This window comes from Symsagittifera roscoffensis, chromosome 1 (genome assembly GCF_963678635.1).
Source record: "Symsagittifera roscoffensis chromosome 1, txSymRosc1.1, whole genome shotgun sequence".
NCBI classification, from domain to species: domain Eukaryota; kingdom Metazoa; phylum Xenacoelomorpha; order Acoela; family Convolutidae; genus Symsagittifera; species Symsagittifera roscoffensis.
Window position 1 is genome coordinate 50,440,250 of NC_087062.1, and position 72,089 is coordinate 50,512,338.

Sequence of the window (72,089 nt, forward strand, 5' to 3'; positions counted from 1 at the left end):
CAAGAAATACCTTCCAAGAAAAATTTTAATCTCTTGTCTGCCGACTGAAACAAAAGCTTCCTCGACAGTTCTAAACTATGGGGGTGTAGCTCAAATGGTAGAGCAATCGCTTTGCATGCGAGAGGTATGGAGATCGATGCCCCGCATCTCCGAAAGTATAGCCACTCATCAAATGGTAATCACTATCTCCAGATAATCTATTGCATATTGAAATTCCTAACAAGTAGATTTTCTGCGAACGAAAATAAAAGCTTCGTAGTTGCTGACTAAGCGAAAAAAAAATCCGCGAGATTTGATAAACATGGGATGTAGGTCAAATGGTAGATCGCCTACTTAGCCAGCCAGAAGTACGGGGAGAAATACCCCGCATCTCCGAAGTTAAGGATATCGAGCAATTAATTAACTTTCTTCAGAAAACTACTGAATATTGAAGTCTTATAGAAGAAATTCCTTCCCAGAAAATTTATAACCTCATGTTTGCCGACTGAAAAAAAGGCTTCCTCGACAGTTCTAAACTATGGGGATGTAGCTCAAATGGTAGAGCGCGCTCTTTGCATGCGAGAGGTACGTGGGTCGATGCCCCGGATCTCCAAAACTAGATCAACTCATCAAATTGTAATCACTGTCTCCAGATAATCTATTGCATATTGAAATTCCTTTTAAGTAGATTTTCTGCCAACGAAAAGAAAAAAATTTCATAGTTGCTGACCAATCGAAAAAAAATTCCGCGAGATGTGATAACCATGGGATGTAGGTCAAATGGTAGAGCGCCTACTTAGCCAGTCAGAAGTACGGGGAGCAATACCCCGCATCTCCGAAGTTGAGGACATCGAGCAATTAATTAACTTTCTTCAGAAAACTACTGAATATTGAAGTCTTATACAAGAAATTCCTTCGCAGAAAATTTATAACCTCTTGTTTGCCGACTGAAACAAAGGCTTCCTCGACAGGTCTAAACTATGGGGATGTAGCTCAAATGGTAGAGCGCTCGCTTTGCATGCGAGAGGTACGGTGATCAATGCCCCGGATCTCCAAAACTAGATCCACTCATAAAATGGTAATCACTGTCTCCAGATAATCTATTGCATATTGAAATTCCTAACAAGTAGATTTTCTGCGAACGAAAAGAAAAACTTCATAGTTGCTGACTAAGCGAAAAAAAATTCCGCGAGATTTGATAAACATGGGATGTTGGTCAAATGGTAGAGCGCCTATTTAGCCAGCCAGAAGTACGGGGAGCAATACCCCGCATCTCCGAAGTTGAGGACATCGAGCAATTAATTAACTTTCTTCAGAAAACTACTGAATATTGAAGTCTTATACAAGAAATTCCTTCCCAGAAAATTTATAACCTCTTGTTTGCGACTGAAACAAAGGCTTCCTCGACAGGTCTAAACTATGGGGATGTAGCTCAAATGGTAGAGCGCTCGCTTTGCATGCGAGAGGTACGGGGATCGATGCCCCGGATCTCCAAAACTAGATCCACTCATCAAATGGTAATCACTGTCTCCAGATAATCTATTGCATATTGAAATTCCTAACAAGTAGATTTTCTGCGAACGAAAAGAAAAACTTCATAGTTGCTGACTAAGCGAAAAAAAATTCCGCGAGATTTGACAACCATGGGATGTTGGTCAAATTATAGAGCGCCTACTTAAAAAGCCAGAAGTACGGGGAGCAATACCCCGCATCTCCGAAGTTGAGGACATCGAGCAATTAATTATCTTTCTTCAGAAAACTACTGATTATTGAAGTCTTATACAAAAAATACCTTCCAAGAAAAATTTTAACCTCTTGTTTGCCGACTGAAACAAAGGCTTCCTCGACAGATCTGAATTATGGGGATGTAGCTCAAATTGTAGAGAGCTCGCTTTGCATGCAAGAGGTACGGGGATGGATGCCGCGGATCTCCAAAACTAGATCTACACATCAAATGATAATCACTGTCTCCAGATAATCTATTGCATATTGAAATTCCTAAAAAGTAGATTTTCTGCGAACGAAAAGAAAAACTTCATAGTTGCTGACTAAGCGAAAAAAACTTCCGCGAGATTTGATAGTAATGGGGATGAAGGTCAAATGGTAGAGCGCCCACTTATCAAGCCAGAAGTACGGGGAGCAATACCCCGAATCTCCAAAGTTAAGGACATCGAGTATTTGATTAAATTTCTTCAGAAAACTACTGAATATTGAAATCTTATACAAAAAATACCTTCCCAGAAAATTTATAACCTCTTGTTTGCCGACTGAAACAAAAGCTTCCTCGACAGTTCTAAACTATGGGGATGTAGGTCAATTAGTAGAGCGCCCACTTATCAAGCCAGAAGTACGAGGAGCAATACCCCGCATCTCCGAAGTTAAGGACATTGAACAATTAATCAACTTTCTTCAGAAAACTACTGAAAGTTGAAGTCTTATACAAGAAATACCTGTCAAGAAAAATTGTAACCTCTTGTTTGCCGACTGAAACAAAGGCTTCCTCGACAGTTCTAAACATTGGGGATGTAGCTCAAATGGTAGAGCGCCTACTTAGCAAGCCAGAAGTACGGGGAGCAATACCCCGCATCTCCAAAGTTAAGGACATCGAGTATTTAATTAACTTTCTTCAGAAAACTAGTGAATTTTGAAATCTTGTACAAGAAACACTTTCCCAGAAAATTTATAACCTCTCGTTTGCCGACTGAAAGAAAAGTTTCCCCGACAGGACTAAACTATGGGGATGTAGCTCAAATGAAAGAGCGCTCGCTTTGCATGCGAGAGGTACGGGGATCGATGCCCCGTATCTCCAAAACTAGAGCCACTCATCAAATGGTAGTCACTATCTCAAGATAACCTATTGCATATTGAAATTCCTAACAAGTAGATTTTCTGCGAACGAAAAGAAAAACTTCATAGTTGCTGACTAAGCGAATAAAAATTCCGCGAGATTTGGTGAACATTGGATGTAGGTCAATTGGTAGAGCGCCCACTTATCAAGCCAGAAGTACGGGGAGCAATATCCCGCATCTCCAAAGTTAAGGACATCGAGTATTAAATTAACTTTCTTCAGAAAACTACTGAAAGTTGAAGTCTTATACAAGAAATACCTGTCAAGAAAAATTGTAACCTCTTGTTTGCCGACTGAAACAAAGGCTTCCTCGACAGTTCTAAACATTGGGGATGTAGCTCAAATGGTAGAGCGCCTACTTAGCAAGCCAGAAGTACGGGGAGCAATACCCCGCATCTCCAAAGTTAAGGACATCGAGTATTTAATTAACTTTCTTCAGAAAACTAGTGAATATTGAAATATTGTACAAGAAATACTTTCCCAGAAAATTTATAACCTCTCGTTTGCCGACTGAAAGAAAATTTTCCCCGACAGTTCTAAACTATGGCGATGTAGCTCAAATTGTAGAGCGCTCGCTTTGCATGCGAGAGGTACGGGGATCGATGCCCCGCATCTCAAAAACTAGAGCGACTCATCAAATGGTAATCACTATTTCAAGATAATCTATTGCATATTGAAATTCCTAACAAGTAGATTTTCTGCGAACGAAAAGAAAAACTTCATAGTTAGTGACTAAGCGAAAAAAAATTCCGCGAGATTTGGTGAACATTGGATGTAGGTCAATTGGTAGAGCGCCCACCTATCAAGCCAGAAGTACGGGGAGCAATACCCCGCATCTCCAAAGTTAAGGACATCGAGTATTTAATTAACTTTCTTCAGAAAACTACTGAATATTGAAATCTTATACAAGAAATATCTTCCCGGGAAATTAATAACCTCTTGTTTGCCGACTGAAACAAAAGCTTCCTCGACAGTTCTAAACTATGGTGATGTAGCTCAAATGGTAGGGCGCTCGCTTTGCATGCGAGAGGTACGGGGATTGATGCCCCGGATCTCCAAAACTAGAGCGACTCATCAAAAGGTAAACACTATCTGCAGAAAATCTATTGCATATTGAAACTCCTAACAAGTAGATTTTCTGCGAACGAAAAGAAAAACTTCATAGTTGCCGGCTAAGCGAAAAAGAGTTCCGCGAGATTTGATAAACATGTGATGTAGGGCAAATCGTAGAGCGCCTACTTAGCAAGCCAGAAGTACGGGGAGCAATACCCTGCATCTCCGAAGTTAAGGACATCGAGCAATTAATTAAATTTCTTCAGAAAACTACTGAATATTGAAGTCGTATACAAGAAATACCTGTCAAGAAAAATTGTAACCTCTTGTTTGCCGACTGAAACAAAGGCTTCCTCGACAGTTCTAAACATTGGGGATGTAGCTCAAATGGTAGAGCGCCTACTTAGCAAGCCAGAAGTACGGGGAGCAATACCCCGCATCTCCAAAGTTAAGGACATCGAGTATTTAATTAACTTTCTTCAGAAAACTAGTGAATATTGAAATCTTGTACAAGAAATACTTTCCCAGAAAATTTATAACCTCTCGTTTGCCGACTGAAAGAAAAGTTTCCCCGACAGGACTAAACTATGGGGATGTAGCTCAAATGAAAGAGCGCTCGCTTTGCATGCGAGAGGTACGGGGATCGATGCCCCGTATCTCCAAAACTAGAGCCACTCATCAAATGGTAGTCACTATCTCAAGATAACCTATTGCATATTGAAATTCCTAACAAGTAGATTTTCTGCGAACGAAAAGAAAAACTTCATAGTTGCTGACTAAGCGAATAAAAATTCCGCGAGATTTGGTGAACATTGGATGTAGGTCAATTGGTAGAGCGCCCACTTATCAAGCCAGAAGTACGGGGAGCAATATCCCGCATCTCCAAAGTTAAGGACATCGAGTATTTAATTAACTTTCTTCAGAAAACTACTGAATATTGAAATCTTATACAAGAAATACCTTCCCGGGAAATTAATAACCTCTTGTTTGCCGACTGAAACAAAAGCTTCCTCGACAGTTCTAAACTATGGGGATGTAGCTCAAAAGGTAATCACTATCTGCAGATAATCTATTGCATATTGAAACTCGTAACAAGTAGATTTTCTGCGAACGAAAAGAAAAACTTCACAGTTGCTGGCTAAGCGAAAAAATAACCTCTTGTTTGCCGACTGAAACAAAAGCTTCCTCGACAGATCTAAACTATTGGGATGTAGCTCAAATGGTAGAGAGCTCGCTTTGCATGCGAGAGGTACGGGGATTGATTCCCCGGATCTCCAAAATGTAATCACTATCTGCAGATAATCTATTGCATATTGAAACTCCTAACAAGTAGATTGATGCCCCGGATATGGGGATTGATGCCCCGGATCTCCAAAAGGTAATCACTATCTGCAGAGAATCTATTGCATATTGAAACTCCTAACAAGTAGATTTTCTGCGAACGAAAAGAAAAACTTCACAGAAAATCTGCAGATAGTGACAAAGGCGCAAAACTATCAGCAAAACTTCTGCAGATAGTGATAAAGGTAATCACTATCTGCAGATAATCTATTGCATATTGAAACTCCTAGCAAGTAGATTTTCTGCGAACGAAAAGAAAAACTTCACAGTTGCTGGCTAAGCGAAATTAATAACATCTTGTTTGCCGACTGAAACAAAAGCTTCCTCGACAGTTCTAAACTATGGGATGTACCTCAAATGGTAGAGCGCTCGCTTTGCATGCGAGAGTTACGGGGATTGATGCCCGGATCTCCAAAGGTAATCACTATCTGCAGATAATCTATTGCATATTGAAACTCCTAACAAGTAGATTTTCTGCGAACGAAAAGAAAAACTTCACAGTTGCTGGCTAAGCAAAAAAAATAACCTCTTGTTTGCCGACTGAAACAAAAGCTTCCTCGACAGTTCTAAACTATGGGGATGTAGCTCAAATGGTAGAGCGCTCGCTTTGCATGCGAGAGGTACGGGGATTGATGCCCCGGATCTCCAAAAGGTAATCACTATCGGCAGATAATCTATTGCATATTGAAACTCCTAACAAGTAGATTGATGCCCCAAAAAAAAACTTCACAGAAAATCTGCAGATAGTGATAAAGGCGCAAAACTTCTGCATATAGTGATAAAGGTAATCACTATCTGCAGATAATCTATTGCATATTGAAACTCCTAACAAGTAGATTTTCTGCGAACGAAAAGAAAAACTTCACAGTTGCTGGCTAAGCAAAAAAAAAACCTCTTGTTTGCCGACTGAAACAAAAGCTTCCTCGACAGTTCTAAACTATTGGGATGTAGCTCAAATGGTAGAGCGCTCGCTTTGCATGCGAGAGGTACGGGGATTGATGCCCCGGATCTCCAAAAGGTAATCACTATCTGCAGATAATCTATTGCATATTGAAACTCCTAACAAGTAGATTGATGCCCCAAAAAAAACTTCACAGAAAATCTGCAGCTAGTGATAAAGGTGCAAAACTTCTGCAGATAGTGATAAAGGTAATCACTATCTGCAGATAATCTATTGAATATTGAAACTCCTAACAAGTAGAATTTCGGCGAACGAAAAGAAAAACTTCACAGTTGCTGGCTAAGCGAAATTAATAACCTCTTGTTTGCCGACTGAAACAAAAGCTTCCTCGACAGTTCTAAACTATGGGGATGTAGCTCAAATGGTAGAGCGCTCGCTTTGCATGCGAGAGGTACGGGGATTGATGCCCCGGATCTCCAAAATGCAATTATCTATTGCATATTGAAACTCCTAACAAGTAGATTTTCTGCGAACGAAAAATCAATAACCTCTTGTTTGCCGACTGAAACAAAAGCTTCCTCGACAGTTCTAAACTATGGGGATGTAGGGGATGTAGCTCAAATGGTAGAGCGCTCGCTTTGCATGCGAGAGGTACGGGGATTGATGCCCCGGATCTCCATAATGCAGATAATCTATTGCATATTGAAACTCCTAACAAGTAGATTTTCTGCGAACGAAAAGAAAAACTTCACAGTTGCTGGCTAAGCGAAAAAAATAATCTCTTGTTTGCCGACTGAAACAAAAGCTTCCTCGACATTTCTAAACTATTGGGATGTAGCTTAAATGGTAGAGCGCTCGCTTTGCATGCGAGAGGTACGGGGATTGATGCCCCGGATTTCCAAAAGTTAATCACTATCTGCAGATAATCTATTGCATATTGAAACTCCTAACAAGCAGATTTTCTGCGAACGAAAAGAAAAACTACACAGTTGCTGGCTAAGCGAAATTAATAACCTCTTGTTTGCCGACTGAAACAAAAGCTTCCTCGACAGTTCTAAACTATGGGGATGTAGCTCAAATGGTAGAGCGCTCCCTTTGCATGCGAGAGGTACGGGGATTGATGCCCCGGATCTCCAAAGGTAATCACTATCTGCAGATAATCTATTGCATATTGAAATCCTAACAAGTAGATTGATGCCCCGAAGAAAAACTTCACAGAAAATCTGCAGATAGTGATAAAGGTGCAAAACTATCTGTAAAACTTCTGCAGATAGTGATAAAGGTAATCACTATCTGCAGATAATCTATTGCATATTGAAACTCCTAACAAGCAGATTTTCTGCGAACGAAAAGAAAAACTTCACAGTTGCTGGCTAAGCAAAATTAATAACCTCTTGTTTGCCGACTGAAACAAAAGCTTCCTCGACAGTTCTAAACTATGGGGATGTAGCTCAAATGGTAGAGCGCTCCCTTTGCATGCGAGAGGTACGGGGATTGATGCCCCGGATCTCCAAAGGTAATCACTATCTGCAGATAATCTATTGCATACTGAAACTCCTAACAAGTAGATTTTCTGCGAACGAAAAGAAAAACTTCACAGTTGCTGGCTAAGCGAAAAAATAACCTCTTGTTTGCCGACTGAAACAAAAGCTTCCTCGACAGTTCTTAACTATGGGGATGTAGCTCAAATGGTAGAGCGCTGACTTTGCATGCGAGAGGTACGTGGATTGATGCCCCGGATCTCCAAAAAGGTAATCACTATCTGCAGATAATCTATTGCATATTGAAACTCCTAACAAGTAGATTGATGCCCCGGGGACGGGGATTGATGCCCCGGATCTCCAAAAGGTAATCACTATCTGCAGATAATCTATTGCATATTGAAACTCCTAACAAGCAGATTTTCTGCGAACGAAAAGAAAAACTACACAGTTGCTGGCTAAGCGAAATTAATAACCTCTTGTTTGCCGACTGAAACAAAAGCTTCCTCGACAGTTCTAAACTATGGGGATGTAGCTCAAATGGTAGAGCGCTCCCTTTGCATGCGAGAGGTACGGGGATTGATGCCCCGGATCTCCAAAGGTAATCACTATCTGCAGATAAGCTATTGCATATTGAAACTCCTAACAAGTAGATTTTCTGCGAACGAAAAGAAAAACTTCACAGTTGCTGGCTAAGCGAAATTAATAACCTCTTGTTTGCCGACTGAAACAAAAGCTTCCTCGACAGTTCTAAACTATGGGGATGTAGCTCAAATGGTAGAGCGCTCGCTTTGCATGCGAGAGGTACGGGGATTGATGCCCCGGATCTCCAAAAGGTAATCACTATCGGCAGATAATCTATTGCATATTGAAACTCCTAACAAGTAGATTGATGCCCCAAAAAAAAACTTCACAGAAAATCTGCAGATAGTGATAAAGGCGCAAAACTTCTGCATATAGTGATAAAGGTAATCACTATCTGCAGATAATCTATTGCATATTGAAACTCCTAACAAGTAGATTTTCTGCGAACGAAAAGAAAAACTTCACAGTTGCTAGCTAAGCAAAAAAAAAACCTCTTGTTTGCCGACTGAAACAAAAGCTTCCTCGACAGTTCTAAACTATTGGGATGTAGCTCAAATGGTAGAGCGCTCGCTTTGCATGCGAGAGGTACGGGGATTGATGCCCCGGATCTCCAAAAGGTAATCACTATCTGCAGATAATCTATTGCATATTGAAACTCCTAACAAGTAGATTGATGCCCCAAAAAAAACTTCACAGAAAATCTGCAGCTAGTGATAAAGGTGCAAAACTTCTGCAGATAGTGATAAAGGTAATCACTATCTGCAGATAATCTATTGAATATTGAAACTCCTAACAAGTAGAATTTCGGCGAACGAAAAGAAAAACTTCACAGTTGCTGGCTAAGCGAAATTAATAACCTCTTGTTTGCCGACTGAAACAAAAGCTTCCTCGACAGTTCTAAACTATGGGGATGTAGCTCAAATGGTAGAGCGCTCGCTTTGCATGCGAGAGGTACGGGGATTGATGCCCCGGATCTCCAAAATGCAATTATCTATTGCATATTGAAACTCCTAACAAGTAGATTTTCTGCGAACGAAAAATTAATAACCTCTTGTTTGCCGACTGAAACAAAAGCTTCCTCGACAGTTCTAAACTATGGGGATGTAGGGGATGTAGCTCAAATGGTAGAGCGCTCGCTTTGCATGCGAGAGGTACGGGGATTGATGCCCCGGATCTCCATAATGCAGATAATCTATTGCATATTGAAACTCCTAACAAGTAGATTTTCTGCGAACGAAAAGAAAAACTTCACAGTTGCTGGCTAAGCGAAAAAAATAATCTCTTGTTTGCCGACTGAAACAAAAGCTTCCTCGACATTTCTAAACTATTGGGATGTAGCTTAAATGGTAGAGCGCTCGCTTTGCATGCGAGAGGTACGGGGATTGATGCCCCGGATCTCCAAAAGGTAATCACTATCTGCAGATAATCTATTGCATATTGAAATCCTAACAAGTAGATTGATGCCCCGAAGAAAAACTTCACAGAAAATCTGCAGATAGTGATAAAGGTGCAAAACTATCTGCAAAACTTCTGCAGATAGTGATAAAGGTAATCACTATCTGCAGATAATCTATTGCATATTGAAACTCCTAACAAGCAGATTTTCTGCGAACGAAAAGAAAAACTTCACAGTTGCTGGCTAAGCGAAATTAATAACCTCTTGTTTGCCGACTGAAACAAAAGCTTCCTCGACAGTTCTAAACTATGGGGATGTAGCTCAAATGGTAGAGCGCTCCCTTTGCATGCGAGAGGTACGGGGATTGATCTGCAGATAATCTATTGCATACTGAAACTCCTAACAAGTAGATTTTCTGCGAACGAAAAGAAAAACTTCACAGTTGCTGGCTAAGCGAAAAAAATAACCTCTTGTTTGCCGACTGAAACAAAAGCTTCCTCGACAGTTCTTAACTATGGGGATGTAGCTCAAATGGTAGAGCGCTGACTTTGCATGCGAGAGGTACGTGGATTGATGCCCCGGATCTCCAAAAAGGTAATCACTATCTGCAGATAATCTATTGCATATTGAAACTCCTAACAAGTAGATTGATGCCCCGGGGACGGGGATTGATGCCCCGGATCTCCAAAAGGTAATCACTATCTGCAGATAAGCTATTGCATATTGAAACTCCTAACAAGTAGATTTTCTGCGAACGAAAAGAAAAACTTCACAGAAATTCTGCAGATAGTGATAAAGGTGCAAAACTATCTGCAAAACTTCTGCAGATAGTGATAAAGGTAATCACTATCTGCAGATAATCTATTGCATATTGAAAGTCCTAACAGGTAGATTTTCTGCGAACGAAAATAAAAACTTCACAGTTGCTGGCTAAGCGAAATTAATAACCTCTTGTTTGCCGACTGAAACAAAAGCTTCCTCGACATTTCTAAACTATGGGGATGTAGCTCAAATGGTAGAGCGCTCGCTTTGCATGCGAGATGTGCGGGGATCGATGCCCGGAATATCCAAAACTAGAGCCACTCATCAAATGGTAATCACGATCTCCAGATAATCTATTGCATATTGAAACTCCTAACAAGTAGATTTTCTGCGAACGAAAAGAAAAGCTTCATAGTTGCTTACTAAGCGAAAAAAGATTCCGCGAGATTTGATAGACATGGGATATAGGTCGAATGGTAGAGCGCCTACTTAGCAAGCCAGAAGTACGGGGAGCAATACCCCGCATCTCCGAAGTTAAGGACATAGAGCAATTAATTAACTTTCTTCAGAAAACTACCTTTATTGAAGTCTTATACAAGAAACACCTTCCATGAGGAATTTTAACCTCTTGTTTGCCGACTGAAACAAAAGCTTCCTCGACGGTTTGAAATCATGGGGATGTAGCTCAAATGGTAGAGCGCTGGCTGTGCATGCGAGAGGTACGGGGATTGATGCCCCGGATCTCCAAAAGGTAATCACTATCTGCAGAAAATCTATTGCATATTGAAACTCCTAACAAGTAGATTGATGCCCCGGATACGGGGATTGATGCCCCGGATCTCCAAAAGGTAATCACTATCTGCAGATAATCTTTTGCATATTGAAACTCCTAACAAGTAGATTTTCTGCGAACGAAAAGAAAAACTTCACAGAAATTCTGCAGATAGTGATAAAGGTGCAAAACTATCTGCAAAACTTCTGCAGATAGTGATAAAGGTAATCACTATCTGCAGATAATCTATTGCATATTGAAACTCCTAACAAGTAGATTTTCTGCGAACGAAAAGAAAAACTTCACAGTTGCTGGCTAAGCGAAATTAATAACCTCTTGTTTGCCGACTGAAACAAAAGCTTCCTCGACAGTTCTAAACTATGGGGATGTAGCTCAAATGGTAGAGCGCTCGCTTTGCATGCGAGAGGTGCGGGATCGATGCCCGGAATATCCAAAACTAGAGCCACACATCAAATGGTAATCACGATCTCCAGATAATCTATTGCATATTGAAACTCCTAACAAGTAGATTTTCTGCGAACGAAAGGAAAAGCTTCATAGTTGCTTACTAAGCGAAAAAAGATTCCGCGAGATTTGATAGACATGGGATATAGGTCGAATGGTAGAGCGCCTACTTAGCAAGCCAGAAGTACGGGGAGCAATACCCCGCATCTCCGAAGTTAAGGACATAGAGTAATTAATTAACTTTCTTCAGAAAACTACCTTTATTGAAGTCTTATACAAGAAACACCTTCCATGAGGAATTTTAACCTCTTGTTTGCCGACTGAAACAAAAGCTTCCTCGACGGTTTGTAATCATGGGGATGTAGCTCAAATGGTAGAGCGCTGGCTTTGCATGCGAGAGGTACGGGGATTGATGCCCCGGATCTCCAAAAGGTAATCCCTATCTGCAGAAAATCTATTGCATATTGAAACTCCTAACAAGTAGATTGATGCCCCGGATACGGGGATTGATGCCCCGGATCTCCATAAGGTAATCACTATCTGCAGATAATCTATTGCATATTGAAACTCCTAACAAGTAGATTTTCTGCGAACGAAAAGAAAAACTTCACAGAAATTCTGCAGATAGTGATAAAGGTGCAAAACTATCTGCAAAACTTCTGCAGATAGTGATAAAGGTAATCACTATCTGCAGATAATCTATTGCATATTGAAACTCCTAACAAGTAGATTTTCTGCGAACGAAAAGAAAAACTTCACAGTTGCAGGCTAAGCGAAATTAATAACCTCTTGTTTGCCGACTGAAACAAAAGCTTCCTCGACAGTTCTAAACTATGGGGCGGTAGCTCAAATGGTAGAGAGCTCGCTCTGCATGCGAGAGGTGCGGGATCGATGCCCGGAATATCCAAAACTAGAGCCACTCATCAAATGGTAATCACGATCTCCAGATATTCTCTTGCATTTTGAAATTCCTAACAAGTAGATTTTCTGCGAACGAAAAGAAAAGCTTCATAGTTGCTGACTAAGCGAAAAAAAATTCCGCGAGATTTGATAGACATGGGATATAGGTCGAATGGTAGTGCGCCTACTTAGCAAGCCAGAAGTACGGGGAGCAATACCCCGCATCTCCGAAGTTAAGGACAAAGAGCAATTAATTAACTTTCTTCAGAAACTACCTTTATTGAAGTCTTATACAAGAAACACCTTCCAAGAGGAATTTTAACCTCTTGTTTGCCGACTGAAACAAAAGCTTCCTCGACAGTTTCATGGGGATGTAGCTCAAATGGTAGAGCGCTCGCGTAGCAGTCGAGAGGTACGGGGTTCAATGCTACGCATCTCCAAAACTTCAGCCACTCATCAAATGGTAATCACGATCTCCAGATATTCTATTGCATATTGAAATTCCTAACAAGTTGATTTTCTGCGAACGAAAAGAAAAACTTCACAGAAAATCTGCAGATAGTGATAAAGGCGCAAAACTATCAGCAAAACTTCTGCAGATAGTGATAAAGGTAATCACTATCTGCAGATAATCTATTGCATATCGAAACTCCTAACAAGTAGATTTTCTGCGAACGAAAAGAAAAGCTTCATAGTTGCTGACTAAGCGAAAAAAAATTCCGCGAGATTTGATAGACATGGGATATAGGTCGAATGGTAGAGCGCCTACTTAGCAAGCCAGAAGTACGGGGAGCAATACCCCGCATCTCCGAAGTTAAGGACATAGAGCAATTAATTAACTTTCTTCAGAAACTACCTTTATTGAAGTCTTATACAAGAAAAACCTTCCAAGAGGAATTTTAACCTCTTGTTTGCCGACTGAAACAAAAGCTTCCTCGACAGTTTCATGGGGATGTAGCTCAAATGGTAGAGCGCTCGCGTAGCAGTCGGGAGGTACGGGGTTCAATGCTACGCATCTCCAAAACTTCAGCCACTCATCAAATGGTAATCACGATCTCCAGATATTCTATTGCATATTGAAATTCCTAACAAGTTGATTTTCTGCGAACGAAAAGAAAAGCTTCATAGTTGCTGACTAAGCGAAAAAAAATTCCGCGAGATTTGATAGACATGGGATATAGGTCGAATGGTAGAGCGCCTACTTAGCAAGCCAGAAGTACGGGGAGCAATACCCCGCATCTCCAAAGTTAAGGACCTCGAGCAATTAATTAAAATTCTTCAGAAAACTACTGATTATTGAAGTATTATTCAAGAAATACCTTCCCAGAAAAATTTTATAACCTCTTGTTTGCCGACTGAATATTGAACTCTTATACCAGAAATACCTTCCCAGAAAATTTATAACCTCTTGTTTGCCGACTGAAACAAAAGCTTCCTCGACAGTACAAATCTATGGGGATGTAGCTCAAATGGTAGAGCGCTCGCTTTGCATGCGAGAGGTACGGGGAGCGATGCCCTGGATCTCGAAAACTAGAGCCACTCAACAAATGGTAATCACTATCTCCAGATAACTTATGGCATATTGGAATTCCTAACAAGTAGATTTTCTGCGAACGAAAAGAAAAGCTTCATAGTTGCTGACTAAGCGAAAAAAAAATCCGCGAGATTTGATAGACATGGGATATAGGTCGAATGGTAGAGCGCCTACTTAGCAAGCCAGAAGTACGTAGAGCAATACCCCTATCTCCGAAGTTTAGGACATAGAGCAATTAATTAACTTTCTTCAGAAAACTACCTTTATTGAAGTCTTATACAAGAAACGCCTTCCAAGAAGAATTTTAACCTCTTGTTTGCCGACTGAAAAAAAAGCTTCCTCAACAGTTTGTAATCATGGGGATGTAGCTCAAATGGTAGAGCGCTCGCGTAGCAGACGAGAGGTACGGGGATCAATGCTACGCATCTCCAAAACTTCAGCCACTCATCAAATGGTAATCACAATCTCCAGATATTCTATTGCATATTGAATTTCCTAACAAGTAGATTTTCTGCGAACGAAAAGAAAAGCTTCATAGTTGCTGACTAAGCGAAAAAAAATTCCGCGAGATTTGATAAACATGGGATGTAGGTCAATTGGTAGAGCGCACACTTAGCAAGCCAGAAAAACGGGGAGCAATACCCAGCATCTCCGAAAGTAAGGACATCGAGCAATTAATTAAATTTCTTCAGAAAACTACTGAATATTGAAGTCTTATACGAGAAATACCTTCCCAGAAAAATTTTAACCTCTTGTTTGCCGACTGAAACAAAAGCTTCCTCGACAATTTGAAATCATGGGGATGTAGCTCAAATAGTAGAGCGCTCGCTTAGCATGCGAGTGTTACGGTGATCAATGCCCCGCATCTCCAAATTTAGAGCCACTCAGCAAATGGTAATCACTATCTCCATATAATCTTTCGCATATTGAAATTCCTAACAAGTGCGTTCGCATTTTCTTTTCTGCGAACGAAAAGAAAAACTTCAGAGTTGCTGACTAAGCGAAAAAAAAATTCAGAGAGATTTGATAAACATGGGATGTAGGTCGAATGGTAGAGCGCCTACTTAGCAAGCCAGAAGTACGGGGAGCAATACCGCGAATCTCCGAAGTTAAGGACATCGAGCAATTAATTAACTTTCTTCAGAAAACTACTGAATATTGAAGTCTTAAACAAGAAACACCTTCCAAAAAAAATTTCGCCTCTTGTTCGCCGACTGAAACAAAAGATTCTTCGACAGTTTTAAATAATTGGGTTGTAGCTCAAATGGTAGAGAGCTCGCTTAGCATGCGAGAGGTACGGGGATCAATACCCCGCATCTCAGAAGTTTAGGACATAGAGCAATTAATTAACTTTCTTCAGAAAACTACTGAATATTGAAGTCTTTTACAAGAAACACCTTCCAAGGAAAATTTTAAACTCTTATTTGTCGACTGAAATGGGGATGTAGCTCAATTGGTAGAGCGCTCGCTTAGCATACGAGAGGTACGGGGATCAATGCCCCGCATCTCCAAAAATTGAGCCACTCATCAAATGGTGATCACTATCTCCAGATAATCTTTTGTATATTTAAATTCCTAACAAGTGGATTTTTTGCGAACGAAAAGAAAAATTTCATAGTTGCTGACTAAGCGAAAAAAAAGTCCGCGAGATTTGATAAACATGGGATGTAGGTCAAATGGTAGAGCGCACACTTAGCCAGCCAGAAAAACGGGGAGCAATACCCAGCATCTCCGAAAGTAAGGACATCGAGCAATTGATTAAATTTCCTCAGAAAACTACTGAATATTGAAGTTTTATACAAGAAATACCTTCCCAGAAAAATTTTAACCTCTTGTTTGCCGACTGAAACAAAAGCTTCCTCGACAATTTTAAATCATGGGGATGTAGCTCAAATAGTAGAGCGTTCGCTTAGCATGCGAGAGGTACGGGGATCAATGCCTCGCATCTCCAACACTTGAGCCACTCATCAAATGGTAATCACGATCTCCAGATAATCTATTGCGTATTTAAATTCCTAACAAGTGGATTTTTTGCGAACGAAAAGAAAAAGTTCATAGTTGCTGACTAAGCGAAAAAAAAGTCCGCGAGATTTGATAAACATGGGATGTAAGTCAAATGGTAGAGCGCCCACTTATCAAGTCAGAAGTACGGGGAGCAATACCCCGCATCTCCGAAGTTAAGGACATCGAGCAATTAATTAACTTTCTTCAGAAAACTACTGAATATTGAAGTCTTATACAAGAAACACCTTCCAAAAAAAATTTCGCCTCTTGTTCGCCGACTGAAACAAAAGATTCTTCGACAGTTTTAAATCATTGGGATGTAGCTCAAATGGTAGAGAGCTCGCTTAGCATGCGAGAGGTACGAAGATCAATACCCCGCATCTCCGAAGTTTAGGACATAGAGCAATTAATTAACTTTCTTCAGAAAACTACTGAATATTGAAGTCTTTTACAAGAAACACCTTCCAAGGAAAATTTTAAACTCTTATTTGCCGACTGAAACAAAAGCTTCCTCGACAGTTTTAAACAATGGGGATGTAGCTCAATTGGTAGAGCGCTCGCTTAGCATACGAGAGGTACGGGGATCAATGCCCCGCATCTCCAAAAATTGAGCCACTCATCAAATGGTAATCACTATCTCCAGATAATCTATTGCATATTTAAATTCCTAACAAGTGGATTTTTTGCGAACGAAAAGAAAAAGTTCATAGTTGCTGACTAAGCGAAAAAAAAGTCCGCGAGATTTGATAAACATGGGATGTAGGTCAAATGGTAGAGCGCCCACTTAGCAAGCCAGAAAAACGGGGAGCAATACCCAGCATCTCCGAAAGTAAGGACATCGAGCAATTGATTAAATTTCTTCAGAAAACTACTGAATATTGAAGTCTTATACAAGAAATACCTTCCCAGAAAAATTTTAACCTCTTGTTTGCCGACTGAAACAAAAGCTTTCTCGACAATTTTAAATCATGGGGATGTAGCTCAAACAGTAGAGCGCTCGCTTAGCATGCGAGAGGTACGGGGATCAATGCCTCGCATCTCCAACACTTGAGCCACTCATCAAAAATGTAATCACGATCTCCAGATAATCTATTGCATATTTAAATTCCTAACAAGTGGATTTTTTGCGAACGAAAAGAAAAAGTTCATAGTTGCTGACTAAGCGAAAAAAAAGTCCGCGAGATTTGATAAACATGGGATGTAGGTCAAATGGTAGAGCGCCCACTTATCAAGTCAGAAGTACGGGGAGCAATACCCCGCATCTCCGAAGTTACGGACATCGAGCAATTAATTAACTTTCTTCAGAAAACTACTGAATATTGAAGTCTTATACAAGAAACACCTTCCAAAAAAAATTTCGCCTCTTGTTCGCCGACTGAAACAAAAGATTCTTCGACAGTTTTAAATCATTGGGATGTAGCTCAAATGGTAGAGAGCTCGCTTAGCATGCGAGAGGTACGAAGATCAATACCCCGCATCTCCGAAGTTTAGGACATAGAGCAATTAATTAACTTTCTTCAGAAAACTACTGAATATTGAAGTCTTTTACAAGAAACACCTTCCAAGGAAAATTTTAAACTCTTATTTGCCGACTGAAACAAAAGCTTCCTCGACAGTTTTAAACAATGGGGATGTAGCTCAATTGGTAGAGCGCTCGCTTAGCATACGAGAGGTACGGGGATCAATGCCCCGCATCTCCAAAAATTGAGCCACTCATCAAATGGTAATCACTATCTCCAGATAATCTATTGCATATTTAAATTCCTAACAAGTGGATTTTTTGCGAACGAAAAGAAAAAGTTCATAGTTGCTGACTAAGCGAAAAAAAAGTCCGCGAGATTTGATAAACATGGGATGTAGGTCAAATGGTAGAGCGCCCACTTAGCAAGCCAGAAAAACGGGGAGCAATACCCAGCATCTCCGAAAGTAAGGACATCGAGCAATTGATTAAATTTCTTCAGAAAACTACTGAATATTGAAGTCTTATACAAGAAATACCTTCCCAGAAAAATTTTAACCTCTTGTTTGCCGACTGAAACAAAAGCTTTCTCGACAATTTTAAATCATGGGGATGTAGCTCAAACAGTAGAGCGCTCGCTTAGCATGCGAGAGGTACGGGGATCAATGCCTCGCATCTCCAACACTTGAGCCACTCATCAAAAATGTAATCACGATCTCCAGATAATCTATTGCATATTTAAATTCCTAACAAGTGGATTTTTTGCGAACGAAAAGAAAAAGTTCATAGTTGCTGACTAAGCGAAAAAAAAGTCCGCGAGATTTGATAAACATGGGATGTAGGTCAAATGGTAGAGCGCCCACTTATCAAGTCAGAAGTACGGGGAGCAATACCCCGCATCTCCGAAGTTACGGACATCGAGCAATTAATTAACTTTCTTCAGAAAACTACTGAATATTGAAGTCTTATACAAGAAACACCTTCCAACAAAATTTCGCCTCTTGTTCGCCGACTGAAACAAAAGATTCTTCGACAGTTTTAAATCATTGGGATGTAGCTCAAATGGTAGAGAGCTCGCTTAGCATGCGAGAGGTACGGGGATCAATGCCTCGCATCTCCAACACTTGAGCCACTCATCAAATGGTAATCACGATCTCCAGATAATCTATTGCATATTGAAATTCCTAACAAATAGATTTTCTGCGAACAAAAAGAAAAACTTTATAGTTGCTGACTATGCGAAAAAAAAAATTTCGCGGTTCTTATCAAATTCGGCGAGAATTGATAATAAAAATTCCGCGAGATTTGTAGCGCAAATGTTAGTGCGCTCGCTTAGCATGCGAGAGGTACGGGGATCAATGCCCCGCATCTTCAAATTTAGAGCCACTCATCAAATGGTAATCACTATCTCCACATAATCTATTGCATTTTGAAATTCCTAATAAGTAGATTTTCTGCGAACGAAAAGAAAAACTTCATAGTTGCTGACTAAGCGAAAAAAAATTCCGCGACATTTGATAAATATGGGATGTAGGTCAAATGGTAAGGCGCCCACTTATCAAGCCAGAAATACGGGAGCACTACCCCGCATCTCCAAAGTTAAGCACATCGAGTATTTAATTAACTTTCTTCAGAAAACTACTGAATATTGAAATCCCATACAAGAAATACCTCCCAGAAAATTCATAGCCTCTTGTTTGCCGACTGAAACAAAAGCTTCCTCGACGGTTCTAAACTGTGCGGATGTAGCTCAAATGGTAGAGCGCTCACGTAGCGTGCGAGAGGTACGGGGATCAATGCCCCGCATCTCCAAATCTAGAATCACTCATGAAATGGTAATCACTATCTCCAGATAATCCATCGCATATTTAAATTCCTAACAAGTGGATTTTTTGCGAACGAAAAGAAAAAGTTCATAGTTGCTGACTAAGCGAAAAAAAAGTCCGCGAGATTTGATAAACATGGGATGTAGGTCAAATGGTAGAGCGCCCACTTATCAAGTCAGAAGTACGGGGAGCAATACCCCGCATCTCCGAAGTTAAGGACATCGAGCAATTAATTAACTTTCTTCAGAAAACTACTGAATATTGAAGTCTTATACAAGAAACACCTTCCAAAAAAAATTTCGCCTCTTGTTCGCCGACTGAAACAAAAGATTCTTCGACAGTTTTAAATCATTGGGATGTAGCTCAAATGGTAGAGAGCTCGCTTAGCATGCGAGAGGTACGGTGATCAATGCCTCGCATCTCCAACACTTGAGCCACTCATCAAATGGTAATCACGATCTCCAGATAATCTATTGCATATTGAAATTCCTAACAAATAGATTATCTGCGAACAAAAAGTAAAACTTCATAGTTGCTGACTATGCGAAAAAAAAATTCCGCGAGATTTTTATCAAATTCGGCGAGATTTGATAAAAAAAATTTCCTGAGATTTGTAGCGCAAATGTTAGTGCGCTCGCTTAGCATGCGAGAGGTACGGGGATCAATGCCCCGCATCTTCAAATTTAGAGCCACTCATCAAATGGTAATCACTATCTCCACATAATCTATTGCATTTTGAAATTCCTAATAAGTAGATTTTCTGCGAACGAAAAGAAAAACTTCATAGTTGCTGACTAAGCGAAAAAAAATTCCGCGACATTTGATAAATATGGGATGTAGGTCAAATGGTAAAGCGCCCACTTATCAAGCCAGAAATACGGGAGCACTACCCCGCATCTCCAAAGTTAAGCACATCGAGCATTTAATTAACTTTCTTCAGAAAACTACTGAATATTGAAATCCCATACAAGAAATACCTTCCCAGAAAATTCATAACCTCTTGTTTGCCGACTGAAAAAAAAGCTTCCTCGACGGTTCTAAACTGTGGGGATGTAGCTCAAATGGTAGAGCGCTTGCTATGCATGCAAGAGGTACGGGGAGCGATGCCCCGGATCTTCAAAACTAGAGCCACTCATCAAAAAGGTAATCACTATCCCCAGATAATCTATTGCATATTGAAATTCCTATCAAGTAGATTTTCTGCGAACGAAAAAAAAACTTCATAGTTGCTGACTGAGCGAAAAAAAAAATCCGCGAGATTTGATAAACTTGGGATGTAGGTCAAATGGTAGAGCGACCACTTATCAATCCAGAAGTACGGGGAGCAATACCCCGCATCTCCAAAGTTAGGGACATCGAGTTTTTAAATAACTTTCTTCAGAAAACTACTGAATATTGAAATCTTATACAAGAAATACCTTCCCAGAAAAGTTATAATCTCTTGTTTGCCGACTGAAACAAAAGCTTCCTCGACAGTTTAAAATTATGGGGATGTAGCTCAAACGGTAGAGCGCTGGCTTTGCATGCGAGAGGTTCGGGGATCAATACCCCGCATCTCCAAAACTTGAGTCACTCATCAAATGGCAATCACTATCTCCAGATAATCTATTGCATATTGAAATTCCTAACAAGTAGATTTTCTGCGAACGAAAAGAAAAAGTTCATAGTTGCTGACTAAGCGAAAAAAAATTCCGCGACATTTGATAAATATGGGATGTAGGTCAAATGGTAAAGCGCCCACTTATCAAGCCAGAAACACGGGAGCACTACCCCGCATCTCCAAAGTTAAGCACATCGAGCATTTAATTAACTTTCTTCAGAAAACTACTGAATATTGAAATCCCATACAAGAAATACCTTCCCAGAAAATTCATAACCTCTTGTTTGCCGACTGAAACAAAAGCTTCCTCGACGGTTCTAAACTGTGGGGATGTAGCTCAAATGGTAGAGCGCTTGCTATGCATGCGAGAGGTACGGGGAGCGATGCCCCGGATCTTCAAAACTAGAGCCACTCATCAAAAAGGTAATCACTATCTCCAGATAATCTATTGCATATTGAAATTCCTAACAAGTAGATTTTCTGCGAACGAAAAGAAAAAGTTCATAGTTGCTGACTAAGCGAAAAAAAATTCCGCGACATTTGATAAACATGGGATGTAGGTCAAATGGTAGAGCGCCCACTTATCAATCCAGAAGTACGGGGAGCAATACCCCGCATCTCCAAAGTTAGGGACATCGAGTTTTTAAATAACTTTCTTCAGAAAACTACTGAATATTGAAATCTTATACAAGAAATACCTTCCCAGAAAAGTTATAATCTCTTGTTTGCCGACTGAAACAAAAGCTTCCTCGACAGTTTAAAATTATGGGGATGTAGCTCAAACGGTAGAGCGCTGGCTTTGCATGCGAGAGGTTCGGGGATCAATACCCCGCATCTCCAAAACTTGAGTCACTCATCAAATGGCAATCACTATCTCCAGATAATCTATTGCATATTGAAATTCCTAACAAGTAGATTTTCTGCGAACGAAAAGAAAAAGTTCATAGTTGCTGACTAAGCGAAAAAAAATTCCGCGACATTTGATAAATATGGGATGTAGGTCAAATGGTAAAGCGCCCACTTATCAAGCCAGAAACACGGGAGCACTACCCCGCATCTCCAAAGTTAAGCACATCGAGCATTTAATTAACTTTCTTCAGAAAACTACTGAATATTGAAATCCCATACAAGAAATACCTTCCCAGAAAATTCATAACCTCTTGTTTGCCGACTGAAACAAAAGCTTCCTCGACGGTTCTAAACTGTGGGGATGTAGCTCAAATGGTAGAGCGCTTGCTATGCATGCGAGAGGTACGGGGAGCGATGCCCCGGATCTTCAAAACTAGAGCCACTCATCAAAAAGGTAATCACTATCTCCAGATAATCTATTGCATATTGAAATTCCTATCAAGTAGATTTTCTGCGAACGAAAAAAAAACTTCATAGTTGCTGACTGAGCGAAAAAAAAAATCCGCGAGATTTGATAAACATGGGATGTAGGTCAAATGGAAGAGCGCCCACTTAGCAAGCCAGAAGTACGAGGGGCAAAATTCCGCATCTCCAAAGTTAAGGACATCGAGAAATTAATTAAATTTCTTCAGAAAACTACTGAATATTGAAATCTTATACAAGAAATACTTTCGAAGAAAGATTTTAACCTCTTGTTTGCCGACTGAAACAAAAGCTTACTCGACTGTTATGAATCATGGGGATGTAGCTCAAAATGTAGAGCGCTCGCTTAGCATGCGAGAGGTTCGGGGAGCAATACCCCGCATCTCCAAAACTTGAGTCACTCATCAAATGGCAATCACTATCTCCAGATAATCTATTGCATATTGAAATTCCTAACAAGTAGATTTTCTGCGAACGAAAAGAAAAAGTTCATAGTTGCTGACTAAGCGAAAAAAACTTCCGCGAGATTTGATAAACATGGGATGTAGGTCAAATGGTAGAGCGCCCACTTAGCAAGCCAGAAGTACGGGGAGCAAAACCCCGCATCTCCAAAGTTAAGGACATCGAGCAATTAACTAAATATCTTCAGAAAACTACTGAATATTGAAGTCTTATACAAGAAATACCTTCCAAGAAAGATTTTAACCTCTTGTTTGCCGACTGAAACAAAAGCTTACTCGACCGTTATGAATCATGCGGATGTAGCTCAAAATGTAGAGCGCTCGCTTTGCATGCGAGAGGTACGGGGATCGATTCCCCGCATCTCCAAAACAAGAGCCACTCATCAAATGGTAATCACTATCTCCAGATAATCTATTGCATATTGAAATTCCTAACAAGTAGATTTTCTGCGAACGAAAAGAAAAAGTTCATAGTTGCTGACTAAGCGAAAAAAACTTCCGCGAGATTTGAAAAACATGGGATGTAGGTCAAATGGTAGAGCGCCCACTTAGCAAGCCAGAAGTACGGGGAGCAAAACCCCGCATCTCCAAAGTTAAGGACATCGAGCAATTAACTAAATATCTTCAGAAAACTACTGAATATTGAAGTCTTATACAAGAAATACCTTCCAAGAAAGATTTTAACCTCTTGTTTGCCGACTGAAACAAAAGCTTACTCGACCGTTATGAATCATGGGGATGTAGCTCAAAATGTAGAGCGCTCGCTTAGCATGCGAGAGGTTCGGGGTTCAATGCCCCGCATCTCCAAATCTAGTGTCACTCATCAAATGGTAATCACTATCTCCAGATAATCTATTGCATATTGCAATTCCTAACAAGTAGATTTTCTGCGAACGAAAAGAAAAACTACATAGTATCTGACTAAGCGAAAAAAAATTCCGCGAGATTTGATAAACATGGGATGTAGGTCAAATGGAAGAGCGCCCACTTATCAAGCCAGAAAAACGGGGAGCAATACCACGCATCTCCAAAGTTAAGGACATCGAGTTTTTAATTAATTTTCTTCAGAAAACTACTGAATATTGAAATCTTATACAAGAAATACCCTCCCAGAAAATTTATAACCTCTTGTTTGCCGACTGAAACAAAAGCTTCCTCGACAGTTATAAATCATGGGGATGTATCTCAAATGGTAGAGCGCTCGCTTTGCATGCGAGAGGTACGGGGATCGATGCCCCGCATCTCCAAAACAAGAGCCACTCATCAAATGGTAATCACTATCTCCAGATAATCTATTGCATATTGAAATTCCTAACAAATAGATTTTCTGCGAACGAAAAGAAAAAGTTCATAGTTGCTGACTAAGCGAAAAAAACTTCCGCGAGATTTGATAAACATGGGATGTAGGTCAAATGGTAGAGCGCCCACTTAGCAAGCCAGAAGTACGGGGAGCAAAACCCCGCATCTCCAAAGTTAAGGACATCGAGCAATTAACTAAATATCTTCAGAAAACTACTGAATATTGAAGTCTTATACAAGAAATACCTTCCAAGAAAGATTTTAACCTCTTGTTTGCCGACTGAAACAAAAACTTACTCGACCGTTATGAATCATGGGGATGTAGCTCAAAATGTAGAGCGCTCGCTTAGCATGCGAGAGGTTCGGGGTTCAATGCCCCGCATCTCCAAATCTAGAGTCACTCATCAAATGGTAATCACTATCTCCAGATAATCTATTGCATATTGAAATTCCTAACAAGTAGATTTTCTGCGAACGAAAAGAAAAACTACATAGTATCTGACTAAGCGGAAAAAATTCCGCGAGATTTGATAAACATGGGATGTAGGTCAAATGGAAGAGCGCCCACTTATCAAGCCAGAAAACGGGGAGCAATACCACGCATCTCCAAAGTTAAGGACATCGAGTTTTTAATTAATTTTCTTCAGAAAACTACTGAATATTGAAATCTTATACAAGAAATACCCTCCCAGAAAATTTATAACCTCTTGTTTGCCGACTAAAACAAAAGCTTCCTCGACAGTTGTAAATTATGGGGATGTAGCTCAAATGGTAGAGCGCTCGCTTTGCATGCGAGAGGTACGGGGATCGATGCCCCGCATCTCCAAAACTAGAGTCACTCATCAAATTGTAATCACTATCTCCAGATAATCTATTGCATATTGAAATTCCTAAGAAGTAAATTTTCTGCGAACGAAAAGAAAAAGTTCATAGTTGCTGGCTAAGCGAAAAAAAATTCCGCGAGATTTGATAAACATGGGATGTAGGTCAAATGGTAGAGCGCCTACTTAGTAAGCCAGAAGTACGGGGGAGCAATACCCCGCATCTCCGAAGTTAAAGACATCGAACAATTAATTAACTTTCTTCAGAAAACTACTGAATATTGAAGTCTTATACAAGAAATACCTTTCAAGAAAAACTTTAGCCTCTTGTTTGCCGACTGAAACAAAAGCTTCCTCGACAGTTATAAATCATTGGGATGTAGCTCAAATGGTAGAGAGCTCGCTTAGCATTCTAGAGGTACGGGGATCAATGCCCCGCATCTCCAAAACTTGAGTCACTCATCAAATGGTAATCTCTATCTCCAGATAATCTATTGCATATTGATAGATTTTCTGCGAACGAAAAGAAAAACTTCAAAGTTGCTGACTAAGCGAAAAAAAATTCCGCGAGGTTTGATAAAAATGGGATGTAGGTCAAATGGAAGAGCGCCCATTTATCAAGCCAGAAGTACGGGGAGCAATACCCCGCATCTCCAAAGTTAAGGGCATCGAGTTTTTAATTAATTTTCTTCAGAAAACTACTGAATATTGAAATCTTATACAAGAAATACCCTCCCAGAAAATTTATAACCTCTTGTTTGCCGACTGAAACAAAAGCTTCCTCGACAGTTGTAAATTATGGGGATGTAGCTCAAATGGTAGAGCGCTGGCTTTGCATGCGAGAAGTACTGGGATCGATGCCCCGCATCTCCAAAACTAGAGTCACTCATCAAATTGTATTCACTATCTCCAGATAATCTTTTGCATATTGAAATTCCTAACAAGTGGATTTTTTGCGAACGAAAAGAAAAAGTTCATAGTTGCTGACTAAGCGAAAAAAAAGTCCGCGAGATTTGATAAACATGGGATGTAGGTCAAATGTTAGAGCGCCCACTTATCAAGTCAGAAGTACGGGGAGCAATACCCCGCATCTCCGAAGTTAAGGACATCGAGCAATTAATTAACTTTCTTCAGAAAACTACTGAATATTGAAGTCTTATACAAGAAACACCTTCCAAAAAAAATTTCGCCTCTTGTTCGCCGACTGAAACAAAAGATTCTTCGACAGTTTTAAATCATTGGGATGTAGCTCAAATGGTAGAGAGCTCGCTTAGCATGCGAGAGGTACGGGGATCAATGCCTCGCATCTCCAACACTTGAGCCACTCATCAAATGGTAATCACGATCTCCATATAATCTGTTGCATATTGAAATTCCTAACAAATAGATTTTCTGCGAACAAAAAGAAAAACTTCATAGTTGCTGACTATGCGAAAAAAAAATTCCGCGAGATTTTTATCAAATTCGGCGAGATTTGATAAAAAAAATTCCGCGAGATTTGTAGCGCAAATGTTAGTGCGCTCGCTTAGCATGCGAGAGGTACGGGGTTCAATGCCCCGCATCTTCAAATTTAGAGCCACTCATCAAATGTTAATCACTATCTCCACATAATCTATTGCATTTTGAAATTCCTAATAAGTAGATTTTCTGCGAACGAAAAGAAAAACTTCATAGTTGCTGACTAAGCGAAAAAAAATTCCGCGAGATTTGATAAACATGGGATGAAGGTCAAATGGTAGAGCGCCCACTTATCAATCCAGAAGTACGGGGAGCAATACCCCGCATCTCCAAAGTTAGGGACATCGAGTATTTAATTAACTTTCTTCAGAAAACTACTGAATATTGAAATCCCATACAAGAAATACCTTCCCAGAAAATTCATAACCTCTTGTTTGCCGACTGAAACAAAAGCTTCCTCGACGGTTCTAAACTGTGGGGATGTAGCTCAAACGGTAGAGCGCTTGCTATGCATGCGAGAGGTACGGGGAGCGATGCCCCGGATCTTCAAAACTAGAGCCACTCATCAAAAAGGTAATCACTATCTCCAGATAATCTATTGCATATGAAATTCCTATCAAGTAGATTTTCTGCGAACGAAAAAAAACTTCATAGTTGCTGACTGAGCGAAAAAAAAATCCGCGAGATTTGATAAACATGGGATGAAGGTCAAATGGTAGAGCGCCCACTTATCAATCCAGAAGTACGGGGAGCAATACCCCGCATCTCCAAAGTTAAGGACGTCGAGCAATTAACTAAATATCTTCAGAAAACTACTGAATATTGAAGTCTTATACAAGAAATACCTTCCCAGAAAGATTTTAACCTCTTGTTTGCCGACTGAAACAAAAGCTTACTCGACCGTTATGAATCATGGGGATGTAGCTCAAAAGGTAGAGCGCTCGCTTAGCATGCGAGAGGTACGGGGATCGATGCCCCGCATCTCCAAAACAAGAGCCACTCATCAAATGGTAATCACTATCTCCAGATAATCTATTGCATATTGAAATTCCTAACAAGTAGATTTTCTGCGAACGAAAAGAAAAAGTTCATAGTTGCTGACTAAGCGAAAAAAACTTCCGCGAGATTTGATAAACATGGGATGTAGGTCAAATGGTAGAGCGCCCACTTAGCAAGCCAGAAGTACGGGGAGCAAAACCCCGCATCTCCAAAGTTAAGGACATCGAGCAATTAACTAAATATCTTCAGAAAACTACTGAATATTGAAGTCTTATACAAGAAATACCTTCCCAGAAAGATTTTAACCTCTTGTTTGCCGTCTGAAACAAATGCTTACTCGACCGTTATGAATCATGGGGATGTAGCTCAAAAGGTAGAGCGCTCGCTTAGCATGCGAGAGGTTCGGTGATCAATACCCCGCATCTCCAAAACTTGAGTCACTCATCAAATGGTAATCACTATCTCCAGATAATCTATTGCATATTGAAATTCCTAACAAGTAGATTTTCTGCGAACGAAAAGAAAAACTACATAGTTGCTGACTAAGCGAAAAAAAATTCCGCGAGATTTGATAAACATGGGATGTAGGTCAAATGGAAGAGCGCCCACTTATCAAGCCAGAAAAACGGGGAGCAATACCACGCATCTCCAAAGTTAAGGACATCGAGTTTTTAATTAATTTTCTTCAGAAAACTACTGAATATTGAAATCTTATACAAGAAATACCCTCCCAGAAAAATTATAACCTCTTGTTTGCCGACTGAAACAAAAGCTTCCTCGACAGTTGTAAATTATGGGGATGTAGCTCAAATGGTAGAGCGCTCGCTTTGCATGCGAGAGGTACGAGGATCGATGCCCCGCATCTCCAAAACTAGAGTCACTCATCAAATTGTAATCACTATCTCCAGATACTCTATTGCATATTGAAATTCCTAAGAAGTAAATTTTCTGCGAACGAAAAGAAAAAGTTCATAGTTGCTGGCTAAGCGAAAAAAAATTCCGCGAGATTTGATAAACATGGGATGTAGGTCAAATGGTAGAGCGCCTACTTAGTAAGCCAAAAGTACGGGGGAGCAATACCCCGCATCTCCGAAGTTAAAAGACATCGAACAATTAACTAAATATCTTCAGAAAACTACTGAATATTGAAATCTTATACAAGAAATACCTTCCCAGAAAATTTATAACCTCTTGTTTGCCGACTGAAACAAAAGCTTCCTCGACAGTTATAAATCATGGGGATGTAGCTCAAATGGTAGAGAGCTCGCTTAGCATGCGAGAGGTACGGGGATCAATGCCCCGCATCTCCAAAACTTGAGTCACTCATCAAATGGTAATCACTAGCTCCAGATAATCTATTGCATATTGATAGATTTTCTGCGAACGAAAAGAAAAACTTCATAGTTGCTGACTAAGCGAAAAAAAATTCCGCGAGATTTGATAAAAATGGGATGTAGGTCAAATGGAAGAACGCCCACTTATCAAGCCAGAAGTACGTGGAGCAATACCCCGCATCTCCAAAGTTAAGGTCATCGAGTTTTTAATTAACTTTCTTCAGAAAACTACTGAATATTGAAATCTTATACAAGAAATACCTTCCCAGAAAATTTATAACCTCTTGTTTGCCGACTGAAACAAAAGCTTCCTCGACAGTTATAAATCATGGGGATGTAGCTCAAATGGTAGAGCGCTCGCTTAGCATGCGAGAGGTACGAGGATCAATGCCCCGCATCTCCAAAACTTGAGTCACTCATCAAATGGTAATCACTATCTCCAGATAATCTATTGCATATTGAAATTCCTAACAAGAAGATTTTCTGCGAACGAAAAGAAAAACTTCATAGTTGCTGACTAAGCGAAAAAAAACTCCGCGAGATTTGATAAACATGGGATGTATGTCAAATGATAAAATGGTAGAGCGCCTACTTAGCAAGCCAGAAGTACGGGGGAGCAATACCCCGCATCTCCGAAGTTAAAGACATCGAACAATTGATTAACTTTCTTCAGAAAACTACTGAATATTGAAGTCTTATACATGAAATACCTTTCAAGAAAAATTTTAGCCTCTTGTTTGCCGACTGAAACAAAAGCTTCCTCGACAGTTACAAATCATTGGGATGTAGCTCAAATGGTAGAGAGCTCGCTTAGCATTCTAGAGGTACGGGGATCAATGCCCCGCATCTCCAAAACTTGAGTCACTCATCAAATGGTAATCTCTATCTCCAGATAATCTATTGCATATTGAAATTCCTAACAAGTAGATTTTCTGCGAACGAAAAGAAAACTTCATAGTTGCTGACTAAGCGAAAAAAAATTCCGCGAGATTTGATAAACATGGGATGTATGTCAAATGGTAAAATGGTAGAGCGCCTACTTAGCAAGCCAGAAGTACGGGGGAGCAATACCCCGCATCTCCGAAGTTAAAGACATCGAACAATTAATTAACTTTCTTCAGAAAACTACTGAATATTGAAGTCTTATACATGAAATACCTTTCAAGAAAAATTTTAGCCTCTTGTTTGCCGACTGAAACAAAAGCTTCCTCGACAGTTATAAATCATTGGGATGTAGCTCAAATGGTAGAGAGCTCGCTTAGCATTCTAGAGGTACGGGGATCAATGCCCCGAATCTCCAAAACTTGAGTCACTCATCAAATGGTAATCTCTATCTCCAGATAATCTATTGCATATTGAAATTCCTAACAAGTAGATTTTCTGCGAACGAAAAGAAAACTTTATAGTTGCTGACTAAGCGAAAAAAAATTCCGCGAGATTTGATGAAAATGGGATGTAGGTCAAATGGAAGAGCGCCCACTTATCAAGCCAGAAGTACGGGGAGCAATACCCCAAATCTCCGAAATTAAGGACATCGAGCAATTAATTAACCTTTTTCAGAAACTACTGAATATTGAGGTCTTATACAAGAAATACCTTCCATGAAAAATTTTAACCTCTTGTTTGCCGACTGAAACAAAAGCTTCCTCGACAGTTATCAATCATGGGGATGTAGCTCAAATGGTAGAGCGCTCGCTTTGCATGCGAGAGGTACGGGGATCGATGCCCCGCATCTCCAAAACTAGAGCCATTCATCAAATGGTAATCACTATCTGCAGATAATCTATGGCATATTGAAATTCCTAACAAGTAGATTTTCTGCGAACGAAAAAAACTACATAGTTGCTGACTAAGCGAAAAAAAATTCCGCGAGATTCGAAAACCATGGGATGTAGGTCAAATGGTAGAGCGCCCACTTATCAAGCCAGAAGTACGAGGAGCAATACCCCGCATCTCCAAAGTTAAGGACATCGAGTTTTTAATTAATTTTCTTCAGAAAACTACTGAATATTGAAATCTTATACAAGAAATACCTTCCCAGAAAATTTATAACCTCTTGTTTGCCGACTGAAACAAAAGCTTCCTCGACAGTTTTAAATGATGGGGATGTAGCTCAAATAGTAGAGCTCTCGCTTTGCATGCGAGAGGTACGGGGATCGATGCCCCGCATCTCCAAAACTAGAGCCACTCATCAAATGGTAAGCACTATCTCCAGATAATCTATTGCATATTGAAATTCCTAACAAGTAGATTTTCTGCGAACGAAAAGAAAAACTTCATAGTTGCTGACTAAGCGAAAAAAAATTCCGCGAGATTTGAAAACCATGGGATGTAGGTCAAATGGTAGAGTGCCCACTTATCAAGCCAGAAGTACGGGGAGCAATAACCCGCATCTCCAAACTTAAGGACATCGAGTTTTTAATTAATTTTCTTCAGAAAACTACTGAATATTGAAATCTTATACAAGAAATACCTTCCCAGAAAATTTATAACCTCTTGTTTGCCGACTGAAACAAAAGCTTCCTCGACAGTTTTAAATTATGGGGATGTAGCTCAAATAGTAGAGCTCTCGCTTTGCATGCGAGAGGTACGGGGATCGATGCCCCGCATCTCCAAAACTAGAGCCACTCATCAAATGGTAAGCACTATCTGCAGATAATCTATTGCATATTGAAATTCCTAACAAGTAGATTTTCTGCGAACGAAAAAAAACTTCATAGTTGCTGACTAAGCCAAAAAAAAATTCCGCGAGATTCGAAAACCATGGGATGTAGGTCAAATGGTAGAGCGCCCACTTATCAAGCCAGAAGTACGAGGAGCAATACCCCGCATCTCCAAAGTTAAGGACATCGAGTTTTTAATTAATTTTCTTCAGAAAACTACTGAATATTGAAATCTTTTACAAGAAATACCTTCCCAGAAAATTTATAACCTCTTGTTTGCCGACTGAAACAAAAGCTTCCTCGACAGTTCTAAATTATGGGGATGTAGCTCAAATAGTAGAGCTCTCGCTTTGCATGCGAGAGGTACGGGGATCGATGCCCCGCATCTCCAAATCTAGAGCCACTCATCAAATGGTAATCACTATCTGAAGGTAATCTATTGCATATTGAAATTCCTAACAAGTAGATTTTCTGCGAACGAAAAAAAAACTTCATAGTTGCTGACTAAGCGAAAAAAATTCCGCGAGATTTGATAAACATGGAATGTAGGTCAAATGGTAGAGCGCCTTCTTAGCAAGCCAGAAGTACGGGGATCAATACCCCGCATCTCCGAAGTTAAGGACATCGAGCAATTATTTAACTTTCTTCAGAAAACTACTGAAATACAGGTCTTGAGGTCTTGAATATTGAGGTCTTATACAAAAAATACCTTCCAAGAAAAATTTTAACCTCTTGTTTGCCGACTGAAACAAAAGCTTCCTCGACAGTTATAAATCATGGGGATGTAGCTCAAATAGTAGAGCGCTCGCTTAGCATGCGAGAGGTACGGGGATTAATGCCCCGCATCTCCAAATCTAGAGTCACTCATTAACTGGTAAACACTGTCTCCGGATAATCTTTTGCATATTGAAATTCCTAACGAGTAGATTTTCTGCGAACGAAAAGAAAAACTTCATAGTTGCTGACTAAGCGAAAAAAAATTCCGCGAGATTTGCTAAACATGGGATGTAGGTCAAATGGTAGAGCGCCCACTTATCAAGCCAGAAGTAGGGGTAGCAATACCCCGCATCTCCAAAGTAAAGGACATCGAGTTTTTAATTAATTTTCTTCAGAAAACTACTGAATATTGAAATCATATACAAGAAACACCTTCCCAGAAAATTTTTAACCTCTTGTTTGGCGACTGAAACAAAAGCTTCCTCGACAGTTCTAAACTATGGGGATGTAGCTCAAATGGTAGAGTGCTCGCTATGTATTCGAGAGGTACGGGGATCGATGCCCGGTATCTCCAAAACTAGAGCCACTCATCAAATGGTAATCACTATCTGCAGATAATCACAAGTTTCTGCGAACGAAAAGAAAAACTTCATAATTGCTGACTAAGCGAAAAAAAATTCCGCGAGATTTGATAAACATGGAATGTAGGTCAAATGGTAGAGTAATCGCTATGTATTCGAGAGGTACGGGGATCGACGCCCGGCATCTCCAAAACTAGAGCCACTCATCAAATGGTTATCACTATCTGCAGATAATCCCAATTTTCTGCGAACGAAAAGAAAAACTTCATAATTGCTGACTAAGCGAAAAAAAATTCCGCGAGATTTGATAAACATGGGATGTAGGTCAAATGGTAGAGCGCCTACTTAGCAAGCCAGAAGTACGGGGAGCAATACCCCGCATCTCCGAAGTTAAGGTCATCGAGCAATTAATTATCTTTCTTCAGAAAACTACTGAATATTGAAGTTTTATTCAAGAAATACCTTCCAAGAAAAATTTTAACCTCTTGTTCGCCGACTGAAACAAAAGCTTCCTCGACAGTTATAAATTATGGGGATGTAGCTCAAATAGTAGAGCGCTCGCTGAGGTGCGAGAGGTACGGGGATCAATGCCCCGCATCTCCAAATCTAGAGTCACTCATCAAATGGGAATCATTATCTCCAGATAATCTATTGCATATTGAAATTCCTACCAAGTAGATTTTCTGCGAACGAAAAAAAAACTTCATGGTCGCTGACTAAGCGAAAAAAATTCCGCGAGATTTGATAAACATGGGATGTAGGTCAAATGGTAGAGCGCCCACTTATCAAGCCAGAAGTACGGGGAGCAATACCCCGCATCTCCAAAGTTAAGGACATCGAGTTTTTAATTAACTTTCTTCAGAGCACTACTGAATATTGAAATCTTATACAAGAAATACCTTCCCAGAAAATTTTTAACCTCTTGTTTGCCGACTGAAACAAAAGATTCCTCGACAGTTCTAAATTATGGGGATGTAGCTCAAATAGTAGAGCTCTCGCTTTGCATGCGAGAGGCACGGGGATCGATGCCCCGCATCTCCAAAGCTAGAGCCACTCATCAAATGGTAATCACTATCTCCAGATAATCTATTGCATATTGAAATTCCTAACAAGTAGATTTTCTGCGAACGAAAAGAAAAACTTCTTAGTTGCTGACTAATCCAAAAAAAATTTCGCGAGAATTGATAAACATGCGATGTAGGTCAAATGGTAGAGCGCCTACTTAGCAAGCCAGAAGTACGGGGAGCAATACTCCGCATCTCCGAAGTTAAGGACATCGAGCAATTAATTAACCTTCTTCAGAAAACTACTGAATATTGAAGTCTTATACTAGAAATACCTTCCAAGAAAACTTTTAACCTCTTGTTTGCCGACTGAAACAAAAGCTTCCTCGACAGGTATAAATCATGGGGATGTAGCTCAAATGGTAGAGCGCTCGCTTAGCATGCGAGATGTACGGGGATCAATGCCCCGCATCTTCACATCTAGAGTCACTCATCAAATGGTAATCACTATCTCCAGATAATCTATTGCATATTGAAATTCCTAACAAGTAGATTTTCTGCGAACGAAAAGAAAAACTTCATAGTTGCTGACTAAGCGAAAAAAAATTCCGCGAGATTTGAAAACCATGGGATGAAGGTCAAATGGTAGAGCGCCCACTTATCAGGCCAGAAGTACGGGGAGCAATACCCCGCATCTCCAAAGTTAAGGACATCGAGTTTTTAATTAATTTTCTTCAGAAAACTACTGAATATTGAAATCTTATTCAAGAAATACCTTCCCAGAAAATTTCTAACCTCTTGTTTGCCGACTGAAATAAAAGCTTCCTCGACAGTTCTAAACTACGGGGATGTAGCTCAAATGGTAGAGCGCTCGCTTGGCATGCGAGAGGTACGGGGATCGATGCCCCGCATCTTCAAAACTAGAGCCAGTCACCAAATGGTAATCACTATCTGCAGATAATCCCAATTTTCTGCGAACGAAAAGAAAAACTTCATAATTGCTGACTAAGCGAAAAAAAATTCCGCAAGATTTGATAAACATGGGATGTAGCTCAAATGGTAGAGCGCCTACTTAGCAAGCCAGAAGTACGGGGAGCAATACCCCGCATCTCCGAAGTTAAGGTCATCGAGAAATTAATTAACTTTCTTCAGAAAACTACTGAATATTGAAGTTTTATACAAGAAATACCTTCCAAGAAAAACATTAACTTCCTGTTTGCAGACTGAAACAAAAGCTTCCTCGACTGTTATAAATCATGGGGATGTAGCTCAAATAGTAGAGCGCTCGCTTAGCATGCGAGAGGTACGGGGATCAATGCACCGGATCTCCAAATCTAGAGTCACTCATCAAATGGTAATCACTATCTCCAGATAATCTATTGCATATTGAAATTCCTAACAAGTAGATTTTCTGCGAACGAAAAGAAAAACTTCATAGTTGCTGACTAAGCGAAAAAAAATTCGGCGAGAAATGATAAACATGGGATGTAGGTCAAATGGAAGAGCGCCCACTTATCAAGCCAGAAGTACGGGGAGCAATACCCCGCATCTCCAAAGTTAAGGACATCGAGTTTTTAATTAACTTTCATCAAAAAACTACTGAATATTGAAATCTTATACAAGAAATACCTTCCCAGAAAATTTATAACCTCTTGTTTGCCGACTGAAACAAAAGCTTCCTCGACAGTTATAAATCACGGGGATGTAGCTCAAATGTTAGAGCGCCCGCTTAGCATGCGAGAGGTACGGGGAGCAATGCCCCGCATCTCCAAAACTTGAGTCACTCATCAAATGGTAATCACTATCTCCAGATAATCTATTGCATATTGAAATTCCTAACAAGTAGAGTTTCTGCGAACGAAAAGAAAAACTTCATAGTTGCTGACTAAGCGAAAAAAAATTCCGCGAGATTTGATAAACATGGGATGTAGGTCAAATGGAAGAGCGCCCACTTATCAAGCCAGAAGTACGGGGAGCAATACCCCGCATCTCCAAAGTTAAGGTCATCGAGTTTTTAATTAACTTACTTCAGAAAGCTACTGAATATTGAAATCTTATACAAGAAATACCTTACCAGAAAATTTATAACCTCTTGTTTGCCGACTGAAACAAAAGCTTCCTCGACAGTTATAAATCATGGGGATGTAGCTCAAATGGTAGAGCGCTCGCTTTGCATGCGAGAGGTACGGTGATCAATGCACCGCATCTCCAAAAACTTGAGTCACTCATCAAATGGTAATGACTATCTCCAGATAATCTATTGCATTTTGAAATTCCTAACAAGAAGATTTTCTGCGAACGAAAAGAAAAACTGCATAGTTGCTGACTAAGCGAAAAAAAAATTCCCCGAGATTTGATAAACATGGGATGTAGGTCAAATGGAAGAGCGCCCACTTATCAAGCCAGAAGTACGGGGAGCAATACCCCGCATCTCCAAAGTTAGGACATCGAGTTTTTAATTAACTTTCTTCAGAAAGCTACTGAATATTGAAATCTTATACTAGAAATACCTTCCCAGAAAATTTATAACCTCTTGTTTGCCGACTGAAACAAAAGCTTCCTCGACAGTTATAAATCATGGGGATGTAGCTCAAATGGTAGAGCGCTCGCTTAGCGTGCGAGAGGTACGGGGATCAATGCCCCGCATCTCCAAAAACTTGAGTCACTCATCAAATGGTAATGAATATCTCCAGATGATCTATTGCATTTTGAAATTCCTAACAAGAAGATTTTCTGCGAACGAAAAGAAAAACTGCATAGTTGCTGACTAAGCGAAAAAAAAATTCCCCGAGATTTGATAAACATGGGATGTAGGTCAAATGGAAGAGCGCCCACTTATCAAGCCAGAAGTACGGGGAGCAATACCCCGCATCTCCAAAGTTAGGACATCGAGTTTTTAATGAACTTTCTTCAGAAAACTACTGAATATTGAAATCTTATACAAGAAATACCTTCCCAGAAAATTTATAACCTCTTGTTTGCCGACTGAAACAAAAGCTTCCTCGACAGTTCTTAATTCTGGGGATATAGCTCAAATAGTAGAGCTCTCGCTTTGCATTCGAGAGGTGCGGGGATCGATGCCCCGCATCTCCAAAGCTAGAGCCACTCATCAAATGGCAATCACTATCTCCAGATACTCTATTGCATATTGAAATTCCTAACAAGTAGATTTTCTGCGAACGAGAAGAAAAAAAACATAGTTGCTGACTAAGCGAAAAAAATTTCGCGAGAATTGATAAACATGGGATGTAGGTCAAATGGTAGAGCGCCCACTTATCAAGTCAGAAGTACGGGGAACAATACCCCGCATCTCCGAAATTAAGGACATCGAGCAATTAATTAACCTTGTTCTGAAAACTACTGAATATTGAAGTCTTATACAAGAAATTCCTTCCAAGAAAAATTTTAACCTCTTGTTTGCCGACTGAAACAAAAGCTTCCTCGACAGTTTTAAAACATGGGGATGTAGCTCAAATGGTAGAGCGCTCGCTTAGCATGCGAGAGGTACGGGGATCAATGCCTCGCATCTCCAAATCTAGAGTCACTCATGAAATGGTAATCACTATCTCCAGATAATCCATTGCATATTGGTATTCCTAACAAGTAGATTTTCTGCGAACGAAAAGAAAAACTTCATAGTTGCTGACTAAGCGAAAAAAAATTCCGCGAGATTTGAAAAACATGGGATGTAGGTCAAATGGTAGAGCGCCCACTTATCAAGCCAGAAGTACGGGGAGCAATACCCCGCATCTCCAAAGTTAAGGACATCGAGTTTTTAATTATTTTTCTTCAGAAAACTACTGAATATTGAAATCTTATACAAGAAATACCTTCCCAGAAAATTTTTAACCTCTTGTTTGCCGACTGAAATAAAGGCTTCCTCGACAGTTCTAAACTATGTGGATGTAGCTCAAATGGTAGAACGCTCGCTTTGCATGCGAGAGGTACGGGGATTGATGCCCCGCATCTCCAAAACTAGAGCCACTCATCAAATGGCAATCACTATCTCCAGATAATCTATTGCATATTGAAATTCCTAACAAGTAGATTTTCTGCGAACGAGAAGAAAAAAAAACATAGTTGCTGACTAAGCGAAAAAAATTTCGCGAGAAATGATAAACATGGGATGTAGGTCAAATGGTAGAGCGCCCACTTATCAAGTCAGAAGTACGGGGAGCAACACCCCGCATTTCCGAAATTAAGGACATCGAGCAATTATTTAACCTTGTTCTGAAAACTACTGAATACAGTCTTATACAAGAAATACCTTCCCAGAAAATTTATAACCTCTTGTTTGCCGACTGAAATAAAAGCTTCCTCGACAGTTCTAAACTATTGGGATGTAGCTCAAATGGTAGAGCGCTCGCTTTGCATGCGAGAGGTACGGGGATTGATGCCCCGCATCTCCAAAACTAGAGCCACTCATCAAATGGCAATCACTATCTCCAGATAATCTATTGCATATTGAAATTCCTAACAAGTAGATTTTCTGCGAACGAGAAGAAAAAAAACATAGTTGCTGACTAAGCGAAAAAAATTTCGCGAGAATTGATAAACATGGGATGTAGGTCAAATGGTAGAGCGCCCACTTATCAAGTCAGAAGTACGGGGAGCAATACCCCGCATTTCCGAAATTAAGGACCTCGAGCAATTAATTAACCTTGTTCTGAAAACTACTGAATATAGTCTTATACAAGAAATACCTTCAAAGATAAAAATTTTAACCTCTTGTTTGCCGACTGAAACAAAAGCTTCCTCGACAGTTTTAAGTCATGGGGATGTAGCTTTAATGGTAGAGCGCTCGCTTAGCATGCGAGAGGTACGGGGAACAATGCCCCGCATCTCCAAATCTAGAGTCACTCATGAACTGGTAATCACTATCTCCAGATAATCCAATGCATATTGATATTCCTAACAAGTAGATTTTCTGCGAACGAAAAGAAAAACTTCATAGTTGCTGACTAAGCGAAAAAAAATTCCGCGAGATTTGAAAAACATGGGATGTAGGTCAAATGGTAGAGCGCTCACTTATCAAGCCAGAAGTACGGGGAGCAATACCCCGCATCTCCAAAGTTAAGGACATCGAGTTTTTAATTAATTTTCTTCAGAAAACTACTGAATATTGAAATCTTATGCAAGAAATACCTTCCCAGAAAATTTATAACCTCTTGTTTGCCGACTGAAATAAAAGCTTCCTCGACAGTTCTAAACTATGGGGATGTAGCTCAAATGGTAGAGCGCTCGCTTTGCATGCGAGAGGTACGGGGATTGATGCCCCGCATCTCCAAAACTAGTGCCACTCTTCAAATGGTAATCACTATCTCCAGATAATCTATTGCATATTGAAATTCCTAACAAGTAGATTTTCTGCGAACGAGAAGAAAAAAAACATAGTTGCTGACTAAGCTAAAAAAATTTCGCGAGAATTGATAAACATGGGATGTAGGTCAAATGGTAGAGCGCCCACTTATCAAGTCAGAAGTACGGGGAGCAATACCCCGCATTTCTGAAATTAAGGACATCGAGCAATTAATTAACCTTGTTCTGAAAACTACTGAATATAGTCTTATACAAGAAATACCTTCCAAGATAAAAATTTTAACCTCTTGTTTGCCGACTGAAACAAAAGCTTCCTCGACAGATTTAAATCATGGGGATGTAGCTCAAAGATGGGAGTTTCATTCCGATATGCAAAAATTCAATGCTAGACATAACCCATCTCGAAGCTTTGAGAATATGGTGATGTCTTACTACCAAGAAACAAAGTCAGAATGTAGAATTGAGAGCTTCCACACATCTGGAAATCAAAAAAAAATTGACTGTTTCAATGTAGATTGATATTGCGATCACTGCAAAACTGTGTTTGAAGCACTGGGATGCTATTATCATTTTTACCTTCACAGGAGACTCGTCCCTCACTTAGCGAGAAAGATATTGATAGAGGAAAAAATGAGAGAGATGGATGACTTGAGACGTGAGTGCAATCGCGAAAAAGATTACAAAATCAAAGAGATGTGGGAATGTGAGTGGTGGCAAAACTTCAAAACGAACGAAAAAAGTAAGAATCATATCCGTTCCAACTTTCCCTACAAAAGACCTCTCTCTACTGATTTTTTATTGGGAAAAGTAAGAGATGGATCTCTTTATGGCTATATTTCGTGTGACTTAGTTGTTCCAGATGAACTGAAAGCAAAGATTTCTAATTTTCCTCCATTTTTTAAAAACACTGAAGTTGGAAGAAATTACATTGGTGAATTTATGCAAAATTATGCCAATGAAAATGATCTTCTTAAGCATCCCCAGCGAATGCTAATATCTAGTTCCAAACTATAAAATGGTTCCATCATTACCCTTCTTTTCAATTTTCATATGGAGCTTGGCTTACAGTGTACAAAAATTTGTAAACGCATCTTGATGGGAAAATTAAAATTATTTACACGAGAGTTGGCAGAAACATGGAATGACTACATTTAAAGAATTTTTGCAGTGATACAACAACAAAGATGTTGTTCCAACCCCTGAAGCAATGCAAAAAATGGTTCAATTTTATCATCAGAAAGAAAATGATTTGTAAAAACTTGGATGTATTCTTCCAAATCTAGCAAATATTTGTCTGCACAAATCAACCAATGAAAAATTCTACCCATTTTGCGAAACTGACAGAGATTTGTGCCAGAAAATTAGAGAGGATATGACAGGTGGACCATCAATTGTGTTTACGCGGAAAGCTGTTGTGGACAAAGCATTTATCAGAGATTCATCAAATATCTGCAAATCAATTGTTGGAATTGACGCCAGCCAGTTCTATCCTTATTCAAGGAGTCAAGACATGCCAACATGATTGTACACAAGATGGGAGTTTGATTCCGATATGCAAAAATGCAAGGCTAGACATAACCGATCTCAAAGCTTTGAGATTACGGCGATGTCTTACTACCAAGAAACAAGAACATAATGCAGAATTGAAAGCTTCCACACATCTGGAAATAAAAAAATTGTATGTTTCAATGTATATGGATATTTTGATCACTGCAAAACTGTGTTTGAAGCAATGGGATGCTATTACCATTTTGTCCTTGCCAGGACACTCGTCCCTCACTTAGCGAGAAAAATATTGAGAGAGGAAAAAAAATGAGAGAGATGGATGACTTGAGACGTGAGTAAATTTGCGAAAAAGATTACAAAATCAAAGAGATGTGGGAAAGTGAGTGGTGGCAAAACTTCAAAATGAACGAAAAATTTAAGAATCTTATCCGATCCAACTTTCCATACAAAAGACCTCTCTCTAGTGATTCTTTATTGGGAAAAATAAGAGATGGATGTCTTTATGTCTATTTTCCGTGTGATTGAGTTGTTTCACCTGAACTGAAAGCAAAGATTTCTTATTTTCCTCCTTTTTTTCAAAAAAACACTGAAGTTAGAAGAAATTACATTGGAGAATATATGCAAAATTATGCCATTGAAAATGATCTTCCTAAGCATCCCCAGCGAATGCAGATATCTAGTTTCAAACTAGAAAAATGTTCCATCATTACCCTTCTTTTCAATTTTCATATGGAGCTTGGCTTACAGTGTACAAAAGTTTACCGCTTTGTACAGTATCTCTCTCAAAAAAGCTTCAACAAGTTTGTTCAATCAGTTGTTGATGCTAGAAGGGAAGGAGATGAGAACCCTTTACCCGGTGTTGTTGCAGAGACTATGAAGCTTTTAGGTAATTCATACTACGATTAGCAGATAATGGACAGATCGAGACATACGATCACAAAGTACTTGAATGATGAGAAAACACACAAAGCAATTATTGAACCACCCTTCAAACGATTAAACACTGTTCAGAGAGTTTTGTACGAGATTGAGTTACTAAAGTCAACAATTGAGCACAAAGAGCACAAAGTTGAGCACAAAGTTGAATAAAAGATCTCGAAATCATTCAAAAGAAAGTTTTGAATATGAAGACAATTCTAGAGAAGATACAGAGGAAACTGACATATCAACTCAGTTTTTAAGAATGCAGAAGAATCAGCTGATTGATTTGAAACAAAATCTGGAGAGGTTTGTTAACACCTTACCTATATTTGGTTTTAACAGTGGAAGATATGATCTGAACATGATCAAGAGCTATCTGATTCCCTACTTAATCAATGATAAAGAAGCTGAACCTATGGTTATCAAAAAGGCTAACGATTTCATATCTTTCCAGTTTGGAGACATACAATTTCTCGACATCATGAATTTTTTGGGTGGAGCAACATCTCTAGGCTCCTTTCTTAAAGCCTACAAAGCAAGTGAGTTTAAAAAAATTTTCCCTTATGAGTGGTTTGACAGTGCGAACGAGCTCGAGAATGAAGAATTACCTCCATACGAAGCCTTTTTCAGTAAACTGAGAAACAACAACCCTCTTGATAAAGACTTTCAGGATTATCAAAAGTTGAGGTCAAGTGGACTTGATAAGCAGAAAGTACTAAAGAAACTTCAAATTAGGTCAGTACCTGCAACTGGATGGGAAAATTACAAATATTTACAGGAGATTTGGCAGAAACATGGAAAGACTACATTTGAAGATTTTTTGCAGTGATACAACAACAAAGATGTTGTTCCAACCCTTGAAGCAATGCAAAAAATAGTTCAATTTTATCATCAGAAAAAAATTGATATGTTAAAACTTGGATGTACTTTTCCAAATCTAGCAAATATTTGTCTGCACAAAACATTAATGAAAAATTCTACCCATTTTGCGAAAATGGTAAGGATTTGTGCCAGAAAATTAGAGAGGATATGACGGGTGGACCATCAATTGTGTTTACGCGAAAAGCTGTTGTGGACAAAACTTTATCAGTGATTCATCAAATATCTGCAAATCAATCGTTGGAATTGATGCCAGGCAGTTCTATCCCTATTCAATGTGTCAAGACATGCCAACATGATTGTACCTTAGATGGGAGTTTGATTCCGATATGCAAAAATTCAAGGCTAGACATAACCGATCTCGAAGCTTTGATGTCTTACTACCAAGAAACAAAACCAGAATGCAGAATTGAGAGCTTCCACACATCTGGAAATCAAAAGAAAATTGACAGTTTCAATGTAGATTGATATTGCGATCACTGCAAAACTGTGTTTGAAGCACTGGGATGCTATTATCATTTTTACCTTCACAGGAGACTCGTCCCTCACTTAGCGAGAAAGATATTGATAGAGGAAAAAATGAGAGAGATGGATGACTTGAGACGTGAGTGCAATCGCAACAAAGATTACAAAATCAAAGAGATGTGAGTGGTGGCAAAACTTCAAAACGAACGAAAAAATTAAGAATCTTATCCGATCCAACTTTCCCTACGAAAGACCTCTCTCTACTGATTCTTTATTGGGAAAAATAAGATATGGATCTCTTTATGGCTATATTCCGTGTGACTTAGTTGTTCCAGTTGAACTGAAAGCAAAATTTTCTAAATTTCCTCCTTTTTTTAAAAACACTGAAGTTGGAAGAAATTACGTTGGAGAATCTATGCAAAATTATGCCATTGAAAATGATCTTCTTAAGCATCCCCAGCGAATGCTAATATCTAGTTTCAAACTAGAAAATGGTTCCATCCTTACCCTTCTTTTCATTTTTCATATGGAGCTTGGCTTACAGTGTACAAAAATTTATCATTTTGTACAGTATCTTCGTCAAAAATCCTTCAACAAGTTTGTTCAATCAGTTGTTGGTGCTAGAAGGAAAGGAGATGAGAACCCTTTATCCGGTGCTGTTGCAGAGACTATGAAGCTTTTAGGTAATTTATCCTACGGTAACCAGATAATGGACAGATCGAGACATACGATCACAAAGTATTTGAATGATGAGAAAACACACAAAGCAATTAATGAACACTTTTTCAAACGGTTGAACACTATTCAGAAAGACTTGTACAAGATTGAGTTACTAAAGTCAACAATTGAGCACACAGAACCCATAATAGTCGGTTTTTTCATTCTGCAGTATGCAAAGCTGAGAGTGCTTGAGCTTTACTACAATTTTTTCGGCAAGTTTTGTGATGTAAATAAGTTTGAGGAATTAAAATTGGACCCAGATTTGCTGAGGAAAATTTGTATGGTTGTACGCGTCCGGAGAAAGAAGGTGACTGAGAAAAACTGAGAGAAAAAGTTTGCAGAGATTAGTTTAGAGCAGATTCAAAATTGAATTTTTCCACGAACTTGTTGTAGCGTTCACAAGAAGCATGATAAACGAGAGCCTGGTCTGTTCAAAGAAGAATTTAGGTGAACGGAGATGCTATGTTCATGCAGCAAGACTTGTTGTTGCTATGACAACAAATCAGACAAGATAAAAATTAGCAGTAAAGATTGAATAAAAGAAATCTAGAGGAATCCGTTGATGATCCTATGGAAAATTACAGAAAAGTACTCGATGAAGCAATCAACTTGAATTCAACAAACAGAGGGTTTAGAACCATTAATCATATGGTTGCTACATACGAGCAAACAAAGAAGGGATTGAGCTACTTTTACCCTAAAAGACAAGTTCAGGACGACGGAGTTTACACAAAACCTTTGAACTTGTATATAACTGATAGTGAAATAGCATTCAATTCAGTATTGATTAACTAACTGTAAACTTGTGGTAATTTGATTATACGAAGCAGTGATTAATATAATTCATGTTTTGAGTTTAACTTTATTCCCCAAACATGTTATTTTTTACTCGAAGTTTCGTTAGGTTTCAGTATAGTTTTAGATAGTTTTCTCGTTGAATCAAACCTGTAAAACAAAATCAAAACATCTAAACTGTAGAAGCTAGCTAAGAAACGCTAAGAAAAAATTCGGGCGCCAAAATTTTTTCTGAAAGTTACCATCGTACCATCTGAAACTTTACCATCTGAAACCTGCTATCTTAATACATTGGGAAACCTATTCCCTATTTTAATACATTGGGAACTCTATTCCCTATCTTAATACATCGGTTGCTGACCGGATACTCTTTAGCCTATGTTAATACATGGGGTTCAGCAACCACCCCCCATTCTCCCTCACTCTTCTACTACTAAGTTTGTTCATGAAGAAAATTGGATGGCCAATGTTATACGTTTTTCTTTTGAAACCATTCAAGGCATAGAGTTTTTAAAAAAAATCAGGTTAGTTTTTTGGCCGTGTTTTTCCACAAATAACTATCGATTTTCATTGGAAGCAATTCAAAATAGGTTTCTCTGATTTTTTGTTTTGATTTGTTTGATAGTTTCAAAGCTCTGACAGGTTGCTTAGAAAAACTTGAAATGTTAGCGAAACGATTTGCTCTTAAAAAGATTTGCAACTGTCCTTTTCTACAACTAGAGTGCTTATTTCGTCATTATGTTTTCTATACACAGACGGCAAAACTTTTTTGATCGATCAATGGCTTGATTTCATACGTTTTTTTAATTTGAGAAAAAAAACTATTCTATTTGAAGCGAAGCAAATTTGCTTTAATTTTTTATTGGTTTGATTCATTTTACAAAAAATTGACTTCTGGTCATACAGGTTGCCCGAGAAGTGAAGGAGTTGAAGTGATATTCAATATGTTCTCCGTGCATGGGTTGGAAATTATCCCTGTCCATTAATTTCTTATACACACCTGAACTGAATTTGGTAGGCACAAAAGTGATGTTTACCTAATTTTATTAATAATTCACCTAAAAAATTGTCAGAATACAAAAATTTGGACAAAAAATTGGCTCGCAAACCATTGGAGCTCGTCTAAGGTGACTAGTCAAGCAAACAAACGTTGAAATAAGTTGGAGTTTGTTCATGAAGAAAATCGGATGGCCAATTTTTTACGTTTTTCTATTAAAACCATTCAAAGCATGGAGTTTTGAAAAACTTCAGGTTACTTTTTTGGGCCAGTTTTTCCACAAACAACTATCTTTTTTCAGCGGAACCATTATAAATTTAGGTTTTCATTAATTTTTTGTTTCGCACCGTTTGATAGTTTCAAAACTCTAACAGGTTGCTTAGAAAAATTGGAAATTTTAGCAAAACGATTCGGTCTATAAAAAGATTTCCACCAGTCCTGTTCTAAGACTAGTGTACTAACATTGTCATTACATTTTATATACACAGACATCAAGTCCGATTTTGATCGAGCAATGGCTTGAATTGCTTTATATTTTTTATTGGTTCGATTCAATTTACCAATGATTGACCTCTGGTCTTACAGGCTGGCAGCGAGGTGAAGGCGGTGAATTGTTAATCAATATGTTCTGCGTGCGTGCATTGGAAGCAAAGAAAAATAGGTTTCCCTTTTTTGTTTTGATTTGTTTGATAGTTTCAAAGCTCTAACAGCGATAATTTAGCGGAACGATTTGCTCTATAAAAAGATTTGCACTAGTCCTGTTCTACGGCTAGAGTGCCTATTTTGTCGTTATATTTTGTATACCCAGTTGTCAAGTCTATTTTTGCTCGATCATTGGCTTGATTTGATACGTTTTTTTGTATTAATGTTTTGAAAAGAACTATTCTATTTGAAGCGAAGCAACTTTGCTTTAATTTTTATTGGTTCGATTCATTTTACCATTGATTGACCTCTGATCTTACTAGCTGCCCGAGAGTTTAAGGCATTGAAGTGCTATTCAATATGTTCTGCGTGCGTGGGTTGGAAACCCATCCCTGTCCAGTAATTTTGTAAAAACACCCGAACTGAATTCGGTAGGCACAAAAACTGATAAATAAATCAACAAAAAGTTCATCATTTCACAAAAGTTGGGAGAAAGAATCGAATCGCATACCATTGAAGTTCGTTTAAGCAAACTAATCAAGCAACCAAACGTTGAAAAACTTTAAATGTGTTCATGAAGAAAATCGGATGGCCAATTTTATACGTTTTTCTATTGAAACCCTTCAAGGCATGGATTTTTGAAAAGATTCAGATTGCTTTTTGGGCTATGGCTTTCCAAAAAAAAAACAATCGTTTTCCAACGGAAGCAATTCAATTTTAAGTTTCCTCTTTTTTTTGTTTCGCTTCGTTTGATAATTTGAAAGCTGTAACAGATTGCTTGGAGAACTTGAAATTTTAGCGAAACGATTTGGTCTATAAAAAGATTTGCACCAGTCCTATTCTAAGTCTAGTGTGCTAACTTCGTCATTACATTTTATATACATAGACATGAAGTCCGTTTTTGTTCAAGCAATGGCTTGATTTCTTTATTTTTTTATTGGTTCGATTCAATTTACCAATAATTGATTTCTGGTATTTCAGGCTGGCCGCGAAGTGAAGTCGGTGAAGGGTTATTCAATTTGTTTTTCGTGCGTGGGTTCGAAACTCATCCCTGTCGAGTAATTTCTTACAACACCTGAACGGAATTCGGTAGGCACAAAAACTGATGTTTACCTAATTTGATAAAACCTCACCAAAAAACTCGTCAGGTCACAAAAAATTGGAGAAAGAATCGGCACGCAAAACATTGAAGTTAGTCTAAGCAGACTAGTCAAGCAAACAAACGTTGAAAAATTTCAAGTTTGTTCATTAAGGACTCGGATGGCCAATGTTATACGTTTCCTATTGAAACCATTCAAGGCAAGGAGTTTTGAAAAACTCGAGGTTACTTTTTTGGCCGAGTTTTTCCACAATTAACTATCGTTTCACAACGGAAGCAATATAGAGTTAGGTTTTTCCCTATTTTTTTGCTTCGCATCGTTTGATAGTTTCAAAGCTCTAACAGGTTGCTTAGAAAAACTGAAAATGTTAGCGAAACGATTTGGTCTATAAAAATATCTGCACTAGTCCTGTACTAAGACCAGAGAGCTTATTTTGTCATTACATATTATATACACAGACTTCAAGTCTATTTTTGATCGAACAATATCTTGTTTTGATACATTTTTTGTTTTAAGCTAAACATTTATTCGATACTTATGATTGCTCTCTGGTCTTACAAGCTGGCCGCGAGGTGAAGGCTTTGAAGAGCTATTCATTTCGTTCTGCGTGCGTGGGTTTGTAACCCATCCCTGTCCGGTAATTTTTTACAAACACCTGAACTGAATTCGGTAGGCACAAAAACTGATATTTATATAATTTTGTTAATAACTCACCAAAAAACTTTTCAGGTCACAAAAAAATGGAGAAACAATCGGCACGCAAAACATTGAAGTTCGTCTAAGCAGACTAGTCAAGCAACCAAACGTTGAAAGTTTTCAAGTTTGTTCATTAAGAAACTCAGATGACCAATGGTATACATTTTTCTATTGAAACCATTCAAGGCATGGATTTTTGTATAAAAATTCAATTTGGTTGTTTAACTAAATTTTTAAACATACAACTCTCATTTTTACACGGAAGCAAAAAAAATCGGCTTTCTCTAAATTTTTGCTTCGCATCGTTTGATAGTTTCAAAGCTTTAACAGGTTGCTTAGAAAAACTGGAAAGGTTAGCGAATTGATTTGGTCTATAAAAATATCTGCACTAGTCTTGTACTAAGACTAGAGAGCTTATTTCGTCATTACATTTTATATACTCAGACGTCAAGTCTATTTTTGATCGAACAATATCTTGATTTGATACGCTTTTTGTTTTAAGCTAAACATTTATTCGATACTTATGATTGCTCTCTAGTCTTACAAGCTGGCCGCGAGGTGAAGGCTTTGGAGTGCTATTCATTTTGTTCTGCGTGCGTGCGTTTGTGACCCATCCCTGTCCGGTAATTTTTTACAAACACCTCAACTGAATTCGGTAGGCACAAAAACTGATGTTTATCTAATTTTGTTAATAACTCACCAAAAAACTTGTCAGGTCACAAAAAATTGGAGAAAGAATCGGCACGCAAAACATTGAAGTTCGTCTAAGCAGAATAGTCAAGCAACCAAACATAGAAAAACTTCAAGTTTGTTCATGAAAAAAATTGAATGGCCAATGTAATACATTTGCCAATAAAACCATTCAAGGCACGAACTTTTGAAAAACTTGAGGTTAATTTTTTGGCCTAGTTTTTCCTCATACAACTATCGTTTCACAACGGAAGCAATATAAAGTTAGTTTTTTCTTAATTTTTTGTTTAGCATCGGTTGATAGTTTCAAAACTCTAACAGGTTGCTTAGAAAAATTGGAAATTTTAGCAAAACGATTCGGTCTATAAAAATATTTCCACCAGTCCTTTCTAAGACTAGTGTGCTTACTTCGTCATTACTTTTATATACACAGACATCAAGTCCGTTTTTGATCGAGCAATGGCTTGAATTGCTTTAATTTTTTATTGGTTCGCTTCAATTTACCAATGATTGACCTCTGATCATACAGGCTGGCCGCGAGGTGAAGGCGGTGAACTGTTAATCAATATGCTCTGCGTGCGTGAGTTCGAAGCTCATCCATGACGAGTACTTTTTTTATGAACACCTGAACTGAGTTCGGTAGGCACAAAAACTGATGTTTACCTAATTTTGTTAGTAACTCATCAAAAAACTTGTCAGGTCACAAAAAATAGGAGAAAGAATCAGCACGCAAAACATTGAAGTTCGTCTAAGCAGAATAGTCAAGCAACCAAACGTTGAAAAATTTCAAGTTTGTTCATGAAAAAAATTGGATGGCAAATGTAATACGTTTTGCTATTCAAACCATCCAAGACAAGGATTTTGAAAAACTTGGGGTTACTTTTTTGGCCGAGTTTTTCCACAAACAACTATCGTTTCACAATGGAAGCGATATAAAGTTAGGTTTTCCTTAATTTTTTGTTTCGCATCGGTTGATAGTTTCAAAGCTCTAACAGGTTTCTTAGAAAAATTGGAAGTGTTAGCAAAACGATTCGGTCTAAAAAAAATTTCCACCAGTCCCATTCTAAGACTAGTGTGCCAACTTCGTCATTACATTTTATATATACAGACATCAAGTCCATTTTTGATCGAGCAATGACTTGATTTGCTTTAATTTTTTATTGGTTCGCTTCAATTTACCAATGATTGACCTCTGATCATACAGGCTGGTCGCGAGGTGAAGGCGGTGAACTGTTAATCAATATGCTCTGCGTGCGTGAGTTCGAAGCTCATCCATGTCGAGTACTTTTTTTATGAACACCTGAACTGAGTTCGGTAGGCACAAAAACTGATGTTTACCTAATTTTGTTAGTAACTCATCAAAAAACTTGTCAGGTCACAAAAAATAGGAGAAAGAATCAGCACGCAAAACATTGAAGTTCGTCTAAGCAGAATAGTCAAGCAACCAAACAATGAAAAACTTTAAGTTTGTTCATGAAGAAAATCGGATGGCCAATGTTATACGTTTCCTATTGAAACCATTCAAGGCAAGGAGTTTTGAAAAACTCGAGGTTACTTTTTTGGCCGAGTTTTTCCACAATTAACTATCGTTTCACAACGGAAGCAATATAGAGTTAGGTTTTTCCCTAATTTTTTGTTTCGCATCGGTTGATAGTTTCAAAGCTCTAACAGGTTGCTTAGAAAAATTGGAAGTGTTAGCAAAACGATTCGGTCTAAAAAAAATTTCCACCAGTCCCATTCTAAGACTAGTGTGCCAACTTCGTCATTACATTTTATATATACAGACATCAAGTCCATTTTTGATCGAGCAATGACTTGAATTGCTTTAATTTTTTATTGGTTCGATTCAATTTACCAATGATTGACCTCTGGTCTTACAGGCTGGCAGCGAGGTGAAGGCGGTGAAATGTTAATCAATATGTTCTGCGTGCTTGGGTTCGAAACTCATCCCTGACGAGTAATTTTTTACAAATACCTGAACTGAAATCGGTAAACACAAAAACGGATGTTTACCTAATTTTGTTAATAACTCACCAAAAAACTTGTGAGGTCAAAAAAAATAGGAGAAAGAATCAGCACGCAAAACATTGAAGTTCGTCTAAGCAGAATAGTCAAGCAACCAAACGTTGAAAAATTTCAAGTTTGTTCATGAAAAAAATTGGATGGCAAATGTAATACGTTTTGCTATTCAAACCATCCAAGACAAGGATTTTTGAAAAACTTGAGGTTACTTTTTTGGCCGAGTTTTTCCACAAACAACTATCGTTTCACAATGGAAGCGATATAAAGTTAGGTTTTCCTTAATTTTTTGTTTCGCATCGGTTGATAGTTTCAAAGCTCTAACAGGTTTCTTAGAAAAATTGGAAATTTTAGCAAAACGATTCGGTCTATAAAAAGATTTCCACCAGTCCTGTTCTAAGACTAGTGTACTAACATCGTCATTACATTTTATATACACAGACATCAAGTCCGATTTTGATCGAGCAATGGCTTGAATTGCTTTAAATTTTTTATTGGTTCGATTCAATTTACCAATGATTGACCTTTGATCTTACAGGCTGGCCGCGAGGTGAAGGCGGTGAAGTGTTAATCAGTTTGTTCTGCGTGCATGGGTTTGAAATTCATCCCTGTCGATTAGTTTTTAAAAACACCTGGATTGAGTTCGGTAAGCACAAAACTAATATTTACCTAGTTTTCATAATAACTCACCAAAAAATTTGTCAGATCACAAAACTTTGAGGAAAGAATCGGCTCGCAAACCCAGGAAGTTTGTCTAAGCAGACTAGTCAAGCAACCAAACAATGAAAAACTTTAAGTTTGTTCATGAAGAAAATCGGATGGCCAATGTTATACGTTTCCTATTGAAACCATTCAAGGCAAGGAGTTTTGAAAAACTCGAGGTTACTTTTTTGGCCGAGTTTTTCCACAATTAACTATCGTTTCACAACGGAAGCAATATAGAGTTAGGTTTTTCCCTAATTTTTTGTTTCGCATCGGTTGATAGTTTCAAAGCTCTAACAGGTTGCTTAGAAAAACTGGAAATGTTAGCGAAATGATTTGGTCTATAAAAAGATTTGCACCAGTCCTGTTGTAAGACTAGTGTGCTAACTTTGTCATTACATTTTATATACACAGACATCAAGTCCGTTTTTGATCGAGCAATGGCTTGAATTGCTTTAATTTTTTATTGGTTCGATTCAATTTACCAATGATTGACCTCTGATCTTTTGGCTGGCAGCGAGGTGAAGGCGGTGAATTGTTAATCAATTTGTTCTGCGTGCATGGGTTTGAAATTCATCCCTGTCGGTTAGTTTTTAAAAACAGCTGAACTGCGTTCGGTAAGCACAAAAATAATATTTTCCTAATTTTCATAAAAACTTACCAAAAAAATTGTCAGATCACAAAAATTTGGTAAAAGAATCGGCTCGCAAACATTTGAAGTTTGTCTAAGCAGACTAGTCAAGCAACCAAACGTTGAAAAACTTTAAGTTTGTTCATGAAGAAAATCGGATGGCCAATGTTATAAGTTTTCCTATTGAAACCATTCTAGGCATGGATTTTTGAAAAACTTGAGGTTACTTTTTTGGCCAGTTTTTCCACGAACAACTATCGTTTCACAACGGAAGCAATATAAAGTTAGGTTTTCCTTAAATTTTTGTTTCGCATCGGTTGATAGTTTCAAAGCTCTAACAGGTTGCTTAGAAAAATTGGAAGTGTTAGCAAAACGATTCGGTCTAAAAAAAATTTCCACCAGTCCCATTCTAAGACTAGTGTGCCAACTTCGTCATTACATTTTATATATACAGACATCAAGTCCATTTTTGATCGAGCAATGACTTGAATTGCTTTAATTTTTTATTGGTTCGATTCAATTTACCAATGATTGACCTCTGGTCTTACAGGCTGGCAGCGAGGTGAAGGCGGTGAAATGTTAATCAATATGTTCTGCGTGCTTGGGTTCGAAACTCATCCCTGACGAGTAATTTTTTACAAATACCTGAACTGAAATCGGTAAAGACAAAAACTGATGTTTACCTAATTTTGTTAATAACTCACCAAAAAACTTGTGAGGTCACAAAAAATAGGAGAAAGAATCAGCACGCAAAACATTGAAGTTCGTCTAAGCAGAATAGTCAAGCAACCAAACGTTGAAAAATTTCAAGTTTGTTCATGAAAAAAATTGGATGGCAAATGTAATACGTTTTGCTATTCAAACCATCCAAGACAAGGATTTTGAAAAACTTGAGGTTACTTTTTTGGCCGAGTTTTTCCACAAACAACTATCGTTTCACAATGGAAGCGATATAAAGTTAGGTTTTCCTTAATTTTTTGTTTCGCATCGGTTGATAGTTTCAAAGCTCTAACAGGTTTCTTAGAAAAATTGGAAATTTTAGCAAAACGATTCGGTCTATAAAAAGATTTCCACCAGTCCTGTTCTAAGACTAGTGTACTAACATCGTCATTACATTTTATATACACAGACATCAAGTCCAATTTTGATCGAGCAATGGCTTGAACTGCTTTAATTTTTTATTGATTCGATTCAATTTACCAATGATTGACCTTTGATCTTACAGGCTGGCCGCGAGGTGAAGGCGGCGAAGTGTTAATCAGTTTGTTCTGCGTGCATGGGTTTGAAATTCATCCCTGTCGATTAGTTTTTAAAAACACCTGAATTGAGTTCGGTAAGCACAAAACTAATATTTACCTAGTTTTCATAATAACTCACCAAAAAATTTGTCAGATCACAAAAATTTGAGGAAAGAATCGGCTCGCAAACCCAGGAAGTTTGTCTAAGCAGACTAGTCAAGCAACCAAACAATGAAAAACTTTAAGTTTGTTCATGAAGAAAATCGGATGGCCAATGTTATACGTTTCCTATTGAAACCATTCAAGGCAAGGAGTTTTGAAAAACTTGAGGTTACTTTTTTGGCCGAGTTTTTCCACAATTAACTATCGTTTCACAACGGAAGCAATATAGAGTTAGGTTTTTCCCTAATTTTTTGTTTCGCATCGGTTGATAGTTTCAAAGCTCTAACAGGTTGCTTAGAAAAACTGGAAATTTTAGCGAAATGATTTGGTCTATAAAAAGATTTGCACCAGTCCTGTTGTAAGACTAGTGTGCTAACTTTGTCATTACATTTTATATACACAGACATCAAGTCCGTTTTTGATCGAGCAATGGCTTGAATTGCTTTAATTTTTTATTGGTTCGATTCAATTTACCAAAGATTGACCTCTGATCTTTTGGCTGGCAGCGAGGTGAAGGCGGTGAATTGTTAATCAATTTGTTCTGCGTGCATGGGTTTGAAATTCACCCCTGTCGGTTAGTTTTTAAAAACAACTGAACTGCGTTCGGTAAGCACAAAAATATTATTTTCCTAATTTTCATAAAAACTTGCCAAAAAAATTGTCAGATCACAAAAATTTGGTAAAAGAATCGGCTCGCAAACATTTGAAGTTTGTCTAAGCAGACTAGTCAAGCAACCAAACGTTGAAAAACTTTAAGTTTGTTCATGAAGAAAATCGGATGGCCAATGTTATACGTTTTCCTATTGAAACCATTCTAGGCATGGATTTTTGAAAAACTTGAGGTTACTTTTTCGGCCGAGTTTTTTCACCTATAACTATCGTTTCTCAACGGAAGCAATATAAAATTAGGTTTTCCATATTTTTATTTTTCGCATCGTTTGATAGTTTTAAAGCTCTAACAGGTTGCTTAGAAAAACTGGAATTTTTAGCGAATTGATTTGGTCTATAAAACGATTTGCACCAGTCCTGTTGTAAGACTAGTGTGCTAACTTTGTCATTACATTTTATATACACAGACATCAAGTCCGTTTTTGATCGAGCAATGGCTTGAATTGCTTTAATTTTTTATTGGTTTGATTCAATTTACCAATGATTGACCTCTGATCTTTTGGCTGGCAGCGAGGTGAAGGCGGGGAATTTTTAATCAATTTGTTCTGCGTGCATGGGTTTGAAATTCATCCCTGTCGGTTAGTTTTTAAAAACAGCTGAACTGCGTTCGGTAAGCACAAAAATATTATTTTCCTAATTTTCATAAAAACTTACCAAAAAAATTGTCAGATCACAAAAATTTGGTAAAAGAATCGGCTCGCAAACATTTGAAGTTTGTCTAAGCAGACTAGTCAAGCAACCAAACGTTGAAAAACTTTAAGTTTGTTCATGAAGAAAATCGGATGGCCAATGTTATACGTTTTCCTATTGAAACCATTCTAGGCATGGATTTTTGAAAAACTTGAGGTTACTTTTTCGGCCGAGTTTTTTCACCTATAACTATCGTTTCTCAACGGAAGCAATATAGAGTTAGGTTTTTCCCTAATTTTTTGTTTCGCATCGGTTGATAGTTTCAAAGCTCTAACAGGTTGCTTAGAAAAACTGGAAATTTTAGCGAAATGATTTGGTCTATAAAAAGATTTGCACCAGTCCTGTTGTAAGACTAGTGTGCTAAATTTGTCATTACATATTATATACACAGACATTAAGTTCGTTTTTGATCGAGCAATGGCTTGAATTGCTTTAATTTTTTATTGGTTCGATTCAATTTACCAATGATTGACCTCTGATCTTTTGGCTGGCAGCGAGGTGAAGGCGGTGAATTGTTAATCAATTTGTTCTGCGTGCATGGGTTTGAAATTCATCCCTGTCGGTTAGTTTTTAAAAACAGCTGAACTGCGTTCGGTAAGCACAAAAATATTATTTTCCTAATTTTCATAAAAACTTACCAAAAAAATTGTCAGATCACAAAAATTTGGTAAAAGAATCGGCTCGCAAACATTTGAAGTTTGTCTAAGCAGACTAGTCAAGCAACAAAACGTTGAAAAACTTTAAGTTTGTTCATGAAGAAAATCGGATGGCTAATGTTATACGTTTTCCTATTGAAACCATTCTAGGCATGGATTTTTGAAAAACTTGAGGTTACTTTTTCGGCCGAGTTTTTTCACCTATAACTATCGTTTCTCAACGGAAGCAATATAAAATTAGGTTTTCCATATTTTTATTTTTCGCATCGTTTGATAGTTTCAAAGCTCTAACAGGTTGCTTAGAAAAACTGGAATTTTTAGCGAATTGATTCGGTCTATAAAAAAAATTTGCACCAGTTCTGTTCTAAGACTAGTGTGCTAAATTTGTCATTACACTTTATATACACAGACATCCAGTCCGTTTTTGATCGAGCAATGGCTTGATTTGCTTAAATTTTTTATTGGTTCGATTCAATTTTCCTATGATTGCACTCTGGTCGTACAGGCTGGCCGCGACGTGAATGCGGTGAAGTGTTAATCAATATTTTCTGCGTGCGTGGGTTCAAAATTCATCCCTGTCGATTAGTTTTTTAAAACACTGAACACTGTTCGGTAAGCACAAAAACTGATATTTACCTAATTTTCTTAATAACTCACCAAAAAATTGTCAGATCACAAAAATTGGTTAAAAAATTAGCTCGCAAACTACTGGAATTCATCTAAGCAGATTATTCAAGCAAGTAAACGTTGAAAAATTTCAGTTTTTTCATAAAAAAAATTGGATGGCCAATGTTATACGTTTTTCTATTGAAACCATTCAAGGCATGGAAATTTGAAAAACTTCAGGTTACTTTTTTGACCGTTTTTCCATAAAAAACTATCGTTTTTCATTGGAAGCAATTCAAAATCACGTTTCCCTTATTTTTTTGTTCTGCTTTGTTTGATAGTTTCAAAGCTCTAACAGGTTGCTCAGAAAAACTTGAAATTTTAGCGAAACGACTTGGTCTATAAAGAGATTTGCACTAGTCCTGTTCTAAGACTAGAGTGCTTATTTCGTCGTTATATTTTCTATACACAGACTTCAAGTTTATTTTCGATCGAACAATGGCTTGATTTGATAAGTTTTTTTGTTTTGAGCAAAAAAGTTATTCAATTTGAAGCGAAGCAATTTTCCTTTATTTTTTTTGGTTCAATTCATTTTGCCAAAAAACTACTTCTGGTCTTATAGGTTTCCCGAGAGATTAAGGGATTGAAGTGCTAACAATATGTTCTGCGTGCGTGGGTCCGAATCCCGTTCCTGTCGATTAGTTTTAAAAACACTTGAATTGAATTCGATGAGCACAAAAACTGATATTTACCAAATTTTGTTAATAACTCACCCAAAATTTTGTCAGATCACAAAGAGTTGAATAAAAAATTGGCTCGCAAACCACTGAAGTTCGTCTAAGCAGACAAGTCAAGCAACCAAACGTTGGAAACTTTAAAGTTTGTTCATGAAGAAAATCGTATGGCCAAGGTTATACGTTTTTCTATTGAAACCATTCAAGGCATGGACTTTGAAAAGCTTCAGGTTACTTTTTTGGCCGAGTTTTTCCACAAACAACTAACATTTTTCAACGGAAGCAAAAAAAAATAGGTTTTCCTTAATTTTTGTTTCGCTACGTTTGATAGTTTCAAAGCTCTAACAGGGTGCTTAGAAAAACTTGAAACTTTAGCGAAACGGTTTGGTCTATAAGAATATTTGCACTAGTCATGTTCTAAGACAAGAGTGCTTATTTCGTCATTATATTTTCTACACACAGACGTCAAGTCTTTTTTTCAAAGAACAATGGCTTGATTTGATAAGTTTTTTTGTTTTTTGAGCAAAAAAAAACTATTCTATTTGAAGCGAAGCACTTTTGCTTTCTTTTTTTATTGGTTCGATTCATTTTATCGAAAATTGACTTCTGGTCTTCCACTTTGCCCGAGAGGTTAAGGGGTTGAAGTGCTTTCCAATATGTTCTGCGTGCGTGGTTTCGAAACCCATTCCTGTCCAGTAATTTTTTAAAAACACCTGAACTGAATTCGGTAGGCACAAAAAATGATGTTCACCTAAATTTGTAAAAAAAATTCACCAAAAATTTTGTCAGATCACAAACTTTTGAAGTAAGAATCGGCTCGCAAACCCATGAAGTTCGTCTAAGCAGACTAGTCAATCAAACAAGCGTTGAAAACTTTAAAGATTGTTCATGAAGAAAATCGGATGGCCAATGTTATACGTTTTTCTATTGAAAAAATTTAAGGCATGGATTTTGAAAAAATTCAGGTTACTTTTTTGGCCGAGTTTTTCAACGGAAGCATTAAACATTAGGTTTTCCTCAATTTTTTGTTTCGCTTCGTTTGATAGTTTTAAAGCTCTAACAGGTTGCTTAAACACTTCAAAATTTACCGAAATGATTTGGTCTTTAAGAAGATTTACACTAGTCCTGTTCTAAGACTTCAGGATAATTTTTTGGCCTTTTTTTTCACAAAAAACTATCGTTTTTTTTTTAATGCAATTCAAAATCAGGTTTCCCCTAATTTTTGTTCTGCTTCGTTTGATAGTTTCAAAGCTCTAACAGGTTGCTCAGAAAAAACTTGAAATTTAAGCGAAACGATTTGGTCTATAAAAAGATTTACACTAGTCCTGTTCTAAGACTAGAGTGCTTATTTCGTCATTATATCTTCTATAAACAAACGTCAAGTTTATTTTCGATCGAACAATGGCTTGATTTGATAAGTTTTTTTCTAATTTGAGCAAATTATTTATTCATTTTGAAGCGAAGCAACTTTGCTTAGTTTTTCATTGGTTCAATTCATTTTACCAAAAAATGACTTCTGGTCCTACAAGTTTCCCGAGAGGCTAAGGGGTGGAAATCCTATTCAATATGTTCTGCGTGCGTGGTTCCGAAGCCCATCCATGTCGATCAGTTTTTGAAAACACCTGAAATGAATTCGGTAAGAACAAAAACTGATAATTTCCTAATTTTGTTAATAATTCACCCAAAAATTTGTCAGATCACGAAAAATTGGAAGAGGATCGGCTCAAAAATCTTTGAAGTTCGTCTAAGCGGACTACTCAAGCAACCAAACGTTGAAAATTTTTAAGTTTGTTCATGAATAAAATCGGATGGCCAAGGTTGAACGTTTTTCTATTGAAACCATTTAGGGCATGGAAATTTGAAAAAATTCAGGTTACTTTTTTGGCCGAGTTTTTCGACAAAAAGTTATCATTTTTCAACGGACGCAATAAAAATTAGGTTTTCCCTAACTTTTTGTTTCGCTTCGTTTGATAGTTTTAAAGCTCTAACAGGTTGCTTAAAAAACCTTGAAAAATTAGCGAAATGATTTGGTCTTTAAGAAGATTTGCACTAGTCTTGTCCTAAGACTAGAGTGCTTATTTCGTCGTTATTTTTTCTATACACAGACGTAAAGTCTACTTTTGATCGAACAATGGCTTGATTTGATAAGTTTTTTGTTTTTTGGCAAAAAAAACTATTCTATTTGAAGCGAAGTTTGCTTTAACTTTTATTGGTTCGATTCATTTTACCAAAAATTTGTCAGATCACAAAATTTTGAAGTTGGAATCGGCTCGCAAACCCATGAAATTTGTCTAAGCAGACTAATCAAGCAAACAAACGTTGAAAAATTTTAAGATTGTTCATGAAGAAAATCGGATGGCCAAGGTTCTACGTTTTTCTATTGAAACCATTCAAGGCATGGACTTTGAAAAGCTTCAGGTTACTTTTTTGGCCGAGTTTTTCCACAAACAACCAACGTTTTTCAACAGAAGCAAAAAAATTAGGTTTTCTTTAATTTTTGTTTTGCTACGTTTGATAGTTTCAAAGCTCTAACAGGGTGCTTAGAAAAACTTGAAACTTTAGCGAAACAGTTTGGTCTATAAGAAGATTTGCACTAGTCATGTTCTAAGACAAGAGTGCTTATTTCGTCATTTTATTTTCTACACACAGACGTCAAGTCTACATTTCATCGAACAATGGCTTGATTTGATACGTTTTTTTGTTTTTAGCAAAAAAAAACTATTCTATTTGAAGCGAAGCAGCTTTGCTTTCTTTTTTTATTGGTTCGATTCATTTTATCGAAAATTGACTTCTGGTCTTCCAAGTTGCCCGAGGGGTTAGGGGTTGAAGTGCTTTCCAATATGTTCTGCGTGTGTGGTTTCGAAACCCATTCCTGTCCACTAATTTTTTAAAAGCACCTGAACTGAATTCGGTAGACACAAAAAATGATGTTCACCCAAATTTTTTAAAAAACTCACCAAAAAATTTGTCAGATGACAAAATTTTGAAGTAAGAATTGGCTCGCAAACCCTTGAAGTTCGTCTAGGCAGACTAGTCAATTAAAAAAACGTTGAAAAATTTTAAGATTGTTCATGAAGAAAATCGGATGACCAATGTTATACGTTTTTCTATTGAAACCATTCCAGGCATGGAGTTTTGAAAAACTTCAGGATACTTTTTGGCCGTTTTTCCACAAAAAACTATCGTTTTTTTTGGATGCAATTCAAAATCAGGTTTCCCCTAATTTTTTGTTTTGCTTCGTTTGATAGTTTCAAAGCTCTAACAGGTTGCTCAGAAAAACTTGAAATTTAAGCGAAACGATTTGATCTATAAAAAAATTTACACTAAATAGTGTTCTAAGTCTAGAGTGCTTATTTCGTCATCATATCTTCTATACACAGACGTCAAGTTTATTTTCGATCGAACAATGGCTTGATTTGATAAGTTTTTTTCTAATTTGAGCAAAAAAATTGTTCAATTTGAAGCGAAGCAAATTTGCTTAATTTTCATTATTTCAAATTATTTTACCATAAAAAATGACTTCTGGTCCTACAAGTTTCCCGAGAGGTTAAATGGTTGAATTGCTATTCAAAATGTTCCGCGTGCGTGGTTCCGAAGCCCATCCCTGTCGATTAGTTTTTAAAAACACTAAGAAATTAATTCGGTAAGCACAAAAACTGATATTTTCCTAATTTTGTTAATAACTCACCAAAAAATTTGTCAGATCAAGAAAGTTTGGAAGAGGATCGGCTCGAAAATCGCTGAAGTTTATCTAAGCAGACTAGTCAAGCAACCAAACGTAGACAATTTTTAAGTTTGTTCATGAAGAAAATCCGATAGCCAAGGTTATACGTTTTTCTATTGAAAAAATTTAAGGCATGGATTTTGAAAAAATTCAGGTTACTTTTTTGGCCGAGTTTTTCAACGGAAGCAATAAAAATTAGGTTTTTCTCAATTTTTGATTCGCTTCGTTTGATAGTTTTAAAGCTCTAACAGGTTGCTTAAAAACCTTCAAAATTTACCGAAATGATTTGGTCTTTAAGAAGATTTGCCCTAGTCCTGTTCTAAGACTAGAGTGCTTATTTCGTTGTTATTCTTTCTATACACAGACGTAAAGTCTATTTTTGATCAAACAATGGCTTGATTTGCTAAGTTTTTTGTTTTGAGCAAAAAAAAACTATTCTATTTGAAGCGAAGCAACTTTGCTTTAATTTTTTATTGGTTCGATTAATTTTACCAAAAATTGATTTCTGGTGTTTCAGGTTGCCCGAGGGGTTAAGGGGTTGAAGTGATATTCAATATGTTGTGCGTGCGTGGGTCCGAATCCCATCCCCGTCGATTATTTTTTTAAAACATCTGAAATGAATTCTGTAAGCACAAAACTGATATTTACCTAATTTGTCTAGGAAGACTAAAAAATGAACCTAATTTTGTCTTGTTGCACGATTTGGTTCAAATAACTATTTGAACTAGCCCTGTTCTAGGGCTAAATTGCTAAATTCATCATTAAATTTCAAATACATTGAGGTTAAGTTTTTGGCCGAGCTTTCCCGCAAAAAAGTTATCGGTTTTCTATGGAAAAAAAAACGATTCTATTTGAAGCGAAGCAACTTTGCTTCATTTTTTTGGGTTCGATTCACCTAATCAATGATTGCCTTCATACAGGGTGGCCGTGTGGTTACGCCGTTGGAATATAACTCCAATATGGTCCGAGTGCGTGGCTCTGAATCACATCTCTTTCGAATATTTTTTTAAAAACATCAACTGAACTCGGTGAGCACAAAAAGTGATTTCTACCTAAATCTGTTTATAACTCACTAAATAAGTTTTAAATCAAAAATTTTTGAGAACAATTCGGCATGCAAACAATTGAAGTTTGTCTAAGCAAACTAGTCAATCAACCAAAGTTTGAAAAACAACAAGTTGTTTCAAGAAGAAAGTCGGTTGGCCAATACTATACGTTTTTCAATTGAAACTAATCAATCAATGGAATTTCAAAAAAAAATGAGGTCACGTTTTTGGCCGAGCTTTACCGCAAAAAAATTATCGGTTTTCTATGGAAGCAATTAAAATTGAAGTTTTTCTTATATTTTTGTTTCGATTCCTTTCATAGTTTCAAAGTTCGCTCAGAAAAACATGAAGTTTTAGCAAACTGATTTGGTCTATGAAACGTTCTGAAATGAGTACTGTTCTATAATTAGAGTACCTACTTCAGCCTTCCAGGTTAAATTCATAGACATCAAGTCAATTAATGCACAATTTTGGCAAAAAAATTATTCTATTTGAAGAAAAGCATCTTTGCTTAAATCTTTTATTGGTTCGATTGCATTTACCAATGTATGAATTCAGGTCTTACAGGTTGGCGGAGAGGTTAAGGCATTGAAATGCTAATCCAATATGTTCTGCGTGCGTGGGTTTGAATACCATCCCTGTCGATTAGTTTTTTAAAACACCTGAGCTGAAGTAGGTACCCAAAAAAACTGACATTTACTTAATTTTGTTAACAACTCAACAAAAAAGTTTACAGATCACAAAATTTCACAGCAAAAAATGGAATGCAACCAATTGAAATTTGTCTCAGAAACAAACCAGTTTTTATCTTGAAACAAACCCTCCAAGCAAAAAAACTTTGAAAAGATTAATATTACTTTTTTGGCCGAGATTTTCTGCAAAAAACTGCCTCCTATTGAAGTAACTCATGTTGAAATTTTTTAAAATTTTGTTTTGCATAGTTTCATAGTTTCGAAGCTATAATGGATTGCTTAGAAAAACAGAAAATTTTAGCGAAACGAGTTGGTAAATAAAACAATTTGAACTAAATCTGTACTAAAAGTAGAGTGATTCACAATTTTTTCGAAATTTCAAACTTTGCTGCAAAATTTTTTTTAGTTCTTTTCAATTTACCAATGGCTGACCTGTGGTCAGACAGGGTGGCCAAAAGATAATGGCATTGAACTGCTAATTCAAAACGGTCTGCGTGCCTGGTATCGAGTACCCTCTGTGCCGATTCGTTCTTAAAACTGAATTCGGTAAGCTCAAAAACTGATTGTTTACCTAAGTTTGTTAAAAACTCATCGAGAAAGTTGTCAGATCACAAAAACTAAGAGAATACATTGACTCGCCAAAATTAGCAGACTTGGTAACCAACCAAATTTTCAATCATTCAGAATTCTTCTTGAAGCAATTCGGATGGCTAAAAATATACGTTTTTTTTATGGAACCATTGAAGCAAAAGAATTTTGAAAAACTGCATTTAGTTTTGCGGCCCAAGTTTTCAGCGACAAAACAACCTTTTTTCAACGGGAGAATTTCGAAAATAGGTTTTTTCTAATTTTTTGTTTCGCTTCGTTTCATTGTTTGAAAGCTCTAACAGGTTGCTTAGAAAAACGTGAAATTTCAGTGAAACGAGTTTGTCTATATAACGCTTTGAACTTGTCCTGTTCTGAAACCAGAGTGCTTACCTCGTCTTTCCAGTTTTTATACAAAGATGTCAATTCTATTTTCGATCGAGCAATGGCTTGCTTTGATAGTTTTCATTATTTTGAACAAAACAAAATTTTATTTGAAGCATAGCATCTTTGGTTCAAATTTCTATTGGTTCGATTCATTTTACCTCTGGTATTAAATTGGCCGATTTGTTAAGGCATTAAACTGCTTATGCAATACGCTCTGCGCTCCTGTGTGCGAATCCCATCTCTGACAATTAGTTTTCGAAAACACCTGAACAGAGTTCAGTAAGCACAAAAACTGATTTTTACCAAGTTTTTTTAAAATCATGCCAAGAAATTTGTCAGACCACTAGGCATTAGAAAAAAAATTATCTCATCAATTTTTAAAATTTGTCTAAGGAGTTTAGTCAAGCAAGGAAACGTTGAAAAGCTTTAAAATTTTTCATGAAGAAAATCGGATGACGATTTTTTTTATAGGTTTTTCTATCGAAAACAATCAAAAAATGGAACTTTGAAAAATTTCAGGTTGCTTATTTGGTCCAGCTTTTCCAAAAAAAACTATCGTTTTTCAATGACAGGAAGACAAAACTAAATTTTCCTTAAATTTTCAATTCGCTTTGTATGATAGTTTGAAAGCTCTAACAGGTTGCTTAGAAAACTTGAAAAATTGGCGAGAGGATTTGCTCTATAAAACGAATTAAACTAGTCCTGTTTCAGGATTAGAATATTTACTTCGTCAATACATTTTTTTTACCAAAAACTTCGAAACTATTTTTGATCGAACGATGGCTTGATTTGATAGCTTTTTTTATTTTGAGCAAAAAATTATTCTATTTGAAGCATAGCATATCTTTGATTCAAATTTTTATTGTTCGATTCAATTTACCAACGAATGAGTTCAGTGCAGACGGGGTGGTCGAGTGGTTTAGGCGATGGATAGACTGCAAATCTAAAACGTTCTGTGTGCGTGAGTTCGAATCCCAGCTCTGTCGATTAGTTTTTAAAAACACCTGAACTGAATTCGGTGAGCACAACAACTTATGTTTACCTCAATTGATAATAACTCACCGAGACAGTTGTCAGATCACAAAAACTAAGAGAACAAATCGACTCGCCAAAATTAGCAGACTTGGCAAGCAACCAACTTTTCAATCATTCAGAATTCCTCTTGAAGCAATTCGGATGGCTAGATATATACGTTTTTTTTATGGAAACCATTGAAGCAAAAGTATTTTGAAAAACTGCAGGTTAGTTTTGTGGCCCAAGTTTTCAGCAAGAAAATTATCTTTTTTCAGTGGGAGAATTTCGAAAAGACGTTTTTCCTAAATTTTTGTTTCGCTTCGTTTCATTGTTTGAAAGCTCTAACAGTTGGCTTAGAAAAACTTGAATTTTCAGTGAAATGAATTGGTCTATAAAAAAGCTTTGATCTTGTCCTGTTCTGAAACTAGAGTGCTTACCTCGTCTTTCCAGTTTTTATACAAAAGTTTCAAGTCTATTTTCGATCGAGCAATGTCTTGCTTTGATAGGTTTTATTATTTTGAACAAAACAATATTTTATTTGAAGCATAGCATCTTTGCTTCAAGTTTTTATTGATTCGATTCAATTTACCAGCGAATGACTTCTGGTACTAAATTGGCCGATTTGTTAAGGCATTAAACTGCTTATCCAATACGCTCTGCGTTCCTGGGTGCGAATCCCATGTCTGACAATCAGTTTTCGAAAATACCTGAACAGATTTCAGTAAGCACAAAAACTGATTTAAACCAAATTTTGTTAGTAACATACCGAGAAGTTTGTCAGATCACAAGGTATTAGAAGAAGAATCGGCTCACCATTTTTTGAATTTTGTCTAAGCAGTTTAGTCAATTAAGGAAACGTTGAAAAGATTTAACTTTTTTCGTGAAGAAAATCGGATGACCATTGTTATACGTTTTTCTATCGAAAACAATCAAATAATGGAATTTTGAAAAAATTCAGGTTGCTTTTTTGGTCCAGCTTTTCCACAAAAAACTATCGTTTTTCAATGGAAGGAAGACAAAACTAAATTTTCCTTAAATTTTCAATTCGCTTTGTATGATAGTTTGAAAGCTCTAACAGGTTGCTTAGAAAAACTTCGTTTCGCAAAAATTGATGATTCGATTTGGTCTATAAGACGATTTCAACTAGTCCTGTTTCAAGACTAGAATGCTTACTTCGTCAATACAATTTAATTACAAAAACTTCAAAACTATTTTTGATCGAACGATGGCTTGATTTGATAGCTTGTATTATTTTGAGCAAAAAAATATTCTATTTGAAGCATAGAAAACTTCTTATGTTCGATTCAATTTACCAACGAATGGGTTCACTGCAAAAATGGTGGTAGAATGGTTTAGGCGATGGATTGCCTGCTTATCTAATACGTTCTGTGTGCGTCGGTGCGATTTGCAGCTTTGTCGATTAGTTTTTAAAAACACCTGAACTGAATTCGGTGAGCACAACATCATTTGATACCTCAATTGATAATACCTCACCGAGAATTTACCAGATCACAAAGTTGAAGAGATAGAATCGGGTCGCAACCTTTTGGAATTCGTCCAAGCAGAGTAGTCAAGCAATTAAATGTTCGAAAATTTTAAGTTTGTTCATGAACAAAATCGGTTGGCCAATGTTATACGTTTTTCTTTTGAAAACATTCAAGCAATGGAATTTTGAAAATTTTTCAGGTTATTTTTTTTGGTCATGCTTTCCCACAAAATACGTTTTTCAAAGGAAGCAATTCAAAATTAAATTTTCCCTAGGTTTTTTTTGCTTCGTTTGATAGGTCGAAAGCCTTTATAGGTTGCTTAGAAAAGGTTCAAACTTTTGCCGAAAGAATTTGTATATAATCAGATTTGAACTAGTCCTGTTCTAAGACTAGAGTGCTTACTTTGTCATTACAGTTTTTATAAAAAGACCTCGAATCTATTTTTGATCGAACAATGGCTTGATTTGATAGGTTTTATTATTTTGATTCAAAAAACATTCTATTTGAAGCACAGCAACTGTGCTTCAACATTTTATTGGTTTGATTCAATTTACCAAAGATTGACCTGTGATCAGACAAGATGGCCGGGTAGTTTAAGTTTTGGACTGCCAATCCAATAAGTACTGCGTGCGTGGGTTCGAATGCCATCTCTGTCTATTAGTTTTTAAAAACACCTGAACTGAACTCGGTAAGCACAACAACTGATTTTTACCTAATTTGTTAATAACTCACCACGAAATTTTCCAGATCATAAAATTCTAGAGCTGGAATTGGCTCGCAATTTTTTGAAATTAGTCTAAGCAGACTAGTCAAGCAAATAAACGTTAAAAAGTTTTAAGTTTGCTCATGAAGAAAGTCGGTTGGCCAATGTTATACATTTTTCTATTGAAGCCTTCCAAGCAATGGAGTTTTGAAAACTTCAAGTTTTTTTTTCGTCGAGTTTTTCCACAAAAAAATGATTGTTTTTCAATGGAAGCAATTCAAAATTAAATTTACAGGCAGGCCGAGAGGTGAAGGCATTGAATTTCTATCAATATTTACTGCGTGCGTGTGTTCGAAACCCAGCCCTGTCCTGTCAGTTTTTGAAAACTAGTCAAGCAATTAAACGTTGAAAATTTTAAGGTTGTTCATGAAGAAAGTCGGTTGGCCAAAGTTATACTTTTTTTTATTGAAACTATACAGGCAATGGAATTTTGAAAATATTCAGGTTGTTTTTTTTGGCTCAGTTTTTTTTACAAAAAATTATGGTTTTTTTCAATGGAATCGATTCAAAATTAGGTTTTCCTTAATTTTTTAGTTCGCTTATTTTGATATTTTGAAAGCTGTAACAGGTTGCTTTCAAAAACTTGAAATTTCAGCGAAACGATTTGCGCTAAAAATGATTTGAACTAGTCCTGTTCTAGGACTATAGTGCTATATTCGTCATTTCAAATACAAAGTGTCAAGTCTATTTTTGATTGAACAATGGCTTGATTTGATAGGTTTGTTTGTTTTGAGCCAAAAAAAACATTATATTTGAAACGGAGCATCTTTGCTTCAAACTTTTTTTGGTTTGAATCAATTCACCAACGGATGACCTCTGGTCAGACAGAGTGACCGTGTGTTTAAAGCGTTGGACTGCTTATGCAACTAAGTCTGCTTGCATGGGTTCGAATCCCATATCTGTCGATTAGTTCTTAAACACACTTGAACTGAATTTCTTTAACACAACAATATATGTTTAGCTAAATTGTTGATAACTCAACGAGAATTTTCCTAGATCACAAAAATCTAGAAAAAAAAATTGCTCGCAAACTATTGGACTTCGTCTAAGCAGACTCATCAAGCAATTAAACGTTGAAATTTTTCAGTTTGTTCATGAAGAAAATCGGTCAGCCAATGTTATAAAACTTTCTATTGGAATTTCGATAAAATTCAAGTTACTTTTTCGGTCAGCCAATGTCAAGTTTATCATGAACAACCTCAAAACTTTTAACGTTTAATTGCTTGACTATTTTGTTTAGACAAATTCCAATAGTCTGCGAGCCAATTTTGACTCCAAAACTTTGTGATCTGGTAATTTTTGCGGTGATTAATTATCAATTTAGGTAAACATCAGTTGTTGTGCCTACCGAAATCAGTTCAGGTGTTTTCAAAAACTTACTGGACAGGGCTGGGTTTCGAACACACGCACGCAGTAAAAATTGATAGCATTTCAACGCCTTCACCTCTCTGGCTGCCTGTAAACTTAATTTTGAATTGCTTCCATTGAAAAACGACTATTTTTTTGTGGAAATACTCGGCAAAAAAAACCTGAAGTTTTCAAAAATCCATTGCTTGAAAGGCTTCAAAAGAAAAATGTATAACATTGGCCAACCGACTTTCTTCATGAACAAACTTAAAATTTTTTAACGTTTATTTGCTTGACTAGTCTGCTTAGACTAATTTCAAAAAATTGCGAGCCGATTCCATCTCTAAAACTTTATGATTTGGAAAATTTGGTGGTGAGTTATTAACAAATTAGGTAAAAATCAGTTGTTGTGCTTACCGAGTTCAGTTCAGGTGATTTTAAAAACTAATAGACAGAGATGGCATTCGAACCCACGCACGCAGGACTTTTTGGATTGGCAGTCCAACACTTTAACTGATCGGCCATCTTGTCTGACCACAGGTCAATCATTGGTAATTTGAATGAAACCAATAAAACTTTGAAGCACAGTTGCTGTGCTTCAAATAGAATGCTTTTAAATCAAAATAATAAAACCTATCAAATCAAGCCATTTTTCGATCAAAAATAGACTTGAAGTCTTTTTTATAAAAAATGTAACGACGAAGGAAGCACTCTAGTCCTAGAACAGGGCTAGTTCAAATCATTTTATAGACAAATTCTTTTGGCAAACGTTTGAACCTTTTCTAAGCAACCTATAAAGGCTTTCGAACTATCAAACGAAGCGAAAAAAAAACCTAAGGAAAATTTAATTTTGCATTGGTTCCATTGAAAAACGTTAATTTTTTGTGGAAAAGCATGACCAATTAAAATAACCTGAAAAATTTTCAAAATTGCATTGCTTGAATGTTTTCAAAAGAAAAACGTATAACAATGGCTAACCGATTTTCTTCACGAACAAACTTAAAATTTTCCAACATTTAATTGCTTAACTACTCCTCTTAGACGAATTCCAAAAAGTTGCGACCCGATTTTATCTCTACAACTTGTGATCTGGCAAATTCTCGGTGAGTTATTATCAATTGAGTTAAACAAAAGATGTTGTGCTCACCGAATTCAGTTCAGATGTTTTTAAAAACTAATCGACAGAGCTGGGATTTGAAACAACGCACACAGAACGTATTAAATAGGCAGTCAATCCATCGCCTAAACCACTCGACCACCCAGTTTGCACTGATCTCATTCGTTGGTAAATTGAATCGAACAATAGAAATTTGAAACAAAGATATGCCATGCTTCAAATAGAATATTTTTTTTGCTCAAAAGAATAAAAGCTATCAAATCAAGCCATCGTTCGACCAAAAATAATTTCAAAATTTTTGGAATTAATTTGTATTGACGAATTAAACATTCTAGTCTTGAAACAGGACTAGTTCATATCGTTTTATATACCAAACCTTTTCCTCATTTTTGCGAAACGAAGTTTTTCTAAGCAACCTGTTAGAGCTTTCAAACTATCATACGAAGCGAATTGAAAATTTAAGGAAAATTTAATTTTGTCTTGCTTCCATTGAAAAACGATAGTTTTTTGTGGAAAAGCTGGACCAAAAAAACAACCTGAATTTTTTCAAAATTCCATTAATTGATTGTTTTCGATAGAAAAACGTATAACCATGGTCATCCGATTTTCTTCACGAAAAAACTTAAAGCTTTTCAACGTTTCCTTGCTTGAGTAAACTGCTTAGACAAATTTCAAAAAATGGTGAGCCGATTCTTCTTCTAATACCTTGTGATCTGACAAATTTCTCGGTATGTTAATAAAAAAATTTGGTAAAAATCAGTTTTTGTGCTTACTGAATTCTGTTCAGGTTTTTTCGAAAACTAATTGTCAGAGATGGGATTCGCACACAGGAACGCAGAACGTATTGGATTAGCAGCTTAATGCCTTAACAAATTGGCCAAATTGTTACCAGAGGTCATTCGATGGTAAATTGAATCGAACCAATAAAAACTTGAAGCAAAGATTGTTCATCGAATTCTGTTCAGGTGTTTTTAAAAACTAATCGACAGAGTTGGGATTCGAACTCTCGCACACAGAACGTATTAGATTAGCAGTCTATCCATCGCCTAAACCACTCGACCACCCAGTCTGCACTGATTTCATTCGTTGGTAATTTGAATCGAACTATAGAAATTTGAAGCAAAGATATGCTATGTTTCAAATAGAAAATTTTTTTTGCTCAAAATAATAAAAACTATCAAATCAAGCCATCGTTCGATCAAAAATAGTTTTGAAATTTTTTGTAATTAAGTTGTATTGACGAAGTTGTATTAAGTTGTTTTTGTAATTAAGTTGTATTTTTCAAGCATTCTAGTCTTGAAAAAGGACTAGTCCAAATCGTTTTATAAACCAAATCGTTTCGCCAATTTTTGCGAAACGAAGTTTTTCTAAGCAACCTGTTAGAGCTTTCAAACTATAATAATAAGCGAAATGAAATATTAGGGAAAATTTTGTTTTTTTTCTTGCTTCCATTGAAAAACGATAGTTTTTTGTGGAAAAGCTGGATCAAAAAGCAACCTGAAATTTTTCAAAGTTCCATTATTTGATTGTTTTTGATAGAAAAACCTATAACAATGGTCATCCGATTTTCTTCATGTAAAAACTTAAAGCTTTTCAACGTTTCTTTGCTTGACTAAACTCCTTAAACAAGTTTCAAAAAAAGTTGAGCCGATTTTTTTTCTAATAACTTGTGATCTGAGAATTTTCTCAGTATATTATTAACAAAATTTGGTAAAAATCAGTTTTTGTGCTTACTGTTCAGGTTTTTTCGAAAAGTAATCGTCAGAGATGAGATTCGCACCCAGGAACGCAGAGCGTATTGGATAAGCAGTTTAATGCCTTGACAAATCGGCCATTTTAATACCAGAGGTCATTCGCAGGTAAATTGAATCGAACCAATAAAAATTTGAAGCAAAGATGCTATGCTTAAAATAGAATACTGTTTTGTTCAAAATAATAAAACCTATCAAAGCAAGCCATTGCTCGATCGAAAACAGAATTGACATCTTGGTATAAAAACTGGAAAGACGAGGTAAGCACTCTAGTTTCAGAACAGGATAAGTTCAAAGCGTTTTATAGACCAACTCGTTTCACTGAAATTTCAAGTTTTTCTAAGCAACCTGTTAGAGCTTTCAAACAATGAAACGAAGCGAAACAAAAATTTAGGAAAAACCTATTTTCCAAAATCTCCCATTGAAAAAATATAATTTTGTTGCTGAAAACTTGGGCCACAAAATAAACCTGCAGTTTTTCAAAATGCTTTTGCTACAATGGTTTCCATAAAAAAACTTATATATCTAGGCATCCGAATGGCTTCAAGAAGAATTCTGAATGATTGAAAATTTGGTTGCTTGCCAAGTCTGCTTATTTTGGCGAGTCGATTTGTTCTCTTAGTTTTTGTGATCTGACAACTGTCTCGGTGAGTTATTATCAATTGAGGTAAACAAAGGTTGTTGTGCTCACCGAATTATTTTCAGGTGTTTTTAAAAACTAATCAACATAGCTGGAATTCGAACCCACGCACACAGAACGTATTAGATTAACTGTCTATCCTTCGCCTAAACCACTCGGACACCCTGTCTGCACTGAACTCATTCGTTGGAAAATTGAATCGAACAATAAAAATTTGAAGCAAAGATATGCTACGCTTTAAATAGAATATTTTTTTTTGCTCAAAAAAAAAAATCAAAAAAACTATCAAATCAAGCCATCGTTCGATCAAAAATAGTTTTGAAGTTTTTGTAAATTAAATGTATTGACGAAGTAAGCATTCTAGTCTTGAAACAGGACTAGTTCGAATCGCTTTTTAGACCAAATCGTTTCGCCAATTTTTCAAGTTTTCTAAGCAACCTGTTAGAGCTTTCAAACTATCATACGAAGCGAAGTGAAAATTTAGGGAAAATTTTATTTTGTCTTGCTTCCATTGAAAAACGATAGTTTTTTGTGGAAAAGCTGGACCAAAAAAGCAACCTGAAAATTTTCAATATTCCATTATTTGAATGTTTTCGATAGAAAAACCTAAAACAATGGTCATCCGATTTTCTTCATGAAAAAACTGAAAACTTTTCAACGTTTCCTTGCTTGACTAAACTGCTTAGACAAATTTCAAAAAATGGTGAGCCGATTTTTTTTCTAATACCTTGTGATCTGACATATTTCTCAGTAAGTTTTTAACAAAATTTGGTAAAAATCAGTTTTTGTGCTTACTGAATTTTGTTCAGGTGTTTTCGAAAACTAATTGTCAGAGATGAGATTCGCACCCAGGAACACAAAGCGTATTGGATAAGCAGTCCAATGCCTTAACAAATCGGCGGATTTAATACCAGAGGTCATTCGCTGGTAAATTAAATCGAACCAAAAAAATTTTGAAGCAAAGATGCTATGCTTTAAATAGAATATTGTTTTGTTCAAAATAATAAAACCTATCAAAGCAAGCCATTGCTTGATCGAGAATAGAATTGACATCTTTGTATAAAAACTGGAAAGACGAGGTAAGCACTCTGGTTTCAGAACAGGACAAGTTCAAAGCGTTATAT

At 37.3% G+C, this 72,089-nt stretch overlaps 9 non-coding genes across 9 annotated transcripts; all 9 read left to right on the forward strand.

Annotated features, from left to right (window-relative positions):
- Window positions 1-15,455: 15,455 nt before the first annotated feature.
- Trnaa-agc (transfer RNA alanine (anticodon AGC)) lies at window positions 15,456-15,528 on the forward strand. Its single transcript has one exon. It is a non-coding gene; the product is annotated as a tRNA-Ala (tRNA).
- A 1,023-nt stretch (window positions 15,529-16,551) lies between these two features.
- Trnaa-agc (transfer RNA alanine (anticodon AGC)) lies at window positions 16,552-16,624 on the forward strand. The gene has a single exon. It is a non-coding gene; the product is annotated as a tRNA-Ala (tRNA).
- A 1,024-nt stretch (window positions 16,625-17,648) lies between these two features.
- On the forward strand, window positions 17,649-17,721 carry Trnaa-agc (transfer RNA alanine (anticodon AGC)). The gene has a single exon. It is a non-coding gene; the product is annotated as a tRNA-Ala (tRNA).
- Window positions 17,722-20,793: 3,072 nt separating this feature from the next.
- On the forward strand, window positions 20,794-20,866 carry Trnaa-ugc (transfer RNA alanine (anticodon UGC)). The gene has a single exon. It is a non-coding gene; the product is annotated as a tRNA-Ala (tRNA).
- Window positions 20,867-21,673: 807 nt separating this feature from the next.
- On the forward strand, window positions 21,674-21,746 carry Trnaa-ugc (transfer RNA alanine (anticodon UGC)). The gene has a single exon. It is a non-coding gene; the product is annotated as a tRNA-Ala (tRNA).
- A 3,005-nt stretch (window positions 21,747-24,751) lies between these two features.
- On the forward strand, window positions 24,752-24,824 carry Trnaa-ugc (transfer RNA alanine (anticodon UGC)). The gene has a single exon. It is a non-coding gene; the product is annotated as a tRNA-Ala (tRNA).
- A 5,451-nt stretch (window positions 24,825-30,275) lies between these two features.
- Window positions 30,276-30,348, forward strand: Trnaa-ugc (transfer RNA alanine (anticodon UGC)). Its single transcript has one exon. It is a non-coding gene; the product is annotated as a tRNA-Ala (tRNA).
- Window positions 30,349-34,419: 4,071 nt separating this feature from the next.
- Window positions 34,420-34,492, forward strand: Trnaa-ggc (transfer RNA alanine (anticodon GGC)). Its single transcript has one exon. It is a non-coding gene; the product is annotated as a tRNA-Ala (tRNA).
- A 1,662-nt stretch (window positions 34,493-36,154) lies between these two features.
- On the forward strand, window positions 36,155-36,227 carry Trnaa-agc (transfer RNA alanine (anticodon AGC)). The gene has a single exon. It is a non-coding gene; the product is annotated as a tRNA-Ala (tRNA).
- Window positions 36,228-72,089: the final 35,862 nt, after the last annotated feature.